The 72,089-nt window shown below is 36.5% G+C and overlaps 2 protein-coding genes across 10 annotated transcripts; one reads left to right on the forward strand and one right to left on the reverse strand.

Annotated features, from left to right (window-relative positions):
- The first annotated feature begins 25,669 nt into the window (after positions 1–25,669).
- LOC131072560 (magnesium transporter MRS2-10) lies at positions 25,670–39,329 on the forward strand. Of its 9 annotated transcripts, none has more exons than XM_059213213.1 (7): positions 25,671–27,353; positions 34,424–34,552; positions 34,795–35,205; positions 35,505–35,552; positions 35,653–35,792; positions 38,854–38,902; positions 39,004–39,329. In XM_059213213.1, exons 1-7 carry the CDS (start codon positions 26,748–26,750, stop codon positions 39,106–39,108), a joined length of 1,488 nt encoding a protein of 495 aa, XP_059069196.1. In that variant the 5' UTR covers positions 25,671–26,747; the 3' UTR covers positions 39,109–39,329. The 9 variants fall into 9 exon arrangements, 5 of the variants coding, with proteins under 5 accessions (XP_057864727.2, XP_059069196.1, XP_057864722.2 ...); XR_009359155.1 differs by lacking the exon at positions 39,004–39,329 and adding an exon at positions 36,029–36,107 and having other exon boundaries at positions 25,672–27,353; positions 38,854–38,868; XM_058008739.2 differs by lacking the exons at positions 38,854–38,902; positions 39,004–39,329 and adding an exon at positions 38,512–38,840.
- A 9,951-nt stretch (positions 39,330–49,280) lies between these two features.
- Positions 49,281–52,762, reverse strand: LOC131072559 (pentatricopeptide repeat-containing protein At4g31850, chloroplastic). Its single transcript, XM_058008738.2, has one exon. The coding sequence runs from the start codon at positions 52,746–52,748 to the stop codon at positions 49,401–49,403; it is 3,348 nt and encodes a 1,115-aa protein (XP_057864721.1). The 5' UTR covers positions 52,749–52,762; the 3' UTR covers positions 49,281–49,400.
- Between the last annotated feature and the right edge of the window lie 19,327 nt (positions 52,763–72,089).

Raw genomic sequence — 72,089 nt, forward strand, 5'->3', positions numbered from 1 at the left:
GGTAACATAGACAATGCAGTGAACTATCAGAAAAAAATGCCTTAAAGAAATGTGGTCTCATGGTGATGGAATGCAATGATGGTGATGGAATGCCATGATAGTCAAATTACTATGGATTGTCATGGAATTCCATCACCATGAGAACACATTTCTTTGAGACATTTTTTCAAACAGTTTGTTGCCTTGTCTATGCAAGGTAGTGAACCATTTGATAAAATGCTTAAGACAAACATGTATTTAGTTGTATGTACCCGATTCTAATCCATAAATAAGTTACTTTTACCTACCCCTAATTGTTTATTGTGTAGTATGATGAAATGATTGATTTTTTACAATCCCGAAGAATACTTTTTACCATTCATTCCAGTATTTGTATAAACTATGATGACTGCATATTGTAACAAGAAATAAATCTATTCATGTTGTCTACTATGTAATTGTTAGCATACGTATCATGTGACTTCTGTAAAAATGATTATGATTGACCTTCATATAAGATGTAAGCTAACATAAGATAAATGAATTGCATATGCAGGAACCCGAACCCCTTTGATGAGGATCCTACACAGTCTACATAAAGGCAAGGCGACAATTCTTCGCATGGATCGACAGGTATAAGTCAATACACCCTATAGAAACCATTTATTATTTGATTTCTTTCTCTTTAAACCCATCTTAGATTGGTTTAATAATAAGCCAGGTTTTAGCAACTATATTTTGTCAAAACTTTAATTTTTTTCTCACCTAAACCGCCTTGACATCCACATGGTATAGTTCATTCCACTTTCTCAGCCCTCCTATATGCTTTAAGTGACAAGGAAGACTATTTTTCGGAGTTTTTGAAACTCCAAAATTACCAGGAAAACAAACTTTCTCAGTTTTTGAAACCTCCACATAGCAGCAACTCTAATACAATTATCAGCAATTGAGGCCCAAGTTGGCCTTATTCGAATTTAAATCTCAACATCAACTTTAGGGTTGACTTCTTCATCAACATTACCCTCAATGAGGAATTTGGGGAGAAAGCATGAGCCATTCTTATCAATCCATGTAATGGACCTTTGACAACTCGCCCTCAAATCTATTTGCAGCATTTGCAAAAAAACCAACAAGATATGGTGAACCATCTATTACAACTTCTTGTTGTATCTCTCCATGGAATCCTAAAATTTATTTCCTCTCACAATAACAATCGACCCTCTCCCAACTATCTCTCTCATTTGATGGAGTGTAGGTACCACCAAATGGGTATTTGTCAGATGTGTCTTCCTCAAGCGAGGGAAATTTAGGAAGAGAAGAGGAAAGCGAGACATGTGGTAGGTCTAAAAGAGGGAGATCATCTAGAGGTCAAAAGATTAGAAGAAAATTCCACAAACACATGGAATTTTTTCTTGCTCAAGGGGGGCCATGTTCTTATGATGATGAGAGCATAGGCAACATCGAGGTGCCCTTAAGGTACAAACATCTACATAAACAGTGGGTACCCAAGGAACTTCCTCCAATAAACACTGATTTTTGTGTTAACGGAAGGATATATCACAAAGCACCATCGTCATTACATGGTTTGGCCATATTTTCCATGGACGGCATAAAGGTCTATTACAACAAAGTTGTTGAATTGATGGAGTATGTCGGACCCTATTACAACTAGAAAAATTGGATGCAGCTAGTTCAATATACACGAAGTATGCATAGGTATGCATTGTCACCAAATTATATACAACTAAAAGATAATGATCAAAGTAAAAGAGTGGCTATGTACATTGACAGAAGGCCAAAAGCAACAAGGAATATTGCAGGTTTTATAAACAGTACATGACCTAGGTCAACTAATAGGCAACCCAATCGCATATTTGAGGCACGCGAGGGAAACCGTGTATTTGTATGTGCGATAAAATCAATAAGTGTAGGAGAAGAGATGCTAATCGATTACAATTTGAATCACATAGATACAAACAAAGTTACTATCGTGGGGGTGGTATGTACTTATATATACCATTTAAACCAACCTCCAATTAATGACTCCAATATACCATTTTTAATTTAATTTTTGTCATAGCGCTACATTGATCCAACACATAGCACATATTGGGATGTAGCTCTGGGCACTTCTACCGAGCAGGTAAACCTCATTGTAATTGTACAAATTAGATATAAGTGAAATGCTATATTATTATGTTCTTTTCTTTAGGATTTTGGATTAATTTTGATAATGTTACTATTATTCTTGTCATAGATGGATGTTCAGGGAAAGGCACCAATAGTAGCTGAGAACATCGATACAGAGGTGGCGTAATGCCCCACTAGGAAACCCCGAAGGGATAAAGCTAAAACACAAGGATAGAGTACAAATATATTTTTGATAGATTAAGCACAACATAATGATACAATGAGTTATCAAAGTTTAGATTACATAGTGGCAGACTTAAATAACACCTAAAGAGTTTCCCAACGTGATTACTTAATTCAACACTTAACTCAACTCATGCTAATAAAACCAACTAAGATGATTAACTTAATGACAAGATAATACTTTAAACAAGGATAAATTTGTTCGGTAAGTTAAAATTATAGATAATATGATGAGTTCATCCATTAAGGTTAAAAATATAAATAACAAGATTAAGTTCATCCATTACAATTTAACCATACATTATGTTCAAACTTTCTTGAAAACATAAGTCATGCATCTAATTTCCATGCATACTTTAATTGCATTATCAACAAATGAATACATTCCATTATCCAAATCTACATTCTTCATGATCCAAATTATTGCATTTAATAAGATAACTACATACATGCATCTAAGATTAACATCATTCAATCCACCTTATACATATTAACCATAATGGCATCCATACATGCTAGATAAAGAGGAAATAGATGAACACAAACACCACATAACACCAAATTGATATTAGAGTTCACCCCTAGTGAGCTACATCTCCAGGTCTACTCAACTGCAAGATCCCTCTAATAAAATAATAGGGTGAAGAATACATAAGGTTCACATCATTTGCATCCTGCCATCAAGGCGTACATAAACCAATAATACATACGACCACATCGGTCCAATAGATACATGAATGATCCCTGAATAGGAAAGGATTCAACTGAACATGATAAGAAGCAAATACAAATATCAACCAGAGCACCCACGATACTAGGTCTTCGCAACCCATCATAAGCAACCCATGGTCTAACATGAATATTAGGTTCTCACAAGGGCATAAACAACGAGACGACTCCACAAAAATGCTCCTATCAAGGACAACACAACAACACACTAGCGAACATAAGGGACAAGTGTCATCACATAACTTGGTATGGTTACCATGGTAGGTCTCCATAGGTTCCGACCCCATCTACTGGGTACCCTGGCAACCTATTTCGAACCACCGGCCCATCCAAGTCTCATGTGGACCCAACACATCCTTTCATGAAGACAAGGTTGATGGTTTGCCATTTCAGGCCTTCTCACTGTATGTCGAGTTTGTACTAGCACTCATCCCATACGTGAGGCACAATTATCTTGCTTAGTGTTTTCATTAACTAAACTCTCTAATATGCTATTAGGTTATCACTTATTTAGACACACTTTCAATGGGTTACCCAACAACCACTTTGGGCGCGACCCCCACTCGAAAGCCACTTTCCCATATGACACTAGACCATAATCAAACGAACTCCTAAACCAAGGAATACACCAGGACAAGATTACAGAGTTCAATATGGTAGGAATACCCACATGGTCAAACAAGTCTTCATACGAGGTGCATTGACTGACGGTACTCTGACTAGAGACATGACCAGCTATGGTTAACCACATACCAACATATCAACACTCGCATAAAGGACATGACCGGATACAACACCATCACATGAAAACAGTCAAAACTCAAGATCAAGGACATAAGAAGGTACCCTAAATCAACATGTGACAATATCCAACAATCACAATCAAGGACTTGTCATTCCTTAATCAAATGTGAATACAGAAAACTAAACATGCATAGGCATAAATCAGAAAAGACAATCTTCTTCCATATTGTTAAACACAACAATCGATCTAGTTTTCTAATTGTTCTAATTTGATTGTGAATTGTCTACCTTGTCTAGGTACATGTCGCTCATGGTTTACTATAGTTCGTTTTGCATCATATAATAATTTAAATACTTCATCATGAGTTTCCAAACCAAAATCATATGAATATAATTATAATATATGCAGTACACGCAATGATATAAAATCAAATATTCATTAATCAACTAAAAATATGATATTCATTTTTCAAAATAAAACATCATTCTCATACTTGTTCGAAAACAATAATCTCATCTCATCTCTTGCGACACAAATATATACTTCCAACAATGGAAATATACATTAAAAAAGGAAATTAAAATCGATGATCATTTTCCAAATAAAATGATACTTCCCTGCATACATATATAAAAAAAATACAAATTAAATATTAATTAATATATATATATTAATCCACAATTAATAAAATATATACTAATTAATAATTAATAATTAATAATAAAATTACAAATTAAATATTAATTAATATATAATATTAATCCACAATTAATAAAATATATACTAATTAATAATTAATAATTAAAAATACTATTTAAAACTTTTTAATAAAATAATATTAAAAGTTTTTTAAATAAACCAAAATTTGAAACTGCGATAAAATCTTTTTTAAATTTTTTTTTAAAAAAGAAGGAAACCGCGAGGCCCACCTCCATTCACAAGAGTGAAGATTGTGCCCTCTCCGCGGAGGCTACGACCACCACTGTGGATGCAGACCCGTGACATCCACACTATGGATGTGGGTCTCTGTGGCTACAATGTGGTCGCAGGCCTTTGCGGCCACACTGTGGTCACATACCTCCAAGGCTGCGAACCATGGGAGGGGGGCGTGGGTTGAGCCTTGGCTCCCCTGCCCTCCAAAACCTAAAAGCCCCCAAAAAATTTGTTTTATATTTTTTTTATATAAACTTTGAAAAAGGAAAACCCCAGTCCTTTTTTTTTAGTTCATAGTCTCATACAGAGACTAAAACAATTTTCCAGAATGTCCATGGTTATCAAATATTAAAATTTGTTGAATAACCACACTAAAATAGGCAAATTTCCTCAACCAAATATCATATTTGGGCAAAAAGAATCATTTCTCACACATTTATTCAACCAATTTGCCAAACCCCAAACTAATTTCCAATATGAAACTTAATCTGAGAACATTCAATGGGGATTTAACAAAGTTTGTTTTTTTATCGATAACAGGATAATATATTGCTTAAATTAGAAAAGATTTACATCCAAAAAGCAGATAGACAGCCTGCCACAACATGGGGTCTCACCCCTACTACAAAAAGGAACCCGACAAGACACCACCCCAACAATGCCAATAGCCACAAAAAATGCCACTTACAAACACAATCCCACCTAAAGGAGGCCTCGATTAACCCAAAGTTCCTATCTACCAAACCGCCCCAAAGCCTCTTCCCTTGAGAAATTTGGAATACCCCGGCTGGGCCCTGCCTCCTGCATCACGCTCCCTCCACCTGGCACCGTTCTTGGCCTGCCACCACACAAAGACCCACGCTCCACCACCTTTGTCTTCTTCTTAAGAAGCTGATGTTGCACCATAAGCTTCCCATCCTCATCCAGAGGGGCCTCATACCGAATTGGGGTCACCTTCCCTCTAATTTTCACTCGCTCAGTTGGCCCCAATTTACGCACAAAGTCCACAATCTCGCCCCAGCCCTTCCTTGCATCCTCCAACTGCAATGCAACAGGCCTGGAGGCCGACCAAATGACAAACGGCTGCAACGCCCCCACATCCACTCCAATCCTTCACCATGGTCCTTCCATCGACTTTAGCCCCTTGCCAATGGCGGCTCGAGCCACCACTTCCTGCAAACCACCCACCCATTTGGGTCTCAACACCAAAGAGGTAATCCATTGCACTTCCTCTGCCAACTTTCCCACCTGCAAGGCCAAGGCAACGAACAACGACGAAATGTCAAGGTTAGTTCTCGGCCGCCAGTCCAAAGTCAAGAATTCCTCCCTGAACAACAACCTCACTGCCCTCCAAAAATCTTCTCCATCCACTTTGAAGACATTCGTCAACCTATTACTCAAGATCAAGCCACGAAACGTAAGCATTTGCCTGTCCGACATTAGAGAAAAGTTTGCTTCCATCCTGACTCGCTACTACTCCAAAACCTAATCACACTGCCTACCACTAAACAACCACTACAAAATGCTAGAGAACAAAACTCAAAGGCTTTTAAAAGCCACCACCATCACATGTCATGATTACTCCACACGAATCACAGAAAACTAAGCACCATCGCCAGTCACTCACAACGATTGCCTCCATCATCATCCAACACCGCTAGGCCACTTGTTGTAACATCGTAGATCACAATCCACAAGGACCATAACTTCCCATAGGTCCATGGCTACAAATGGTCATTTCAAAAACAAGCTCGAGGTCACTTTTCTAAGATAAGCCATCTAACCAAAATCAAAATCATGAGGACTAAAATTTATAAAATCCTCGAACAATCTAAACTTGTTTTCCAAGGAGCCATTCGCTCCCACATTTGAAAGCTTGTCAGCTTCCAAGTTTGCTTCCCGGAGGACATGAGTCACCTTAAAATCTTCAAAACCGCCCAACAGAAGTTGCATTCTTCGAACCTGCTTGTCTAAGTGTCACGCCTCCATTCGGCCTTGAGCTATCCTATTCACCATAATCTGAGAGTCTCCCTCCAAATGGAGTTTCTTCACTCCCAATTTCTTAGCCATGAGAATGGCTTCTAACGCCGCTTGACACTCAGCAATGTTGTTCGATCCATCCACCAATCTTTTCGCACCAATGGTCAAATTATTGCCCCAATCATCTCGAGCAATTACCCCAACTCCAGAGACTCCTGGGTTGCCCCTCGAAGTGCCATAAAAATTTATCTTAATCCACCCCTTATTTGGTGGAGTCCATTCTGGAATTGATTCACCCTTACTCTGAAGATTAACCCTCAACAACCCATTAACAGGTCGGGATTTAACAAAGTTTTATAAGAACAACCAACCCCAATATTTGGTTTTAAAAAAAATCTGAGCAACCAAAATTTAATCTGGAGGATTGGAAAGAAAGCAAGGAGGTTTGAATTGGAGATTAAACTACAACTCTTCCATTTTCCCCAAATAAATGAGATTTTTCAACAACACAACCAGATTTCTTCCAAAAACCAAACAATCTTTATTAAACAAAGAAATCAAAGAGATAAACAAGAATCCTACCTCATTTAGCAATCCTAGGAAATATCTGATGAACAGCCCAACTTGCAAGCTCAAGAAATCCTTCTTCCCCAAATGCCCAAAAATTTGCATCCCAAAACCATTCTCTCCAAAAATATTTTCCAAAAATAACTCTCAAAAAATAATCCTCCAAAATATTTTCCAAACCTAGGTTAAATCGAAAAAGTTTGACCAAAATTCTTTTTTTTTAAATTAAAATATTTTCTTTTAAATAAAATGAAAAATCATTCTTTTCAAACAAATCAAATATACTAAACTTGCTTTTCTTTTAAAAATTTGATTTTCTCAATTAATTGAAACTAACATTTCTATTTCCAAAATGCCAAGGCAGATAAAAATATTTCTATTTCGGATAAAATTTAATCTTTCCTTTCAAAAAGCATAAACTGAAAATATTCATCATTTAAAATTAACCATTTAATTGAACTTGCTACAAACACGAATTGAGCAATTCTAATTAATGATTAATCACACAAAGGGGTCCTATTTAATTTAGTCCCTTAATTACTAATGTGTAAACACACATTTAATCAAATTAAATACTTAGGATTAAATACTCAATTTTACCACACGCAAAACACACAACCCAAGAAAGCCAACCAGATACACGACTCGCATACCCAAACAAAGAGAGACTGACGGATGATTGACGACGCTCACTTGGGCACGACAAGGATAAAATGAGGGTCTTACGACCACCTAATCCAATCTCTAAGGACCAATGAGGAACACTCAAACCTGCGAATGCAAGTGGAGACGAACCTCGTACCTATGTGGTATTGTACTTCGCAATCTCTTGCAACCATGAGTCACACAAGAATACATACACACACACATACATACATACATAAATACATACATACATACATACATACATACATACATACATACATACATACATATATATATATATATATATAAAGAAAGTGTTAGCCCGAGATTAATAACACGAATCACAAGGACAAATAAACTTATATAAGAATCGACGTGAAAACCACATTTACGAGTACACAAAATAATCATAATATCTGATTATAACATTACATCATGGTAAATCAACCAAGGTCAAACCGGGATTAGAATCTGATTAGGGTAGGGGTACTACAAGTGGACTCACTATTATGCGATGATGACATTGCATATTCCACAAACCCTGCTGAAATGATAAGAAAGACGCAAAAAAAAATTAATAAAGAAATTCTTAAATTGTTATTCATAGTCCCTCAAACTGATGAGATACAAGAGAGGGTGAAACAATTGACAGAGAGAGCATAAAACTTGCAAGTAAGTAGTCAGAAATCTTTAATTATAACCTAAGTTCATTCATGGTTTATATTTTATACTCTTTTATGTCATGAACTAAAATGTGTACGTGTTGTTTTTATAGGAATTTTTGTGTCCTCATGAAGCTAGTGGCCATGATCAGGGTACTCCAAGTAGTTCAGGTGATGACCATGTTCTGTGCATACACCAGCTCATATTTTTACATGTTCTTTTCCTTTCGTTAATGTGTTATTGCTCATATATTTAATGTATTAATCTCAGGTGTTGTCCATGTTCCTGTGCATACACCACCTCATCTGACCCCATCATCTGCACCTATATTGCTGATTGCAATGTCGACAACACGCGACATGCAGGCATAGAGTCCTGCATCGACTTGTGCAACAGGACATGTACCTAGGGATGCAGAGGCCACTAGTGGTGATATTTTAGCAGCATTTATTGGATCTGCCTGTATAGCTAGTATGGGAACGTTGTCGGTCATATTTGTGGTGACTGATGATCTTGTTCCTATAAAGATAGAGAAGGTTCCAGGTACTTTAAAATTATTATTATATATAGTCCAATTATAATTTACTTATTGATCACTTGTTTTGGACTAATGATTCCATGATTTTTTTGCAAGCAATGATGTTTTTTATAAACATCTAAATGATATTACATTGGAGATCTTCAGGCCCACCATACATACACGGTTGAATACCCAAAATCAACAATTAAAAGATGAACTCATAAACCATTTGGTTGTGTTGTTCGGAAATGACACATTCAACAAAACCAAGATCCTTCAGAAAGTTGTCACATATCTAAAGTATGTGAGGGACCAATATAGGACACATTTAGAGAAGAACAGAAAGTGTGAGCATCCCCCCATGATTCCAGAGAGGGATTGGAAAGACCTGGTTTCGGATGAAAATGAGAAAGTTGAAAAGAGAAAAGAACATACACCACCATGAGAAGGAAGGTATGTGATACTATTAACAATGTAATTATGTTTACTCTTTATATTTACATAATCTAACATATTTCAAACTTTTCATAGGTTGGCCGACACATCGAAGGCAACTAAGGCAAGACTAGAAAAGCACGGGCAGCACAAACTTGGCTATGGTGGTTATATGAAAATTTTTGCACGAATTGTAAGTATCAATAAATGAAATATCGCATCGCAATAATAAATTGCAAACAACTTTTTTTAATCAAACAATAGAAGCAAAATTCATGATATTAAGCAAAAATGTAGGGCTCTGAATTCAATAGAGCACCCACAGAAGATGACGTGAAAATTGCCTTCCAGCAAGGCTATAGAGTTGTGGCTTAATGCCTAAGAGAATTGAGTGGGCAAACACAAGATTCTGATGCATTCGTCACACAGGTAAATAAGCTAAATGAAAATTATTTAAAATTGAATACTTGAGCAATAATTTATTTGATTTTAATTTCCAACATAAAGTGACTATATTTGTTTTAAATAAGCAAGCAATGATAACAATGCACATGACATTGGAATGCAGTTTGCTAAGAGTGGAACACAACCTGCACATGATGAAGGTCGTGGTGTGCATCCCGGTACTGGAGGTATTCATGTGCTATACATTTTTTTATATGTAATTATTAATACAATTAAACATCTTTAATTGAAATTGGTGTAGTAATTAATGTAACTTTTTTTGTTTTTATTTTAGAGCATGTAGAGCTTGGTGAACAAGTAGAGCATGATCAGGGTAGACAACATCAAGAACGTGATGTGCCCCCATCAAGTAAAGAGGACCATTGTTATTCCTTTAAACGAATGTAATTGCAATTGGTGTATTGATTAATGTAACTTTTTGTGTTTCAACTCCAGAGGATTTAGAGGGTGTTCAGCATGTTGAGGATGAGGCTAGACAAAATGATTAGGAAGATGATGTGGCCCCATCAGGTAAAGAGCACCCCTGTAATGTTCTTTTGATTAATGAAATACTTGTAACAATAATAAAAAATCTTATGAATTTAACCAATTTCTTTGTTATTGCAGCGGACCCCCCTTTGCCTAGGCGTCCTCATCGTGAGTACAGGACTAGGCATACATTAAGATCACGACCAGAGGGCACAACAACTGAAGGGGGGAAAAATGATGAATAAAATGATGCTCCACTTTGTCTTTACTTAGCTTCAAAAAAAATTTAAAAAATAAATGACTATAATCGTATTATTTGTTAATGAATGAATTATATGTGTTAATGAATGTTAATGAATGATATATGTTAATGAATGTTGATGAATGTTACGTGTTAATGAATGTTAATGAATGTTAGGTGATAATGAATGAATGTTATATTTTACTAATGGATGAAAGAATGAAAGAATGTTATATGTTAACAGAGAATTTAGAGTGATGTTTTTTTTTTTTCGGGGGGGGGGGGGGGGTGGGGGGGCGCGCGCAAATGAGCTTCCACCTTCACGTGGTTGGCCCTGTTAAGTAGAGAATATTAAACTATTCTTGAAACAAAGAGAAGCTCAATAAGGTAACACATTTTTCAAAAATTCATTATGCTCCACTGTTAATCTTATTGAATAATATGTACTGAATCTTAATTGCAAGGTCCAACAGAGCCAACACGAACAATAGCACAAGAAGTTACTTAGTGGAGACCATCATAGGTAAGGTCCTTGATTAAGATTTTATTGTTTATATTCATATTGTTGATTACATAGGCAATATTCATTTAACTTTTTAAAGGGGCGGTCACCAAATACACCAAATAGTTGTCTAAGTCTTAGATCAAAGATTAGCTAGGTCTATTAAGTAGCTAAGATCAAGATTTATTAGTTTGAGATCCAACTATTGTGAGAAATTTAGTAAAAGTGGAAGCCATTTTGAAGTGATCCATGACTTTCATTGTAATTGAGGCAAGGAGTTTTGATGCAAAGTCATAGGGAAACTTGGTAGAATACTCAATCCCAACACACATACACATTCTCCAAGGGACTTACTCACTTTACCCTTCTCAAATGACTCAACAAGTCATTGGTTGACAACACATGCTTTCAATGTGACCTTCATTCCTATAGCCCTAATTCCCAATAGGCTATGCATACCCTTACAAAGGCAATACACCAACAATATGGCACATACCCAAACCACCCATATACAATGCCTTCTTACATCCTATGAGACATGATTCAAGCATTGGAAGTGGTTCTTAAACTTCCTAATATCCCTGTTCTTCACAAACACTTCACAATCCTACTAGTCTTAGGTTTTCAGTTTTTGGGCAATAACTCACAATTCTCCCAAAACACCAAGAAAACACATGATACTCAGATGGATAGTTGTGTGTCTTCAGGGAAGCGCACCTAGGACATACTCATGGAGTGTGGGTTTGTGAGAGTACACCGAGGAGGTGGAATTGAAGTGTTAGAGTGGTGAATTTGCAAAAGATGAATCTCCAAGGGTCGGTGAGTGTTTGGGAGTGTGTGGGGTTAGTGCAGACCCAAGAGAAGTCATTGTGGCCCTTGGATGGCCAAGAAACTCATCATTCTATGATTGTCCTAAAGTGGAGATGTGGCTAGCCAAGAGAGTTGTTTGACTGAGATTTTGTGAGTATGATGTGTTGAATGGGATTGATGATTGGTTTATGATTGGGAAAGGTGTGTGGATGTTTTGAGAAGCGTTTGAAGGTGTCTAGAGACCTTGGAATGAGGAAATGGCTCACTTTCTTATGATTGTCCTAAATGTGTATGACTTTCATAGAAAGGCAAAATTGCAACAGTAGGTCTTCTTGAGACTTTTGGGTGGAAGGGAGGGTAAAGAATGGTGTTTTGTCAATGTGGACGAGTCTCCTTTATGTTTTTATGAAGACCCTTGGGTTGATGTGTGCCTACTTGGCATTGAAAGTTGTGTCTATAACAATTAGGAGTCCTTTAATTAGGAGGTATCCTTGTGTGAGTAGGATTTCGGGGTTTGGTGTGAATTAGGAAGTGGAGAGCCTCAAGTTGGCCTTGGGAAAGTTGAGTAAGCCTAAACTAATGTGTATTAATGGTTGGATGAGGATTAGGAAGCATGAGTGCATTGTTGGGATGTGTAAACTTTGTGAGTACCTAGTGGCCTTGTGAGGGCTCTTGAAGTTTGGGAAGGGTAATCACCTTGTTTGAATAGGTGAGTTGGGAGAAATATCTCCCTAATCGGTTGATTTTGTTTGGGAGAAATATCAACCACACTCACACATCCTTCCACACATATCTAACCATCATGAACCCACAATCTTGTTCCACAACTGACAAACACTCTCAAACTTCACATTGTTGCTCAACTAGGACTGTCCCTTAAATAAGACTCCTTCTCTTCATCAAATACCAACTCACAATGTGTAAGACTTCTCTCAAGCACATACACAACCCCCTTGAAGACTCTTCTTTCTTGACCAAACCACCTTTCTACACCCCCCATCCACCCTAAGGGATTCAACATTTATTGCAGGTTTACTGTCTTTAGGACAATCATGACAAATGGGGCCCTCTCCTCCCACTAGGACTTTCTAGCACCTTCAAGGGTCACTAAAGGTCTCAACATACCTTTCCCAATTGTTTCCCACTCATCAAACCCACTCTTTGCATCTTATTCATAAGACCTCAGTCCACTAATCTTTTAGGACAGTCATAGGCTCAATTTAGGATAGTCATATTAATAATGGTCAATCTGATCCACCAAGGGCCACAATGCCTTGGGAAGGGTCTGCACTAACCCCTCATATCCCTTACTACCTTCCTCCAACCTTCCAAGTTCACTTTCACTCTTATATCCACCCAAACAACTCCAATCTTGTTGTCTTTAGCAGTCTAAGAAACAAAATCAGTCACTTTACAATTTGTATTCCTTCATGGTTTTTTGCTTAGATCTCTCCTATACTCTTGAGTTTGTTTCTTGAATCTTTTGTTCATGGATACTTGAGCTTTGATGATGAAAATTATTAGAGGAAGAATACATGAGGAGAAAAGGGTCCTTTTAGGTCAACATGGAAGAGACCAAAAACCATCAACGCTTTGCATCATTAAAAGATAACACAAAATCACATATACAACATATAGAAGAATAAAGATACAAATACAAGAATACCATAAAATGATTAGTCTCTTTGTATCCTTGTGTCAATAGAGCATTAAGGGTCATCAAAAGAGAATCTAAAAAACAAAAGGCACATCAAGCAACACATCACAAGGAATCAAATCATATTCCATATTTGAGAAATCTTATCAAATCATATTCCATATTTACAATGCTTTATATTCCCTAATGGAAATTTTTTTTTTTTTAAATATAGGTTGTTCGTCGGAATTCCAACGAACATACCTAACATAGGCCCCGATGAGAGTGTTGTACCTGCGACAAAAAATTCGTCGTAGGTACAACACTCTTGTCGAAGCTTCCTTGCATTTGTCATCGAAATTCCACCAAAAAAAGGGTACTATGCTCCAACAGGAATGTTGTGTACAACATTATCGTCAGAGCATAGTGCCCTTTTATCAACGGAATTCTGATGACAACCCCAGTGCATGGTTCGTCGAAATTTGGTGACTTCATCGAATTTTCGATGAATAAGACCGCCACATTATGTGTCAACTTCCGACAAAGAAGGTATCGGAATTCCGATGAAAATTTGTCCATCGAATAACTTGACAAAATTTGAGCGTCGTTTCGTTGGATCTACGACATTAATATGTCAGAATTACGATGATAGTTCATCAAAAAATGACCCCAAATGTATTAGTGCTATCTTGTCTTCAAATAAATAGTTACTCTAAGTGTTTACTTAGGTAGCTATCCTAAGTAACTATTAGAGGAAGTTACGCTAAGTGGTTACAAGGTAGTTATTCTCTCAATCCTATAAATTGAAGGCTTTGGGCCTTGTAAGGAGACTCTTACAAAGGGGAAACTCTAGAAGAATTTTCAGAGACACTTAAAAAAAATTATGTTCGTGTACTATGTATAGAAAGGATTTTGGACTTGTATATTTTCAAAATAATAATGGAGAATGCATTTCAGTTCGTGTGTTCTAAATGTATTAATGTGTTATTATTACCATATTCTTGTATGTTAAATTGGTTGTCTTTTTATGCATATTTAATCAACGCAATTTATGTAATCATACACAAGCATGTTGATCAGGATGAAAGCATCAAAATACTGAGAAGGGGGGGGCGGGGGTGAATCAGTATTCCCACAAATTAAAAAACAGTAAACTTTCCACCAATTATAATTGTTATCATACACACTTGACTGATATAAAGCAGTTAATGCAAAATAGACATGAGGAACACAACCACAAGATAAACAACGGGTTTTATACATGGAAAACCCAAATGTGAAAACCCATAGAGAGTGTTCACTCTCAGGAGAATATAACTAGTTATATTTGAGTTTACAAAGGGGTGGCTTTATTGGCAACAACAATGAAGAAAAACTGAGAGGGGGGGTGAATCAGTTTTCACCAGATTATCAAACTTAAACTATAGTAACAACAAAGATAGCGCAACACACAACACCAAGATTTTGACGTGGAAAACCTGGTTAAGGAAAAAACCACGATAGGAACCTACCCACAATTAGATGATACTCTGTAGTAGTATGTGAAAATATTACAATGGGGAATGCACATGCATTCAGACACATTGCCTAGAGCTCCCTGGTCAAGATATAATAACTCAAAAAGCTACAACCCTCAGGGGAGTATCACTGACTTACAATAAGATTCAGACTACAATCCGGAAGGAATGAACTGCAAATATAGCATCTCCTTATGCCTGATGGCAGTTCCGATTAAGCACATTTGTCTGCCCTGCAACAATCTCTGCTCAATACACCATACCAAAGGATAAATTCCTTTGTTCGCACATACACCACTCTCTGATAATACAAAAACTACATCAATCCCCAATTTACATGACTACATCATCTATATATATTGATCATCAACCTTGGCAACAAGGTCGGCTAAACCCTCATCTTACAATTACAAAATTACATCACACGATACAAAGATCAACCAACAGACCAATATGATGATATACATGATATAACATAGACCTAAATCAAATGCTCAAACCCACAACACCACCAAAAATTATGCCAAGATTAACCGCAACACACTACACCACCAAGAATACCACACAACATGAAGAATATCACTAGATCGATAAAATCACCAATACCGCGCATAAGGATCAATGTGGACCACCAAAACAAATAGGACACGATTAGGAAACACCAACAAGCATATTAGAGCCACCCGCAATAGCTGCACCAACACCACTCTTCAAATCTTCATCGATCAAGATCTGAAACTCAAGAACACTCAAACAACAACAACTCAGACTAGAAAAATAGCTTGTGGAGCACCAAATCATGAACCATCTGAAATGTAGATACACATGAACATCCCAAAATCATAACTCAAGATCTGATCACACTAGAATATACCGGAGGAAATACCGAACTCTACAAAGTACTAATCAGAAAAACCAAACTGCAAATAGGATCAATAAATCATTGAAATATGTTGACATCAATGACAACAACATATCCAAGAAACAACAATGTACAATAGGCTCATTGTCGGGTGGCTCACTACTAGATTACAAAAATGGCTCACTGCAAATATACAAAAAGATGGCTAACTGCCAAAATGCTCACTGCAACTGGAAAGGTTGAACTGAAAAGGTTTGTATCTCCAAATGCATGGGATCAGTTCCAATTTTAAGCTTAGATTACAAATCTCAAACTTTACAGTAGATCCGATTAGAGATCTCTGTACAACTAACCTACAGCAGGTCCAGTAAAGGACTATTGCACTACTGCAATAGTGATTGCCTTTGTTGTTCGCAACTTGCACTTCACACGCTCTGCTATCTTTGCTACCAAATATCTTTCACACATCTCTCAGCTTCACATTCACTCTCACTTGTTTGATCTCACACTCCACATACCATTTCATATGTATATGTATATGTGTTTATATATCGAAGGGTACATATACAAAATAGTGTGTTAGCCAAGCCCAACACATTACCAATATGCTCATGTCGATCTCTACAAGATTTCTACATGCATCCTTTTCATTCTTCGATTACCAATGCATATACCAATATTACTAGAAAGGCTAGATCATCATATACCGAGATTACTGAAAAGAGATAGGATCATTTGGACCCAAGAATACCAACCCATTATCTTAAGATCAAGCCCAATATCTCCAAAAAGTAGAATCCACATGAACCAAGGAAACCGCAACACAAAACTCGAAGATATGCATCTGATAATTACCAAAGCTTTGAACACTGGGGCATATAACCGATACAAGGATCAATAAGAACTCCTAACGCTGGGATACCTGAATCAATGAGAACTCCTAACACCAGGATACCGGGATTAATGAGAAATCAATGAATCCACAAAACTCATCATCCAGAGTTGTCCATGTTGCATATAACTTTTGACCAAAAATGCAACAATTGAACTACACACCATAACATCTGAACTACACATACATTTTGCATACATCTATAACATCCATAACATCCGAACTAATATATGGGCCTTAAAACACAGTCCGGTCCAAAACCGAATGACTAGTTTGACATCAATGACAATATTATTCACACAAGTCTAACAAAGCAAGCTTTGGCACCTCAGCTTGAGTGTGTTGAAGTAATTGATCTCTTTGTATGTTGAGATTCATCTTCCTTCGTTCATTGTCATTATGCATTTAAACATATTTTATTTTAACCCCATTGTAATTATTATCATTCTTGAAGTCTTGTTTGATATTTCTATGTCTACTATCGAGGTTTCTATATAGACTTTCTTCAATTTTGTCTTGTCTCCTTTATGTACTTTTAGGTGAAAAGTATGGGTAGGTAAACCAAGATGAGGGACCAAAAAGATGCCAATTTTTTTTTGCCCAAATGAAGCCATTTGACACGTGCCAAATAAGGTGCTCGCCATTTTTGGTGTGTGCCAAGCCTAAGGTTTGGTCACATTTAACCTATTTGGCAAGCGCCATTTTTGGTGCTCCCGCTTGTGATGGATGAAAATGGAATCAGGTAGATTAGGGTCTAATCCCACTTTCATTCATACATTAGAATATGAAAGAGCCTAAGGAAGTTATTCATTTTGACTAACTCTTATGAAAGAGAGTCAAGGAATACTTTTAGGGTTTATATTCCTTCGTTGATATGAAAGGGAATGTGTCAAATGTAAGAGAATGTCAAACTAAGGTATTAGGGTGAATGTAAACAACTAGAACAACAACAATAATAGTCTAATACAGAAGAAACTACAAAACTAAGACAACAAGTACAAATTTGGAAATGGGAATTTGTTGTGCACCTGATATAGAAAATTGAGCTTGATTTGACTGGATTAGAGCACTAGGTGCTCTGGTCTTAGTAGCTAAACTGGTTTGCATACTGGGAATCTAAAAACTGAGGTTGTCTGGGTCTTGTTTGCCAAATCTGAAGCTAAATGAGGAGGACCAATGCATGGGTGCCCTGGTCCCTAAGATCTAGGTCATGAATCTGCAAATAGGTCTATGCCAGTTGACTGAGATCTTCAGGAAATTATCTGCTTCGACGAAAACCTATAATTGCACCTGCGAGCTGGAAAATAGTGTGTTTGCGGCTATATAGGGTTTTGCCTTAGTCAAACCCCTTGCTTTAGTGATTTACACCTCCACAAATAGCCAATATTGTATAAAAACATGTGTGTGCCCTCGAATCTCATGTGTTTGTAAGATTCAAAATGCAAACTAGAGTTCTACCCTATGTTTTGAGTAAAAACCCTAAAATGAATGTAATGTAATGCTTCATATAAAAAACGCAATGTAGATCTAAAGCAATAATATAGATCTAAAAATGTGATAATGCGTAGATCTGAAACTCAAATAGAGATATGAAAATAACATGAAACCATAACAAACCCTAAGGAGAGATACAAGCCAATCAATAGTTGGTGATCTCCTTGTTATTCTTTAATATCTCTTAAAGAGTCCATGATTGCTAAAGAGGTTGATGAAGACTTGATTAGTGATGAATTTTTTGATTGTAGACTTCACATAAAACCTGTACTTTCGCTTCACATGGATCTTCTTCAATTGCTAGATTCATATCCTCAAATGGGGGAAAGAAAAGGCTATATATATGAAACCCTAACTTTAATTTTGATAATAAACTGACTTAGAATTAATAAAAATTGACACAAAGAAGGATTTTAACATTATAATACCACCAAATTAAGCTCCCAAAATTCGGGGAGAAAAGATCAAGACCAAAATGGTAGCATTTTGGTCCAACCGACTTTTTTTTTAATTTTCTAGCGATGTGAGATATTGTGATTATAAAGTCAAATCCAACACAGTAGGTCAATCCAAGGTGTTTAGATATGTGAAAATGTGCCTTGAAGATTGAAATTAGGACATTATTAGGATTAATTTAAAATAAAATAAAAATGGGCGCACCTAGGGTTAAGGGCCCAATTTTATAATATGTGAATTAATGAAAGAGGACTTTAGATTTAATTAAATTAATAATTGAATGCCCAAAGGAGCCTTACAAATGCAAAATGCAATGGGACACACTAAGGCAAGTGCTAACCTAAGCGTGGAATTGGACAACCATAATTAGGGGTGTACAATTTACGATGCTACAATGCAAATAAGGCGAGTGCCAAATTTGGCACCAACCAAATGGAAATGTACTTTTGAAAGTATATTTCCATTTGGTGAGTGCCAGCGGCAAATTTGGTGCTCTAGCCAAATGGAAATGCTCTTTTGAAAGTACATTTCCATTTGGTGAGTGCCAAATTTGGCACTAACCAAATGTTTAGCATTGGCAAATTGTCTTTCTCTTTAACTCTCTCTCTCTCCTAACAAGAATATATACATAAAATATAACATTTAAGTATAAGTCATATTTCAATATGTATTATTCCTTTTTTATACTTTAAGTTATATTTCATGTATATATTAGTAATATGTTTGAGAGTGGTTTCAAATCTCTAGGAGTTATAATGTAGATTCTAGGTTTTAGAAGATCATTTGAATTTTCAAACAGTCAAATTTCACTAATCAGCATGCTCTTATCAACATTCTCTCACTCTCTCTATGTCACTATCTTTATCTCCCCCAAACTCTAGACCTATAGATCTTTCTATCACTCTTCCTCTATCCCATAGCCACCTCTCTCTATTTGACTATCTCCTCTCTCCCCCAAGATCTAACACTACCTATTTACCTCTCTTTCTTACTCTTCACTCTACTATATGTTTCCTCACTCTCTTTACATACCTCCCCCTCACTCCCTCGCTACCTCTATTTCTCTAGGTCTCTACCACCTTCTCTCCCTTTTTAATTCACCCTCTCTCTCTCTCTCTCTCTCTCTCTCTCTCTCTCTCTCTCTCTCTCTCTCTCTCTCTCTCTCTCTCTCTCTCTCTCTCTCTCTCTCTCTCACACACACACACACACACACACACATTATTTATTTCCCCTTTCTCTCCATTTTCTTGATCACTCCCTCTTCCACACACCCTCTATATCTCCTCATCCCTAAGTCTCTCCTTCCCTCTATCTTTACCTCTCTATATCTCCCACCCCATCTCATTACTCACCTATCCCACTCTATCTCTCTCACATTTATCATTCCCCTAGAGGTCTCTCACCCCGCTCTCCCTAGGCTCTAGGTCTCTGATCTCTATATCTCTCCCCTCTCTAGTTCTTTACCTCCCTCTCCATCTCTCTCCCTTTCTCCTTACCCCCTTTTCTCTCTTTGTGAACTTCTCTCTCTCTCCCTACGCTCTCTACATCTCCCATCTCCTTCTTTACCTTATCTTCCCTACATACCCCCATATATATCCATCCCTCTCTCTCTCTTTTCCCTCTCTCTCTCCTTTCCCTCTCCCTTTCTCTCCACATCCCTATGTCTCTCCCTCTCTCCATCTATACCTCTTTAATTCTCCCTCCCTATCTCATTTATCACCTCTCCCCCCTCTATCTCTCTCTCTCCCCATCCCTATGTATCTCCCTTCCTGCCTCATTTATCACCTCTCCCCCCTCTATCTCTCTCTCCCCATCCCTATGTCTCTCCCTTCCTATCTCATTTATCACCTCTCCCCCCTCTATCTCTCTCTCCTAGGTCTCTCATCCCTCTCTCCCTAGGCTCTAGGTCTCTCACCTCTAGACAGAGAGAGCCCAAGTATGTGTGTGTGTGTGTGTGTGTGTGTGTGTGTGTGAGAGAGAGAGAGAGAGAGAGAGAGAGAGAGAGAGAGAGAGAGAGAGAGAGAGAGAGAGAGAGAGAGAGAGAGAGACCAAATGCAAGAGAGGGAGGGAGGAAGGGAAAGAGAGTGAGAGACCTCAAAGAGATATGTGTGTTAGAGAGAGAGAGACCCCAAGTTGGAGAGACAAAGGGAGGAAGATAGGGATTGAGGCAAAGAGAGGGAAAGACTAGAGAGATAGAGAGAGGATGAGGGAAAGAGAGGGAGAGATTAGAGAGAGAGAGAGAGAGAGAGAGAGAGAGAGAGAGAGAGAGAGAGAGAGAGAGAGAGAGAGAGAGAGAGAGAGAGAGAGAGAGAGAGAGAGAGAATGTTGATATGAGCATGCTGATTACTGGAATTTGATTGTCTAAAATTTATATGATATTCTAGAAACTAGAATCTACATTATAACTCCTAGAGCTTTGAAACCGCTCTCAAACATCTCGCCAATATATGCATAAAATATAAGAAAGGAAAAAGACATTAAAATGCACAACTTATATTGAAAAATGCATTTTTTTAGTTTGGTGCTTGCCAAACTCAAAAAAAATGTATTTTTTGAATTTGGTAAGCACCAAAGTGTTTGCCTTGGGAAACATCAAGCCTTGGTTTGGATTTGCCTTGGGCATACAACCCAAAGGCCTAGACTAGAGAGATAGAGAGAGGATGAGGGAAAGAGAGGGGAGAGATTAGAGAGAGAGAGAGAGAGAGAGAGAGAGAGAGAGAGATGAGAGAGAGAGAGAGAGATGAGAGAGAGAGAGAGAGAGAGAGAGAGAGAGAGAGAGAGAGAGAGAGAGAGAATGTTGATATGAGCATGCTGATTACTGGAATTTGATTGTCTAAAATTTATATGATATTCTAGAAACTAGAATCTACATTATAACTCCTAGAACTTTGAAACCCTCTCAAACATCTCGCCAATATATGCATAAAATATAAGAAAGGAAAAAGACATTAAAATGCACAACTTATATTGAAAAATGCATTTTTTTAGTTTGGTGCTTGCCAAACTCAAAAAAAATGTATTTTTTGAATTTGGTAAGCACCAAAGTGTTTGCCTTGGGAAACATCAAGCCTTGGTTTGGATTTGCCTTGGGCATACAACCCAAAGGCCTATACTACCAATTGAAGCTTGAGACGTGTGTTTTTTTCAAAAGAGAAAATTTCTCATTTTTTGTCGTGCTCTTCATTAGTTTTGCACGTGTTTCAATGCAAAAAAGAACACCATGATGACATTAAGCTCTCTCTTAGCTATCCAATCATATCATTTTTTTCACATTTTGATCAAGTCAAGGTTTTCATCTCTAATTTCATTTGTTAGTGTGTCCTTTTTTTGTCAAAAACTAGCATGTCGTATTTTGGGCCTAGATTTTTACTCGCCCATCGAATTTTGAAACAAATTACATTTTTAGAAACTAGACTCCATTATACACAATTTCAAAAAAAAAGATTTTTGATTAGTTTTCACAAATTTTATGGGGGAGCATGCTCAATTTTTATTTTTTTTAGGATGTGTCCACTTCAAAAATTAGTAAAAAATCATATATTCATTTGAAAATTAGCCAAAAAATTTGGCATAAACTACATAGTGTTACCTAATTTCTCACTGGAGCGATTTTAGAAATTCTAAAAAAAATGTTGACATTTTAGGGGGAGCACACCAAGTGCTATGTTATGTTTTTTAGAAAAAAAACAATAGTACCACTTTGTGTGCTTCCCCTTTTTGAAGCCCTTAATCTCCATTGCTTTCAAAACAAATTAGTAGTTTAGAAAGTAGACTCGAAGCACTACAACTCTTGTTCTTGTTGCATCTTCATATTTTGAGTGTAACTATCTTCATTTTCTCATCAAAGTTTAGACTTTGTTGATTTTGGAAAAAAAAAAGAGGCATCTTAAGACTCTTTTTTGGTCCCCCATCTTGGTGCACTTACTTGTACACAAAAACCACAAATAACCTCATTATATGAGGGAGATAGCCCTCTCAAACGTTGAGGAAGATTGCAGTTTTACAACAATCTCTCCAACTATTGGAATGATTGTCATTGTTCTTCAAGTAAATAGGGTCAATTCAGTGAATTAATCGTAGTCACAAATCTATTTTCCAACCCAGAGTTTCTCAAAATATATCAAAACTGTTGGATATCCAAACATTTGTGCCCCAATGTGATAGTAGTGCAAATTTTCTAGAATTTTCATTGCATGATCTTTGAATTTCACTTACAACAACTTATAGGTTGTTGGTTCCTAATAATGCCCTAGTAATTAAGACACATTTCCTTGACCGAAGGGTTCAATTCTCTACATCACTTGATCACAAATTCATTAATCAGAAGCTCATTCACTTGTCAACCCAGGAACGTATACTTGAAATAGATCTGCACTATATGTGCACCAAGAAACTCATAAGGAATATTAACTTAAGCTTGAAGCAACTAAATAAGGAATTAATGGAAAGCATTGAATTTTAGTGTTGGTTCTACTGATATCAGTTTAATCTACTTAATATGAAACTTATAACTTCGTGTAGAAAATAAACTAACCAACTGTTAATCATAAACTTTTTTTTCCTTTGGTTGCAAGAACAGTCACAGAATGAAGTTTATGTGGCTGCAGGATAGTCAACTGAAAGATTCTAACCAACAAACATAACTTGCTAATGAACTCACTCAGTAGAGTGTGAAAGTAAATGAACATGGATGCTCCCCAAGTGGGCTCCCTTGGATGAGCTTCCAGAATCTTAACCAAATCTAAAGATTACAATAGCATCATAAACACATTGATACTCTCAATAGCAAAAGATGACAGAACTGAAATCTCTTTTATTATTTAGACTATGAAAACAAAGTACACTTGATACTTAGAAAAGATAAAATTGCATTACATACTCCATCCTTAACTGATGGATTTATAAGAGATTCTATAACTAACTACACAACTGATCCACTCCCAGCAAACTAGGAGGACAACTTTTATTAGAAATAAAAGCATAGAAAGATGAATCATTCTAGGACTCAATCTTATGCACAAATATAGGCCAAGGTTCCTTCTAGATTTCCTCAACAACCCGACACATGTTTTGAAGCAACAACCGCATCAACCACAACTAGGAGTTTGTCATAATCATTAGTTACTAGCTTGACTGGTTCAGGACTCCTATTTGATCATGACCACAATTCTTTGAATCAACAATAGATGTCCTTTGTTGACTCGGTCTCACAACCAGCTGCATACACAAGGGTTAACATGTACAACATATATTTGCATAATACTACCTTTAGTCAACATTAATCAAGCATTCCCTTATCATTAATATAGATTTAGCATATCATTTACAAGGTTGATCAATAGATAGCAAAGTTCATAAGTTTTAAACATAAAAAGGCTTATATCTATCTCAACTGTAATGTCTGAGTCACAAAATGACAAATATAACATAACATAAAGTTCATATAAAATGACCAAAAAGGTAACTGATCATAGGCATTTCTAGTTAATTTTTGTGTTAAAATTCAATAGTTTAGGTGCCTAGATTTTATTTTTATTTTCCTTTCCTCTCTAGGATTTTAATTTCTATGTTTCTCATTCAAAACTCTTTTGTTTTATTGAGATAAATTAGAATAAGGATGTTTTTTAAGATTTGAAAGTTATCTTTGATTTAAATTCTTATTATATAGTTAGAAGGATAAAAGTGTCATTCTTTCATTCCTTTCTCTTTTTATAATAATGTCTACACTTAATTTATTTTTATATCCTTCACCTTACATAGATGTCTAATGTCTATAGTCCCTTTTGCTAGTATAGCCTTCCATAACATAACACTATCATGCAAGTGTTAATGACATTGTGCATGCTCTTGTAGCCCTTCACATGCTAGATAATGGCCAACCATCAAATCAAAAACCTTACACATGGCATTTGTGAAACATTTCATCTGCAAACAATAGAACATGAATGCCAATCATTAGCATCCCAACTATTAGTAGTTGGAAGATTAAGAGACATTAGTTTTAGGACATGAATCATGTACATATAATCATTTGAGTCATCTAGTTGAGGATCAAATAATAAAGAATAGTCTAGGAAAATTAGTTTGATTTGTTTGCCTCTTTTTAGTCATGAGAATTGTCATTCTCAAACTTGTTAACTAAAACCTCCATTATAACCTATTTATTTTTGCATTGAGTAGAAGTACAACATTACCATTAAAAATTCTTCTACACATTTACATATGTATTGGATAATTATGTCTTTGGTTTTCTTTCACTTATTCTACAACTTTATCTTTCACTAAGATACAATTATCCTCTAAATATCCTAGAACCCAAATCAAATTCATACTCTGCCATGAATAGTTCCACCTAGCACTTATTGCGTCTATGTAATAAGCATTAAATTTTTCGTGACAATTACCCATCCGAGTACTACTCTAGCTTAAATACACTCCATCATAAAGTTTCCCTACAATCAATAACTCTAACCTCTGAATAACTGCATGAAACATTCTTAAATCATAACAATACTAAAAATAGACTTAAGACGACCTCTAAAAAATATTTGACATTATTCCCGAAAAACATCATTCATACATCATAAATATCAATAATCCATTTATAATCATAAAATATAAATTCTTAGAGACCATGTCATACAACAAAATAAAAAATAACTTAAATTACACAATTAAATTTTAATAAATAATCAAATACCTCTTCATAAATAATCTCACTTCACTAAAAAATCTAGGACTTAATATAAAACATTACATCCCTTAATTGTAGGGTGCAAAAGTAAACGCATCAATTAGAAAACAAGGCTCAGAAACTGGTGGGTGGACTGTGGAAAGAATAATTAATAATGTCTGCGATGCTCTTTACAGAGAACAACACGACTGGAGATTGCACAGATATGTCAATCTTACAAGATCATCATAGTCAAGTGTTTGATCTTCACAGGCACTACATATTTATTTTGTCCATTTCAGCAACCGGCCCAATAAAATTTTCTCTCCGTTTTGATTATTTTGGGCTCTTAGCAATTCAATCAATAGTTAAGAGGACTGGTACCTAATTTCAACAGACGAATTCCTTTCTCATGCTCTGCAAATTCATGAATGATTACTTCCAAGGAAAAAACAAACAAAATGGTTAGTGCAAAGACTTTTTAAGCAACCTAAGGTGACACGTTCGAATTCGAGGGAAGAAATTTGCATATTTGATATCATAATTTTTTTTCCCATCTCGTATGATTTAATCACCTGACATCAGTAGTTTTGGCGGGTCTTTTTGGGTGACTGTTTCATCGGTGGCAAATGGAGTTTATGTTGACGTGCTTCATTTTATACTTTTTGAAGGTTTGGGTTCCCTGTATATTCCAAACTGGCTTGCGGCATAACTTTTCTTTGAGTGGAATAATATTTCTCATGGGATTCCAACTGCTGAGCACTGATTGAGAAGGGAAATGTAGTGAATTGTAGTGTTCGTCAGGGTTTGCTGCAGAGATGTCTGCAATTTCTTTGTTTGTGGAGAGAATTATGTTCGTTTTGAAATTACCCGGGTTTGCTGCAAAGATGTCTGCAATTTCTTTGTCTCTGGGAAGAATTCTGTTCGTTTTGAAATTACCCGCTTTGTTTTAGGGGGGAATTCTGTTGACTCACTACTACCTCCTATGTTCGCTAGGAGAGTTCTGTTAAACGGAAAAATAAGCTGCTTATCTCTGAGGAGAATTATGTAAGCTGACAAACTACCGGCTTTGTCTTTAGGGAGAATTGTGTTAACTGACAAGCCATCCACCATTAGATTAAGTAAAAATAACTGAGGAGAACAGTGTCTCATTATTTGGGACATGGCAGGGGTGAAGGAGCCTTTTCTCCCTCTTAAGCCTGTTGGAGCTGCTCCTAGGACTGTTTTCCAAGGATCAGAAGTTTTGGGTCTCAAAAAGAGGGGCCAGGGAGTGAAGTCCTGGATAAGAGTAGGTACAAATGCGATTTCTGAACATCTGGATGCTGATAAATTCGCCATAATGAAGCGGTGCGGCCTTCCAGCAAGGGATCTGCGTGTTTTGGATCCAGTGTTTGATTACCCTTCGACAATTTTAGGCAGGGGGAAGGCAATTGTGGTGAATTTAGAACAAATAAGGTGCATTATAACAGCAGATGAGGTTCTTCTTTTGAATTGTTTGGACATCTATGTGTTGAAGTATGTTGCGGAGCTGCAACGGCGTCTGGCTGTAAGAAACAGTTTGGCTAATAACATGCGGCAATCTAGACCACGGTCTTCTCGACAGGAAGATAAGGTGGATGTGACCACAGGCACAGAACCACAGACTAACAAGCTTGGAAGTGATAATTTAACTGATTATTTTAGCAGTTCATCTGCAGACAATTTACCATTTGAATTCAGAGCGCTGGAAGTGGCCTTGGATGCAGTATGCACATATCTTGACACTCAGGTATGTTGATAGGGATTTTCCGTTTTATATGCAGAAGATCGGTGGGAGTTTCTAGGACGGGTATAATTTTGTTCTTGTTTTCAACGTTACAGTTCCCTGTGCATATGTTGAACATTGCTATGAATTGGATTTTGCTATCACTTAGCATTTATTTACTGAGTTCTTGTAGCTTAATGGTTACATTGATAGCAAATATGATCTCTAATATTAGACATTACAAATTGGGGAATATTTAAGAGCAAATAGGAAGCAACTTGAAATAGAACTGACTAAACAAAATGGTAAAAAATAAACTGATTATTACCAAATGTGAAGTTCAAAGTGAATTTATAATAAACGAAAATTTTAAATTACCATTAAAAAAGAGGAAAATATTAAAATAAATATTTAGTTGAAAAAAATCTGTCAAATAAATTTGTGGAGCTTTACCATTTTTCTGAGTTTGTTTTTCAAACTGCAACTATTTTGTAGTTAAAGTTGTTGAAAGTGGTTCCTTTTCAGTTGTATACTGTATTTTGTATTCTGAATAATGTTGAAGTTCTAATATCTACAATCTTCCAATTTTGCATATGCATATGCACATTCACATGATACACATTATTAGCACCTTAAGCTGTGGAGCCTTCAGGGCTTAAGGAACAAAACAAAGAGATGTCAAAAAATGCAATTACAATTTGCAAACAAATTTACAATCAACTGAATAATGCACTGTTGAACTGGACTATTTTCCTCTCCTTTCCCGTCAACATGACAAAAGCATTTTACTCATACATACTCGTAACTCAATAGAATAGAGAATATTTTTCTTTATATTCCCACACACAATCAACTCATCTGACCCATAATTCTTCTTGCCGAAAAATCTCAAGCAAAAACAAGTGCCCATATGTCCATAATTTAAAAAGGTTCATATTAGCTGTGGTATTGTTTATCTAGATGTGTGCATAATTGACTTAGTTTGCTTTTCTATCTTTCATAAGGCAAATTGCACAAACAGCTATTTTTCTCATTTCCTTTGGTTTGCCTATGCAGTGTAAGATGTACTCCTAAAAATGAACAAAAACAAAAACAAAAGCAGCAGTAACTTGCCTATTTAGCAAGCACCTACAAGCTCTTGGACACCTGCTTCACCAAAATGCTCCATCTACAAAATCAAAATCCCATAATTTTCTCCAACCTCAAAGACAAAGAAAGTAAACATTATTGTGTAGCTGATGCTAATGTTTAAAGCGCAAGGTTTTGGATATTCAAAATTAGTAGAAGGAATATCCATTAGAACTAGAAGATCAACATTCAAAGTGAACTAGAGAAGATAATGAAAACTACTGTTTAACTGACTGCCCATGGCCCTCACACAATCAAGAACTCAACTGCAACGCCAGGAGCTCCCAAAAGGCTAAGTAGAACCACAATCTCTAATCAGAAAGATACCATCAACTATATAACTACACTGTACTCCCACTGAACCCTGATCTAAAGCCTCGCATGACACCATAATTAATTGCTATAGGTTCCAAGTTGTAGTTGTCTCATGTATTCTAAACATATATCTCATTGTTTCATGTTATTGTTGGAGTTGTAGGGTGATAGATTGAAGCTGCAGTATGTGTTTGATCCTGAGAAAGTGAGCAGCATTATCTCAGTTGTGTTGAAAGAGTTCAAGTCAAGGAGTTGTGTGGTGGAAAAAGAATCCAAAGATACAGATGATATAGAAGCAGTATAATGTTGTAAATAAATGTATAAATTGTTGGTGATTGCATATATTGAGAATATTGTCTGTCTGAAAAAATCATGAAGTAAAATGTTTGAACAAAAATTCTAGTGCTAATATTGTATAACTACATTGTGGTATTATAATTGTAGAATATGAGTAAACACCTTTGACAATTTGACATTGAGTTTATCTGAATAATAGTGCATTGACAAAAGTGATAGCCATCGATTGCTAGAGAGCATGGTTGGAACAGATGGTTAATCTTGCAATCTGGACATGCTCAAAGCACTTTTGAGGATTGCAAGGCCCAGCTTGCTCTTAAGCTTTGTAGCTGGGTAAAATAAAAATGTCCTTATTCGTACAAAGTAAGTCCCATGGTCAAAATAGGGTTGGTAGAGCTACGTTGGAGACAAAATCTTTTTTACTTTTGATGTTTACATGGTTTTCTAGTCTTTGGATGCAGTTTGCCAGTGCATGGCCTCATATAGTTGGTTTTGAAATATTTAGTTAGGACCTCAACCATTACATACCTAAGATCAACCAATATGGAAACTCCCCTTCTTATAAGATGTCAATAAATTACATTTCAACCACCTCAACATCAGTTAAATTCCAATGCTTCCTGCTAACACCCCCTACCTATAAGAATACCTAGTGTTGGCACCCCATTTTGTTGTGTCTCATTTTTCCCTATATGCACTAAAGGTTTGCATTGTGCTTTTGATTAGCCTAGTTTTATAACCAATTTGATTAATTCTGAATGAGCTAGTCATGCTTAGAACGTGCCTTTGGCTGTTGTGTTGCTTTCCTCTTTCATGTTTTAGTGGCCAATTGTGAAATTTGTCAAAGTGTCAAAGTTTCAGTGCTCATATTGGCATACCTTCCCTTTCAATCTCAACTCCTCGCTCCATCATTTCAAAAATCGGCTAGGTGTTGTGTTTTGGGGGGTTTCCATGCTAGCATGCTTTTCCTGTTACTCCCAAAACCATATCTAGAATCCTTGTGAGTTGCCTAAGTGTTGCACTTGTCGGCCTTTCAAGCTTTGGTGTTCCTCTTACGTTTTTGTTCTTCTTTGTGATCCCCAATCCTCGAAGCCCAAAAGTCTTCATAAACTTAAATCCTTTATCTATCAGACTTTCAAACATCCAAATCCATCTATCCCTTGGTACCAGCTCCCCAATTCTGACACTCTAATCCTTGGCTTGTCGGACTTCTTTATCGCTTCATCCCCTTTGGACTTGGCATTCTAGTCATGCTTTCCTTGAAAGTCTGGGTCCCCGACATTTCCCTTGGTGCATTTCAAGTTTCTTCTAAGTCTTTTAGATTTCCAACCTTCCCCTTCTCGGCATGCCTTTCCATCCATTCTTCAAAGTTTGAAACTTTCCAAAAACTATAGTCAGATCCTTCAAAGATAGGAATGGTTAATTTATGTGTCGTCAGATCATGATCTATGTTAAGCGGTTAAGCTCTTCTCCAAGGAACCAAAGCTCTAATACCAATTGTTAGCTATCTGGGCAACTGAGAGGGGGGATGAATCATTTGACAACAAACTTTTCTTCAATATTTTCACAAATCCAAAATAACCAACAAAATTAATTTAAACAGATATAACATGAAAGCACACATACAAAACAGATCAGACAACGAACACCAAATATGACATGGAAAACCCAAGAAGGGAAAAACCGCAGAGAATGTTAGTTCTCAATATATAACACTGGGTAAGGTGACACCGATTAAAGTGATTTTTACAAAGGGTGGCTCACTGCCAAAATGCTCACTACAGGCGGGTTCACTACCCAAAAAAAGACTCACTATCGAAGGAAGAAAGAAAAAGATAATCCACCACAGTAACACAATCTGCAATACCGGAACTGTTTCTGGTGCCTCAACAACAACACACTTCACACATCATCAACAAATCGGATTTTTCCTTTTCAATCTTGCATATCTTCCATATATCATTACCACAAAATGCCACACTAACTCATTCAGATCATCCTCATATTTATACTGTCTCCGGGAAACATAATCTTTCTAAGTCGGCCAAGACAGAAATGTGAAATAGGTCAACACTAAACATTCTGGTGGTGGGAAGGAATGAGAAGTAGACCATACCACAACACACATCATCGGTTAGATCAACATGTTACATCCATCACAAATTTTAGACCCAAATCACGACTCACACGCTACACAAACGTCATTACTCATCGAATTTCGAACTTAATCTGGACCCAAAAAGCACTATCCAATACAAAAAAAATTTAGAATGGAACCAAGATACTCATGAATACAATCGATCAACACCATATCCGGTAAATAGAGAAATCCGGATCATCATCAACACAATCAATCAGCACTGAATATCAACTGAAACACATCTTCCGAAGCACCAAAGATTCTAGGAATGCATCTTCTGGATCACTAACACCAATACCATATGTTGACATCAATGACAACCATCAACACCACATTCGCAATAGATAGACAATGTTCAACTACTTCAGTTATATTTGTACAACTTGAGGTCAGACCATCATTCTCCAAGTCATGTTTTTCAATGGAATTTGTGAGCATTTTCCTTGTCCTTGAAAGTGAATCTGTAAACCACTAATGCCAGAGGCAACACCTATAGAAGAATGGGTGTGTCCCATACTCCTTGGAAACACAAACACGCAATCCATGATAAATTTAGGTTTAAAATATGATAAAACCTAGACAAAAAGATATGGCCACCACCTACAACTATAGGAAACCGTGGATTTCCTGGGCCCTCATGCAAGTTTGCACGTTTCCCTTTCTGATGACTTGCAGAAGGATATATGTGTTATAAGTCCAGTTGTCGTTGCACCAAAAGATCGACCTGTTAATGCCTGATACAACCACTAGACTTATAGAATCCACAGGAGGTGGTTAAGCCATGTCACAAACCCGAGCACTGCACTGCACAGCACAAGGAGACCAAGGGCACACACCTTGCAACAATCCCCCCTACCCTAGTGCAAGCGAGGGGTTTGAACCTGTGACCAAGCTTTGATACCACTTGTTACAAGTGCGCTTGCTGTTGCACCAAAAGATCGACCTGTTAATGCTCGATACAACCACTAGACTTATAGAATCCATAGGAGGTTGTTAAGCCATGTCACAAACCCGAGCGCTGCACTACACAGCACAAGGAGACCAAGGGCACACACCTTGCAACAATATGCAGATTGAGATTCATTTTTCAAAGGATGACATGTTTGGACTAGAGAGGAGCATAGCCAAAAGAAGAATCATGTAGCAAAACTAGAGGGTTCATAGTTCCAAATTTGGGCATTGCATTTTTGTTATTGTAATAATTTGGGTTTATCCCAAAAATGTAATAATACATATAACCATTGTAGATCAAGTGATTAAAGGTAGGTTTGACCTTGATTGAGTGTCTTCCTATGCATTGTGTATATGTTTGGATGTGTTTCTAATTATTTGATGAACCAATTGACTGTAAAATCCCTGTAAAGCTTTTGTATGGTATCTTCTCATAATAATAAAGGAAATGTATGGGTATGTCCATGGATTACTCAGTAGGCTCATTTAATAGTTTGCAACTATCAAATTATTTTTTTAATGATGTGTAGAGCCTAGCTTGCTTATGCATTTTGAAAAGAATTGTCTTTGTGACATCTTGATTAAGGTATCGCCTTAGCTTCAATTATTGCATGTTTGAATGAATTTAGGGACTCTATTTCCCAACTGGATAAAGGCACCAATCCGTTATTGGCTCTTCTCCCCTTCATCCTCTACACATGCAAAATACATCAATTTAAACATCTTTTCAGTCTCATTAGTTTTAGTGTTTTTTAAATTGCCATGTTTGAATATCCATAACATCTAAGGGATTATTATAAAACACATTCTCAAACACTTATATGGCAGGTCATTTGTTTTAATAAGCTGCTTGACCTTGAATATTGCAAACCAGCATATAGGTACAAGTGACAACCGAAATATGGGTGTACTATGTGGCAGGTATGATTTGTATTAGGTTAAGTGTTTTTCTTTAGTGGTGATATCCACCTTAGGGAAACCCCCCTTTGTCTTGTAGAGCTAGAAGTGAAGGTCTTACCCACCTCAATAATTGGTCCTAAGTTGCGTAGTTTGACTATAAGTTTGTGATAGTCTTCTTAGGTTTAACACCCTTGGCACTCGGGAGATTATCAGGCCTTAGGTATTTGGGGTCCATAGCTCAGAGCCTCAGATCATCAACACCTTGATCAAGTTGTTAACAATGCTTTTGCAATTCACCTAGTAGCCTTTCCCATGCCCACCATGGAAAGCTCAGATAGATGCAAGAAAAATGACCTCTTTCCCTTGGAGATGAGGAGCCTTATATTTGAATTGGAGCAAAAGCTTCAGCAACCAATAAATTTATTTGGTGGAGCAGATAACTTTAACATGCGACAGCAATTGGTGGACATCAATGATCAAGAGGTGGTTTGCTGGCTGGATTTGCAAACTCCACACTCTATACTGATTAAAAAAAATTGCATGACTTAAAGTGTACAAGTTTGTGGGAAATAATGGAACATCCCTAGGGAATCACAACAATGTTGGCATCCCCCTAAGGCCCCCCATTAAGGAATCTTCCCAAGAGATATCCCCATGGTGTGGGGGCATCCCCATTATTTTTAATAAAAGGACATGATGGGGATGTTTCATCCCTGTTCCACCATCCCAAAATATCTGAAAATTGTGTCCCTAGGAAACAATACTTTTATCTCATTTCATCTAAAAAGTTGCTGATGGTTATGATTTTTCAGGTAATGATTCTAAAAAAGAGCTTCTGGAAAAAAATGCAACTTATGTTGTTTACTCTTCAAATCGAACTTTTTCTAAACAATCTTACAATCTAATGAGCTGTTGAAACCTCATGTACATTATGGTCATAACTCTAGTTAATTTTTTAACTCTTTCCAAGTATCCAACTGTCTCTTTATCAGTGACTAATGTTTAACCTATAACATCTAATCAATAATATTATGTTCATTATAAATTTTGTCTTTAACCATAGAATTAGGATTAGCATCAGGAATTGCATTTGAACAACATGCGACTTGGTTTGCTGCTAATCAGTCATATATGAAAAGCATCATTTTTTATGCAGACCACAGATTTGACTGTAACTGCAGAATTTTTTAGGATGAAATGGTTAGTCTTAAATGCAGTCCAAGTATAGATAACATATCTTGACTTGTGGGTGGCATGAATATTTAAGTCACCATATATAATATATCATAAATATCTCTGTTCTTGTATGATATGATTGCTACAATTTCCTGCTGAGATAATTTTGTTTCCTGTCACCCACCAGGCAATGGAACTGGAGATTGAAGCATATCCTTTATTGGATGAATTGACCTCAAAGATTAGCACATTGAACTTGGAGCATGCACGCAGACTAAAAAGTAGACTTGTCGCTTTAACACGTAGAGTTCAAAAGGTCTACAGCTGTAAAAGTTTTATTTCTAATTCATGCCAAATATGTAGTCATTAAAGATGGAACAAAACTTATTATAGGTTGATGCAAAAAAGAAAAACGTCATCCTGATGATGGAGCACAGAGTGTGAACCAAAATGTTGATGCTAAACATTACTACACAGTTAGACCCAGAAGCACCCTCAAACACTATCACGGAAATATGATGTCTCATATACTTTCCTTGCTAAAAAACTGTGTTGCAGGTTCGTGACAAGATAGAACAACTGATGGATGATGATGAGGGTCTGGCTGGGATGTGTCTAACAGAAAAGAAAGAACGATCAGAAGAGAAAACAGAAGAATGTATGGAAGATGCACTTTATAGGGCTCAATCTTTGCAAAGTTATATTCCTCTAGGGGCTGGGTGTTCAGTTTCTGATCCAGTTTTCCCTTTACATTCTCGAGATGAATCTCAAAAGCATGAGGAACAATTAAGCTGGGAACACATCAGGCATGAAAGTACAGATGGTGATCAAAAGATGGAGAAAAAATTTAACTTTGCATGCAGCAGATATGAAAGTACAAATGGTGATCAGGAAGACATAGAGGAGTTAGAAATGTTATTGGAGGCTTACTTTGTGGTCATCGATAGCACTCTGAACAAATTAACTTCGGTATGCAGATCGACTAAACACAGACTTACTGTCTACATTTATTTACTTCACTGTGTGGTTTCCTTTGTTTAGGTTACATTCTGTATTGTCTGTTGAAGCTGAATGTTGCAGAGAAGATTGCACAATCTGTGCTAGGTGCATGTCCAGTAGAAGGAATTTCCCTCCTTGCTGGAAAGGATGCATCTAGGGTTGGCTGAGTAATTTTCTCTGATTTTGCTGGTTGTAAAAACTGGGCTTTTGCAGGATTTCTGGATTTCATGCAAGTTGATTTCCTAAACCCTGGTCTTATTGTGTTCCAGCTGAAGGAGTATATAGATGATACAGAAGACTTTATAAACATTCAACTGGTCAGCAATTTTGTTTTAGTAATCCTTTTTACTTATAGATATTTGAGTTAGAGTAAGCATTTCAATTAATTTTATTATTGAAGATTCATTTTCTTGGCAGGACAATGTCCGGAACCAGTTGATCCAGTTTGAGTTGTTGCTCTCAATTGCAACTTTTGTTGTTACCATCTTTTCTTTTGTTGCTGCCATGTTTGGAACGAACTTCGCCATTGGAATTTTTGAACAACCACATGCTTTCAAGTGGGTTCTATTAGTTTCAGGATTAGGTGGAATTCTTATATTTTGTTCTTTCTTATTGTACTCTAGACATCAAAGACTAATGCTCCTCTAAAAAGCTATAACTAAAGTAATTTATGCATCGCTGATATATAAGATAGAAATTGTGTGGTTCATGGGGTGAAGCCTGGTCCTCTCAATGTTCACATTGCTCCTTTAACTAAAATGCAACAAAAATGTGTCTGTGCATTGGTTTGCAGGTGAAATATGTTTGAAACTTCCAAGCAGTCTCACCTATTGCTGGGATTCATCCATCTTGCTTACTACTAAACATTAGAGGCAAGCCAATGTTATTTTACCTGCTCTATGGCCAGCTATCTGTTTTTGTGTATCATGAAAAATAAATTTATGGAAAAAGGAAGAACTTAAGTCCAATTATTGTTTTCAAATGTGCAAATCACCTGTACATGTTCTTTGTTTTAACTTTTAACTGATTTTAAAAAATATATATTTCTGCATCCAAGCTATTTCTTTAGAAAATTTTGTAATTACTAATTACAGGCGCAGAATTTAATCAAGTGAAATTAAATTGGATATGTTTCCATTGTCGTTGTTGTATTTGGACTTCTCAGAATGAACCCAATCAATTATTTGAACATTTTTCCACCTCTGGAATTGCTCAACATAAAACAATATTGGAAGTCATAATCATTTATACCTCAAGACATCTCCAAAAGTTAGCTCCAAAATTGAAAATTGGATCAAGGTACATTCTTTGTATGTCCTGCATGATTTATTAAGTGGCAACCCTGTAATCATATGCAAATATGTTATATACATTTTGGACAACGTAATGGACCCTGTGATCATATGCAAATATGTTTTATTCAAGTTGAATAATTTAATGGACCCTACAATCATATAGATACCGAAGAGTATCAATTAACTTCCTTTCTATTCCAGTGGTTTTATCTTCTTCAATTTATTTTGCAACACAATAACTATGGTAATACAACTGGGATGGTAAACTTGAGAATTGTCATCAGGATGTTCAATTTGGGGAGTTGAGATCTGAGCATTTTACTTTTATTTTTGCCTCCTCTGCAGAGAGTGATTGGCTCATTCAAATTTTGAAAAGGGTGCTAAATGAAAAGGATCCTATTACGGTCCTTTGCTAAAACGTTAAAAGTTTTGGTTATCTGCCCCTAGCTAACATTATTCTTTATATCATTGCAAACAATACAATAAAGATGAAAGGATGATTATTTGGCCTCCAATAAGGGTCATTAAATGATTGAAAACAGAAAAGGAGGATGCAAAAGGTGAGGTCAAACTGATGCTTTGCTAATTGCAAGCGCATTGTGTCCTTTCTGGATCAAGGAGAACGCACATGCATTTCATTTTTGGTATTTTGTGTGGCTTTCTCAATTTAAAGCATTTGTGATTTATGGTATTTAATTGTGAGGAAGCAATGGTTGATTTGATATTAGTGGTGGAGGGAGTGCAAACAAAAATAATTGCACATCCAATCAACTGGCAGTCAATGGCTATATTGTTTATCTATTATATAATATTTTACCTCATGTTTTACCATGTTTCTCATTGTTAGGGAGACAGCCAAGTGCTTCAGACTCTTAGCAAAGCAGATGAATGGTTAATGTATCTATAGTGAATAATTAATTTTATACCATCAAAGCAGAAAGAAGTCATTTGTGCTTCCCCATTGAAATAGATTCTTTCTTTGCTGCTGTATTCTGTTTCTGCATGGATTCTCCTGCAAGACATTTTTGCTCTCAAGTCCAGCCATGATTTTTTAACATATTTCATAAGTAGATTTTTATGCTTATTATCATACCATTCTAGGGCCATGTTCTTCTAGTAGTGCAAACTATGCAGGTTTCCTCTGTTAATCATTAGAGACATCTAAAGTATTTCTACTACTTTCCACATTTAGAAACATGTCTTTTGCCCTAAGTATTTTCATCAAAGATTATAATATTTCAACTTTTGAGTTACAGTTACATAAATATTTTACAGTGGACTGTTTGCCTTGAAGGCATCTATTAAAATCAGAATAAATTGAAGGTTCATGAAATTGTAAAAACCAACTGGACAATGGAGGTGGACATAAAGAGGTACAATCAGTTGCCCTTAATGAGTTTCACTATGGTCCTATTATTGGAACTTCCCAATGAAAGAATAAGGATAGGGTTTAAAGATAAGAAAAATGTAAAGGCAGGATGGACCTAGAGTTTATGTTTATGGTGGTAGTACTTTTTGGAATAGGTACTTGTAATGTTGTAAATTGCATACCCTTGCAATTTCACATTACATAAAACCTCCCTTTAGCCTAATAAAAGACATTTTGCAATTATACAATGATTTTGCTAAAAACTTCCCTTTACAATAAAATTGGACCACTCTCCAATCTCAGTCTGATTTTTCCCAAATAGATACACAATGTTCAAATGTCCACACAATGTGCTAACATCCTGCAAAAATGTGAGATTCGTGAGTGTTGGAGCGTTACATTTTTTGCATTTTGCCAACATAACACCCTTGTCAGCTAGGTCAGGCGTCACAGCCGAATCTGGACCTTCTGTTTTGGCTTAGAGACTTCCATTTAGAAAAAAGGGAAAAAAGAGTTGACCCTCTCTCTCTCTCTACGTATGCATACATATAAAACACATTCACTTGAAGCTTTTTGATACAGCTCTAACTGGTTTTTGATCACACTCTGAAGCTGCGGTGCATGTCTCTCCCTCTCATACTATTGTTGTGAAGCAATCTCACAGTACTTGCAGAATGGTCTCCAAAAGATATTGACAATTTTTGAAAAGATTCTCATTGCTGGCTGGGTTGGCTCTCCTCTATTGTGGGAGTTAGATATTATTATTTAAATCATTCATAGTATAATCTATTATCTTCTTAGCAACATATTCATTTACTGTCCTTCATTTCATGTCCATACTTTTTTAATCTATTGTGGCTTTCCGTGGAGGTGGAAACACCAAAACAGAAGTTTGACTTAAGCAAGCCCTTAAACAGCCACCCTGAACCTCTCTCTCTGTTTCTTTGTGTGCAGGTTTTGCAGAAACTTCCTTTGTGGAAATTTTTGCAGATTTTGGATATTGGTGATTTATTTCCTTCTATTTTATTGTGTATTTAAGTTATTGCTATGATCGTGCTCTGTTTTGTCATATTTCACACTACTGCCTACTTGGAACCTATGTAGGGTATAGAGTGTCGTTTCCTGGAGTATATATTAGCCTGTCTATACGAGATGACAGTGCCGCATTGTAATCTGCATGCAGTGCTTGCATTTGAGGCAGAGAGCTAGTCCTAATTCCAAAAAACTCCTCATTACTTCTACATTCTATTCCTGAAGTTATCTTGCTCAGATTATGCAAGCATATTCATATTTTTGCTCTGTAATTGAAAATCATATAAAAGACATTGTAAAATTATCCGTTGATTTCAATTACAATTTGTTATTAAATAGATAAACTAGAAAATTGTGACATCTCTCGAATGTCTGAGTGTAAGGAGGAAAATTGAGCTCTCAGAGGACTGTCACCCTTTTGTATAAGTTCACTTTCACCCTCTACTGTTATATATTTTATCTCAATTAGTCTTCAAACCTTCAAAGGAAGTATACATTTACATCAGACAAAATCAGTGTGTAATCTAATGCATACACTTTCTTCGGTGGTTAACAAACGATAAGCATGAATTATAAAACACCAAGTTAATGATCTTATGTGGAATTACCATGCTTCTTGCAGACAACTGTGTAATTTTTTACATCAATATTTTAAATCACTTTGTAATCCATCATCAAGAAGAGGTGAAAATAGTGTTTTTGCATCAACGTCTCAAATTATACTCCATGATCCATCATTGAGAAAAGGAGAAGAAATATTGATACCATCAACATTTCAAATCACACTCTAATCCATCATCCATAGGAGGAGAAAATAGTTTTTGCATCAACTTTTCTTTCTCTTCTTCCTATTGATGGATCATAGGGTGTGATCTGAAATGTGGATATAAAATAATACATAATTTTCCACTAGAAGCATTGCAATTCATTATGTAGACTGCAGATATATAATGTATTAAATGGTCTTATGTTCCTTGAGTCAAAATAACACAGCTTTTTTAGCTCATTGTGTCAACTCAGAATTGAATGTACAGAATCGTGATGAGTGAATCATTTTTATGCCAATTATATTACTTCAAATTGAGAATATAATATTTTTAATGAGTCATTATTGCATTGTCTATCATACTTGAGAGTTGAGATTATGCAATGAATGACTTCGACCAACAGTTGAAATTTCATGACATATATGAATTATTAGAAAAAACTCTGACCCATATTTACAAAGACAGATTTAGATAAGGAAATGATTCTATTGAATATCATATGGTAAGGAAGTATATTTATATCAAAGAATTTGACCAGTGAAGTGGGCTCATAGCATAGACATTTTTTTATTAATTACACGCCGTTCAATTTATTATCCTACAATTATACCTTCTAAATCCTTGTAGACTGACTGCTACCGACTCAGCACAAGCCCCAACTGAGACTATCATATCCTCATCATCCTTGTTCACACCCCACCACCGCATTATGATATTCGCCATGCCTTCATTAATCTTGCGGTGATATTTCAGGGTTCATGCTTCTTTTAAAGATAACATAGATGCAAATTTGTTCATGCATTACTTCCATAAACAATTTCTACAATTTTTTCAATCTTGTAAGATCAAATTCAAGGTAATAACTTGCAAATATTTAAAAGAGGTAATCAGTTCAAATCTTAAAGAAGCTTTGAAACCAAGATTTACGGTGGCATAGATGTGTGCAATGCAAAACTTAGTATGCCAAAACAGGAATTGACTAAAAATGGCATAGCGCAACCAACAAGTAGTTTTCTTATCACCTAGCACTTGTTGTGGTGCCCTCTAGATATGATCATCAAAGTATCTATTTTTAGGGTACTAGACCAATTAATGGAGTTGTAGAAAACACATAAAAAGAATACTGGACTAAATCACAGCTGACCAATATGATAAGATGCTCAATATGTGAAAGATATTTAATGAAAATTGTATTACCTAGAAATAAAATGAACTCCATAAACTTAATAGTGAGAAGGTTTCAAATTCATGTGAGAATGGAAGTGGGTTTCAGTCTCCAGGTATTTCCATGCTGAATATTCTAATGATCCCCTGCCTTAGTGTAACGGAATGCAATAAAAGATCCAAGACGAGCATATCAAGCATGCCTTCATAATATTATATAAATTTTTATGCAAACAAATATAGCTCATTTTGAAAAAGCATTTCATATCCTCTCACATAAAAAAAATGATGCACTAGAGAGATGTACCTTCTATTTCTAGGTAATTAAATAGTTCCCTTGGTATCTTGCTTACATGCCTGAGGATCTTCTTGTATTGACTTCAGCAAGTGTCTGTCGGAGACCATATATATAAATATTTGGATCTCTTCAAGATTTATGAGGAAATGCTTGCCTCAAAATCCCTTAATTTGAACGTGAATGATATGATCATCAAATTGGTTCGCCAGCGATATGGTGGGCTCTTAGAGACCAATTGCTTTGCTAAATGTGATCTATGAGACCATCGACGAAGTACTATCAAGAAGAGGGAACAAGTTTTCTAAAGTGAAATAATCCTCGATGCCATCACTTCTGCATAGGAAGCTACTGTGTCATGTCCCAGACCCTTGGTCTCTCAAGCACAACTCAAACAAAAGAACTTTATATGTGCAGGCTAGCAGTCAGATGCACCTTTACACAAATCGTATTCGGAAATGAATGAATGAGTTTTAATGATGTCCACGAGACCATTGACCAAGAGTAGCATCATTAACCATTTTCAAGTTTTTTTCTTTGTCAACCTTTCTGTTGTGGATCTTGATCAATAAGCCAGCAGTCTTGTGAAGTTTTGCCTCTTCAAATATCTATTTCAGACTGGACCCCTTCAAAATTTTCTCATACTGTATACGAATATCCTTGTAGGCTGCACACTCAAAGATGAAGTGCCATTCAGTTTCGACTGCCCCTTTATTGCAAAAAAGACAAATTCTTTCCTCCCAATCCTCCTTTGGAACTGTCCATCTGCCCGTCTCGCATCTTAGATGGTGGGACCCAGTTCTGATCTGAGCAACAAGCAATCTAGCCTTTCCTTTAATTGGCACCCTTAAGTCTTTATCCCCATGTTCACCCAATTGGTTAAACTCTTTGATATAATGAGCTTTTTTTTGGCCAACCTACTTTTTCCACATGGCAGTTCTAAATTTTTCAAATATGAACTTTTTAATCTCCTCGTTGCTATTTGGACAACCTTTCAAATTGATGTCCCACTTGCTGGTCCATTTAATATTTTGCTTCATCCAAGTTTTCTTCCTCCATTTTAACTCCTCTTCAACCACCATTGTGGGCCAACGATGCTCATCCATGTTTTTAACTTTTTTTAAATAACTTATCAAGCGTACTATAGCTGAGGCCTCTAAGGGAAACATGGACTATAGCTGAGGCCTCTAAGGGAAACATTCCTGCTTCAACAAGAAGAATCTCATAGGGAATTGTTGACTTGACCATGAGATTGTTGATGATTAAGTGTTTTTGGATTCTTTCAAGTTAACTCCATTTGTGGTTTGACATGCTACTTCCCCAAATTTCGCAACCATAAAGAACAATCGGAGTAACCAGCAAACCGAAGAGAGTTTTCATAGTTTTCCAATCCCATAATTCCGCTTTCCTACATATGTTTTGCAGGAGGTAAGAGGCCTTCCAACCTCCCTGAATCCTTTTTGATCTACAAATCTCCCAGTTGAGCCTATTGTGGAAGTTGATTTCCAAGTATTTGTATTCATCTACTATTTCCAAAGGGCAACCTTCAAACATGAAAGAGATTTGTTGTTTCTTTCTTTTCAAAGAAAAGATCATTACTTTCGTCTTGCTAGTATTAACTTGCATTCCAACCTCTAGACAAAAACGTTCAAGTGCCTTCAAATGGTCCTTCAAATCATTGGCAATTTTAGCAATTAGGATGAGATCATCCGCATAAAGAAGCAACTTCACAACAAACCCTGCAAGTTGGATGCCTTCCCCAGAAGACTTGTTTAGCCACTCTTCAAGTTTATCAATATATAGGCCAAATAAGGTTGGGGAAAGAGGACAGCCCTGTTTAACTCCACTATCGCTGCTAAAGCATTTAGACATTCCTTCCTTTGTTCTGATTTTAGCTCTAACTTTATCATAAAGTTTATGTACAGCAGCTCTAAGCTCATTAGGAATACCAAGTTCCTCCATTCTTCTCCACACTTTGTCCCTAGGAACAGTGTCAAAGGCCTTCTTGAAATCAACAAAGCAACAAAAAGCCTCATTCCCCTGAGAGTCCCAAACTTTTTCAATAAAGTGTCTAAAAGTAATGCAATGGTCAATGGTGGAATGCTTTGGTCTAAAACCTGCCTGCCCTTTTGCTCTTTTTCCTTCTTTTTCTGTCCAATTGCTGATTCTATGTTCAATCATGCTCCTGAAAAGTTTTCCAAGAAGTGGATTGATCATAATGGTACAATAATTAGAAGGATTATTAATGTCTCCACTTTTGTGTAGAGGTATCACGAAATGAAGAGAAATTTCCTAAACCTCAAAAAATTTTAAAAAAAAGGCAAGACATTCAGCACCATAAAATTAGTTAAATTTATCTTCAAGGGTGTAATGACCCTTTTTAATTTTTCTTTTTTTAATTATTATTTTTTAAATAATAAAATCTAACTCACAGTTACATTTGCACAATCAATTATTAATAAGAACTCTTAATTTTAAACTGGCTGATTAAATAATTACTACTAAAATTGAATTTATTGAATTGCTTGCTCTAAATCCGCCTAGATTTATGTCAGACATTATAATCCATTTTTTAAAGTTTAAACCAGTTTAATGCCATTGGTAAATAATTTCTTAATCTTCTTGAATAGAGGATTTTCATCCACAAACTCAACAAGGAAAATAAAGGGTTTTTGTCCTTTAATTTCTGCCATGAAGGGTTTGTCCTTAGATTAAATGAATCGCAGTTCCATGCTCCAAAGGAGTAATAATTAGATAATAAAAGATATATTCTTCATATGATGCTTACTTCTCCTTGTTTGGTATCTCTTATATATATTTTTTCTTCAACGGTTGTGATTGTTTACATGCTCCTTGACTTTGATTAAATTAAACTTTAGTCTTTTATTTTATATTTTATATTTTGATATTTAACCACGCTACTAGGTTCGCCTAGGTGCACCCAAGGTATGTCCTAGGTGTCCCGGGTACACTACGAGTATGCAGGTGCGTACCCACAGTGTACCCTGAGCAACAGGGGTGTACCCTCGGCACACCCAAGGCAAACCCATTTATAAAAATGTCAAGGTCACTTAAAATAATGAAAAAAACATTTTTAAAAATATTGTTTTTTACCTTTTTTTTTAGCTAAAGTAGGGTACGACACAATTACGAGTACAAGAACAAAACATGATATTGAAATTTTGAACTATCAATTGGCATTTGGCGTTGCTCAATGATGAAGTATCATACTATCAAATGAATTTACTATTGTGTTTTACCATTTTATATATTTCTATAAATTTTGTGTGTGTCCGGATGTATCCAAACCCACATACCCAATGGCAAAAAAAATTGCCCGTACCACATATTGAGTTCTCATACCCATACCTGTGCCCGTACCAATACAAACAACTTAGATATTTAATTTATTATTATAATAATCTTTTTTTCTTAAAAGAGACATTACAATCTGTCTTGAAGATTGCTTTTTCTCAAGCAATCACAAATTAGGATACTCTTACAATTTATTCTTCACTTGATCAAGTCTTTCTTGGAGATACCAAAATCCCAAATCAGTCTTCTAAATATATATGAATCTCTCTAACTATGTAGTGCATTTCATTAACTATTTATCTATTGCTAACTATGTTACCCTGAGTTTCTGGGACAGAGGGACGGAGGGATGGGGGAAGAGGAAACAAGTTTCCAGGATGTTTTTTTTCTTTTCCTAGAGCAACGGACGGCTATGTATGTATGTATGTGCATGTGTATGCATATGCATATATATATGGGGAAATCTGAAATTTATATAGCATTGTAACACAGTAAACATTCATCATAGCAACATAATAACATTTATAAATCAGAATCTATATTCTAAATCTAAAATCATTGAATCAATGATCATTCATCGAATCATCATAGAACTAAGAACATAGCATCAAACGAATCAAATCGAATCATCATAGAATAAGATTAAGAACATAGGATAGCATCATGATCAAATGAATCAAATGAGAGTTCAAATTTCAATTTCATACATTCATTGAAACAATTAAAAGTATCACTATCAAGTATCATATCATATATCAATATGAGATATATGAGATATCTTCTTTTATTGCAGCAATATTAAATTTATCACTATCGCTTTCATTAAAATAAAAAATTTAATGATAAATATCACTGCAATAAAAAATAAATTTAATAAAAAAATTTGTTTTTTAAATGCCTTTGCTACCAGAAATGGCCATCCGTCTCCAAGACAGTCAGGGGATGACTTGGCTGTCCCCAGCCATCCCGGGGACGATCAACGATATCCGATGAAATCGTTGACCATTTCTGAGTTTCTGGGATAGTTTCTAAAAAATTTAGTAGATCGAGGACGGCTTGGAAATGTTTCCGACCGTCCTCCCATCCCCAAAACCGTTTCCGTTTCCGGAACGTGTGCCTTTAAGGTGGAAACGCATTTCCAGGTAACATTGATTGCTAAGTCTTGCTAAGCAACTTTTTCTTTCTTGTTTTCAAATTGTTTTGCTTGATGATACATTTTTCCTTGCAAAACTTGTTGAATCATACCTAAGTCTACTAATTGTTCTCTCCTTGAAACTTCTAGCACTCTTGAGAGTTGTTTTTTATGAAGATCCATTTCATTATTTAACATTTATTGTGCAACTTTGATATTGTTACAAGTTGCAAAATTTGAGCCAAATGTTTGTGCCTTAATTAAAAGAGTAGGTTATCCCAATAGACGATTCTCTTTGTATCCATTTTAAAAAATAGGTTATTAGTAACCTAGTGGAAAATTTAAAAATTATTCCTATTATTAGATTGGAAATTAGTTTCTTGTTTAGACCATCCATATTGGCCTAATTCTAAACAGTTGTCTTCCAAATGGAAAATTTAAAAATTATTCCTATTATTAGATTGGAAATTAGTTTCTTGTTTAGACCATCCATATTGGCCTAATTCTAAACAATTGTCTTCCAAATCCTTCATTTTTTAATTTTGAGTTAGTGTTACCATTCCTAGATTGCTTATTGTTTGTTGTTGATCTAACAATTCATGCATACTCAAAATTGGCAATAGTAACTTTTGAAACCTTTTCTTTAGCATGTAGCTCTAATGCGATTACTTCCTCATTTCCCCAAAAAAAGTTTGTTGAAATATCCTCAACACCTTCATTGTTATGACCCAAAACTTTCAAATTTGGGTTAATTAGAATGTCCTCAAATGCACATTCATCCACAATGCTCTTCTGAAAATCAATCAATGACTCACTATGTGGATGTTTGAAAAATAGTGCATGATTTGGTGCATCTACCTTCAACTTGAATTGTTCTCGTCCAACAAGTAGAATACATTTTGTCTTCTCTTCATTGATATTTTGGTGACACATGCCATTTTTAGAAACCAATAGTACATCTTCTCTTACCAAAGACTCTTTATCTTTCAACTTGCTAATTAGGTTCCTCTTGTTCTTGCTCATGGATTTGTTCATTTTCTTGTGGTTCTAGTCTTGGCCCTTCTTCCTTGAGTTTACCAACTTCATGTGATTTTGTTTCTAATTTGGATTTCATTTCTTCTATCAAAATTGATTCTTTTGGGACTTGTTCCTTTATATCCTCATTCATTTTCCTTGTGTATTCATATAGGCCCCTTTTGTAGGGATAATGGTTCTCGAGTGCATCCAAGTACTCATGAGAGGGAACACTAGCTTTGAAATCATTTGACAATCTTTGATATTGGTCAAAGATTTTGGGGGCCTCAAGTTTGTACCTTTCTTTATCCTTTTATATTTTCATCAATAAATATTGAACAAAATCCATATCCTCTTCTTTTTGTAAGAACCTTGGCTTTAAAATATTGTATTGGGTGTCTATAGAACCTTTCATCTCTATCTTCATTGTAGAGTTTCAAGTCTTTGTGACTAGAATGCATCCATCACATTCGCTTTACCCTACAACCTAGTAGGATCACAGCTTTGATACCATTTGTAATGTCTTTTTCTTTAATTTTTTCTTCTTCTTCTTCTTCTTCTTATTATTATTAAATAATAAAATTTAACTCATAGTTATATTTGTACAATTAATTATTAATAAGAATTCTTAATTTTTAACTAGCTAATTAAATAATTATTGCTAAATTTTAATTTATTGAATTGCTTGGATGCTCTCAGATTTATATCAGGTAATAGTTTTTGTAGTATTGTCTATTTTCTTAATCTGCCTAAATAAAAGATTTCATCCACAAACTCAAGAAGCAAAATAAAGAGTTTACATCCTTTAATTTCTATCATGAGGGGTTCCATCCTTAGGGTAGATGAACTGCAATTCCATGCTCCAAAGGAGTAATAATCAGATAATAAAAGATGTATTCTTCATATGATGATTACTACTTCTTGTTTGATATCTCTTATATATCTTTTTCCTTCAATGATTGTGATTCTTCACACACCGCTTAAATTTTGATTAATTTAAACTTTAATTTTATATTTATATTTTATTTTTTGATATTTAATTTATTATTATTATAATTTATTTATTTTTTAATGGATTGCAAGAGGGAAGAAATCTAATGTTCATAACTTCATTATATCAGTGTATTCCGAATCAACCTCACTAATTAATGGGTACAGCCAACTTCAACATGAGCTTCATTCATTGTACTAAGGCACCAATAAGCATTTCTGGCTTAAGGCAATAAACTAACACCCAAACATCATAAAATTTTAAAACAAAGTTGAGGCAGCAATCAACAACTCTTGGTGATCAACAAACAGTCTAGATGTTACTGAACCAAGTTGATGCTACTACAACTACTGACTTAAATGGGGGAAACTAAAATCCCAACTCAAGCATTGCCAGCCTAATAAGCAATGGAATCCATTTTTCCAATTTTACAATATAAAAAATTCCAATGCAATCAAACAAGATATTTGATGTTTAATTGTAGTTGTAAGCCATTTAGTCTAATACTGTATAAACTAGTAGCAATATATCTAGAACTTCATCTCTATAATTTCCTTACAAAATAAGACCTTTGAAAATGAAAGATTCCCAAGAGTTCAAAAGCATAAACATCCTAACTCATTTTATTTATTTTTTGTTGAAAGGATAAACACCTTGAATCATTTAGCAATCCGTTGGTATTGGGGACTCAAATCACATGTGTACAAATAATTGTCATCATTTGGTTTACCCCAAGGACTGAGAAGTATCCATTCCTCCAAAGTCATTCAAGGCACGATCCCAACCTCATTCATTTAGAGTGTCATGGGCCTTCACATTCACCAAGACTTGATCGTTAGTGGTCTCTTAATGAACCATTCAACTTCATCAATAAACAAAGACCACATGCCTTTACCTAACCTATTTTACATATATTTAGATCTATAATAATCACAATTAGGCAAAATTTGGTTGGTATGTTCTATGTGGCACTTCTCAAATTTTCTGGAGTGTGTAGTGTCTCCACAGCCTTTTGCAATAGATGAAAAGAAATAATACCTTTCAGCCACATAGGAGTCGTCAAATATGGAGCCATTAGAAAAAAAGCATGATTACTGATGCAAAATGGTTGTTTAGAGAATGAAGGTGATCGAAATCATTCACTGACCATGCTCAACAACAGTTCCCAAGCTCCTCGTTGCCAACAAAGTTATTCTGAATGACCATCTTACGACGTTGCAATTTCCTCTAGTTGCTTTACTATAAAGTTCTAGAATGCATGGAAACCATCATCACAGAAATTCTTGAAAACTGAAAAATAATCACAACAACAATGGCAAGAGATGTACAATCAGATACGTAAAGTCCTTTATTCCTGCAACTGGTTGTGAAAGTCATTAGAAACAGCCTTTCTAATTATCTGTTCAAAGAAAATGGAAAAGCTCTGATACTTCGTCATATGCTTGTATATATTTATCAAAGTGATTAGAAATCTAAACGGGAAATTTTGAAAATATGATGACCAGCCTCTTAGCAGCATATTTCAGGGGCAACAACAATTCTGTAGTAGCATGATAGCATATCAAAAACAATGAATTCAAAAAAAACTCGGAGTTCCCTCTTATGCTGGGACAAATTTCGAATTTAGAAACAGAAAGATATAAGCATGAGAAAGAAAAGGGCAAGACGAAGTGAAAAAAACCTAAGCTTTTGAGAAATGATACTGATATTTGATCAGATATAATTACAAGGCAAGGAGCAACAAAGTGGACTTATGTTTCCCCTGAGAGAAAAGAATTTCTGTCACAAAATTCACAAGTACATAGAATCCAGAGTTGACTGATTAGGTAGGTTAGCATATATCCCTGGTGTAGGTTCATGGCCATTAGCAATCATGTCTTTAAGGACCCCATACGCACAATCTATTTTGCCTGCTTTATTGAAGCCTCCGATCAGTGCATTGTAGGTCAGAATATCTGGTTTGAGTCCCTTCGATACAAGTTCTTCATACAATCTGCTTGCATGTTCTACCATACCCACCTTTCCAAGGTTATGTATCAAGGAGTTGTAGATAAGGAGGGTTGGAACAAGATTGTTGATTTTCATTTCCTTTAAAGCTAGTAAGGCCTCCTCACACCTCTGGGCTTTTCCCAATCCCTCAATGAGGATACTATATACAATCATATCAGGCTTCAAGCCACAAGCTTTCAATTCGTCAAAGAAATGAAGGGCATCATCTACTCTCCCCTCCATAAAAAAGCCATTTATAAGAATAGTGTAAGATTGGATATCTGGTTTTGTGCCCTCAGCAACCATTCTATGAAAAAATCGGCATGCTTCATCTGCATTGCCTACCTTGCTGAAGGCATTCATAAGAGCATTATATACAGCACGGTTGGGCAGACAACCAGCTTGGATCATATCTTCAAAAAGTTCCCTGGCTTCATCCAATCTTCCCGCTTTGCCGAGTCCAACAATAAGAGGACTATAAGTACAGGGAGATGAGCAACATTCAGTTCGCATCATATCGTTATATAAATCCATGGCCTCATCCACTCTATCTGCCTTTACAAGGCCTGAAATGAGTGTGTTATAGGTGATTGTGTCCATTTTGCATCCTCGTGCAAGCATCTCATCAAGCAGCTGGAAGGCTTCGTCCATCATACCAGCCTTCCCAAGGACATTAATGAAGGTATTGTAAGTAAAAGCATCTGGGGTATGGCCCAATTTCCTCATCTCCTTGAAGACATTCCAAGCCATATGACAACGGTCAGCTTTAGAGAGACCGTCAATAAGAGCATTGTAGATTACAGAATCAAAAACAACACCTTGATGTATTGATTCCTCAAACCATCTATGAGCATCAAATACTCTCCCTACCTTACACAGAGAATCAATAAGAGAGCAAACCACAAAGACATCTCGACCAATGCCTTTATTCAGCATCTCTTCATAAAGCAAGATTGCTTCGTCCACCCGACCTGCTTTACCCATGCCATCTATCAGTGCTGCACAGGTTACATCATCAGGAACTAATGCCCTCACTTGGTATAATTCCTTATACAATTCCAAACCATAGTCCATCCGCCCAGCTTTTGCAAGCCCAGGCAGGAGACTACCCAAACTGCTTAGACCTGGAGATAGCTTATTCTTCATCTGATTGAAGAGATAACAAGCATCATCTATTCTATCTGCCTTAACCAGACCATCAACAAGGATGTTGCATGTAAAATCATCCGGTTTGCACCCATTTGCTTCCATTATTTGCAACATTTTGCAAGCCAACTCCACCTCCCCATTTTTACAGAGACCGTTCAAGATTGAATTGTAAGTGACAACATTTGGAGGGCACTTGTTTGCCTTCATTTCGTCAAGTAAATCAATGGCTTCCTTGACATTGCCATCTTTACCAAGCCCATCCACCAGAATGTTGTATGTTACAACTGTGGGCGATAAACACATCTGCTGCATTTTGTCAAACATTTTCCATGCATCATTTGCTCTATCTGCCTTGTAGAGAAAATCGATCAAACTATTAATTGTGGTTTCATCTGGGGCACAGCCATTTTCCATCATCTCTGAGAAAAGCTGAATAGCTTCATCCACCTTGGCAGCCTTGCCATGGCATCTTATCATCATGTTATATGTAATGATATCGGGAGAAAAACCAAGCTGTCTCATTTCTGCAAAGAGATTCTTAGCTTCTCTAACTCTCCCTGCTTTTCCAAGACCCTCTATGCAAATATTGTAAGAAACAATATCAGGGGTGATGTTATTTCTCTTCATCTGCAGGAAAAGCTGATATGCTTCATTGAATTGTCCTTCCTTAACATAGTAATCAAGGAAAATGTTGTAGGTAAATGAAGTGGCCTCGCATCTTTTCATATGCATTACCCGCAAAAGATTTTGTGCTTCCTCCAATCTATTACTCTTGAGGAGACCTCCAATCAAGGAGTTGTATGTGTACAAATTAGGGGAGCAACCATTCTTTATCATCTTATCCAACACTCCAAACGCATCATCAACTTTTCCTCCTGCGCAGAGGGCGTTGATAAGTGTAGTGAAGGAATAAACATCTGGCTTACATCCCTCGGTCTCCATCTCTTCCCAAAGCTCACAAACAACACCGACATCACCAGAATCCCCATACTTATGAATCAGGGTATTGTATGTCATGCAATCTGGCCTGCAACCATTTCTCCTCATCTCAATCAGCAATTCCCTTGCCTGGTCTAATCTACCTGCTCTGCAAAGAGCATCCATCAGTGTAGTGAAGGCCACTACATCTGGTTTACAGCCCTGCTCTTCCATTTGTCTCAACAAACTGCATGCTTCATCCACCTTCCCAGCTCTTCCAAGAATTTTTATACAAATTGTGAAGGTATACACATTGGGTTTCAAGCCAAGGCTTTGCATTTCCTCGAGTAGTTCCAATACCTTTGCTGTGTCTTTCCCACTTTTCCCGCAGGAACTCATGAGGACGGAAAAACATTTCTTGCTGGGTACATGTCCTTCTGATCTCATCTTCCTATAAACACTCATTGCTTCTCGTTGGAAACCAGATTTTGAGAGAAGATCTATTAGATAACTGTATGACCTATCACTAAGCACAAACCCAGCCCTTTTCATATGCTCCAGCGCTACAGGGGCCATTTGGATAACTGGTCTTAACCTAAGGGCACTGAAAATTATCTTAAAAGTCTGAGAATCAAGCTTACAACGTAGTCTCTGCATCTGACTTAGAACTTTTGCCATAGACTCAATCATGTTGGCTGCCCCCAGGACTTCTAGCATGACATTGTAGGCCTGTGTTGTGTGCAGGAATTCGGGTTTTTGGGCTGCATTGGTGAAGAAATCCAATGCCTGCTTGGGATCAGCACATGATTTCAAGAATCCTATAACATAGTCTGTAGTCAAGTATTCTTGCTCTATAAAAATGGGTATAATCCTAGGACTTTCAGAAACTAAACCAAATCCGGATGTTGTCTGAATGCTCGTCTGTTTAATTGACGCCACATTGCACACCATGGCACTATGCCTAGAGGAATCAATCAGACTACATACATAGAAACGTGGTAATGCTTTTCCCTTTCTATCTTGCCAAGCGCATACATATTCTAATTGACTTGCATTGCATTTTCCAAATAGACATATTTCCATAATTCTTACCTCCTAGTGACCTGATACGCTTGGATAGGTTGCAACTTGCAATGCCCGTCTGATATTTTGCTGATGCCAATCAACCCGTTGCCACCAATCACTAATAACGTGGAAGCCCTAACCTTGACTTCATTTCTGCCAGATCAGTATTACGAATTCCCACTGTTATCTCCTACTTCAACCAATTCATGTCTGGAGTGCGGTCCACATTTTGTTTCTTCTCCCCTTTGCGATCAAAATATCCGGTGATTTGTATCTATTGTCTGTATCCAAGTTGAAATGATAATATCCTCCTCCGCAGGTACATACCTTATCCCAAAGATCTTATTAAACAATTTGATTGAAGCTGACCGGAGAAGAAATCACAGCACTCAATCTTCTAAAACGTGGCATTCTGCTATTCGCTTGCTAAATATACAAAGGAGGTACACCGAAAGTAGTTAAAAAGAGATTTTATTTCTTCAAAATATCTTAGTGTTGCTTAAATGAATGAAGGTATGTTTTTAATAATGATCATAAGGTCAAATAGTTTATGGGATCTATAGATAGCTAGCAAAGGAATCATGCAAAGTCCAAACAGAATGTTGTGGTTGCTAAACCTCTTTTTCTTTTTGTATCTTGGATTTTCTACCATGCATCTTGATTAGGAAATCTGCAACTTTGCTTCCTAATTGAAACAAATGTCACTAGTGGCAATGATGTAGTAATGATATATGTGTTGTAGTTTAAATTTAAAGTAAGGAGTTTAATTTTTTTATTTATATTTAGAATATTAATATTAAAATTAATATATAATTAATAAATAATATTAATATTAATTTTATGTATATTATAATTGTAGACACCTAAAATTATCTTATTTGATTAAATAAATATTTTTATTTAATTAGTTATTTTATCCTAAATCTTCTAAATTCATTTATCCACTTCGAGCCCTTTTTTCATTTAAATAAATATATTTATTTATTTAAATTATCTTTCTCCTAAATTAAATAAATATTTTTATTTAATTGGTCTCATTTCCTCCGTATTTATTTAATTAATTCATTAATTTTTGCCTCTATGACACATGTCATTTATCTCTTAATTTTCTTTTACCTACCCTTTAATCCTAGCCGACCATTTATTTCTTTCACCTCTTAATCATATCCCTCCATTTTCTAAAGCATCCTCTTTCATCATTATCAACCCTAATCAATAGTTTATGCAATCAAGCCTTCTTGCAATCAAACGACTTCACAACCACAATCCATTCTTTGTTGAGCTCTTGTGCACATACAAAATCTGAGAGCAAATATACCAAACAAGATCAATGGAGATTAAAACCCTATTTGGCATGTGCATGGTGTTATTGTTCAATTTGTCGATTTGCATGTTCTTAGGTATCTTCATTGGTGTATGGTGAATTTTTTATTGTAAGACTAGGGTTTGTTGTGGTTGGATCTTTGTGGTTTTGCAATAGTTTATCATCATCATTTTTCACCGTATACATTTTGGCACACCCGATGGGACTCTTGTCCCTTTGTTTCTAACTTTTGATGGATATGTTTAGCTTTTTTTTTGTCGAGTTGTAGGTCAGATCAGTGACGATTTCGAATTATTGCGCATCTACGACTTTTCTTTTTGTGTCTGTGATCAGAAACTGCATCTCTGTTAGATATTTTTGCGTCTATGTTTTCTGATAGTTTTGCAGGATTTTGATTTTCGTGTCTGGGTTACAGGTTTCCGCGTCTGCAATCGGAAGTCGCGTTTTTTCTTTTTGTTTTCGCGTTTTTATCTATGTTGTGTTTTGCAGATCCCAATCTCCTCTCTTCACGTTTGCGTTTAGTCTTTCTGCATCTACGACAAGAAATCGTGTATGGGTTTCTTCTTTGTGAGTTTTTGTTTTTGATGTGTGTTTTGCAGGTTCAAGATCACTGTCTTTTCGGGTTTGCGATCAAGATTTCCACATTTGTGTTATGTTTTCGCGTCTGAGTCTGGTATCATCGCGTTTTTTATTTTCAGTTTTCATTTTTGTTTTTGATTTTAGAGTTTTCAGATCTAGTTTTTGGCCTAACCCCTTGCTTGGACTAACAAGTGGTGTAGTTGTCTTGAAAAGAAGAAAAACGTATTTTCAAAGGCCCCCTTTTCATATTTGGGTTTGTTTTTTCTAAAATTTACTTAACAAGTGTGCTTGCAAGTGGGGGTAATTTATCAAAACTAATAATGATTTGTTGTAGGGGTAATCTAGGTATGTGTCTTTGGATTTCTAATCTAATTAAGGTCACATCTTTTTCATTTGGGGTTAAAGAGCTTGTTTGAAGTGTTTGGTGTGCTTTTCACACTTTATGTTTATAACCCTAGAGGTGATAACAAAAGTATCCTCTCCCCCCGCCTTCCATTGGACCTTGGGTGTAAGAGAAATCGGTATCATCTTCTTTTTAGGTAGGAGGGTCTGTCTCCCAGGTAGCCCATAAGGCCAAGTGAGAGAGCATGACCCAAGCAGTACTTCTTCTTCTCGCTATATAAATTAATACATTAGGTGAAAGTCACGACGACTTGGTGACATGTATCTACACCGACAATTCTCCCTAGTATCCACACTTGTGTTGGATGCGTTAAAAATCCTCTTTGGGGATTAGGAGTGGATTCTTAAATGAACCGTCGCCGCATGGGTAGACACCAAGAACAACATAAGTTCCCCCACAAAACACCTTTTATTTTAGAGGCCAAAAACCCTTACATTTGATGGTTTAGGGAGTGTGGATCGTACCCCATAGATACTCCTCATGTACCCCTTCATGTTGAGACAGGAATCCCTCATTTGATCTTTGGTCTTTTGAGGTAAGAGAATTTAGTATGTCTGAGAAGTGAGTGACATGGTGGGGGAGCTAGTGCTACTAGAATCTCTAGTTGTCCACTTGTTTGAGGTATTTCTATGTCGTGGGGGCCCCATTGAATGGTTTCTCTTTTCAGCCTAGGTTGTGCTTGTTTTCAAGTGTCTTCAATTTGTGCTATACCAGTGGAAATCTTTTGAACATACAAAAAACATTTTAGGATAAAAACACCTTCAGACATTGTGTCTTCATTGTTTGTTGTATTTTCTTGCCACAAAACTTGGTCACATTCAACAATTACACATTTAGATAGTTTCAGGAAATTTTATCAGAACCACATCTGTGACGGTTAAAATTGCGTCTGTGTCAGGAAACCACACCTGTTCATAGTAGAAATGCATTTGTGTATCAGAGAGCCAACATTGTCAGGAACAACAGTTAAAACCGCATATGTGACATATCAAATCGTGTCTATGACAGTTAAAATCGTGTCTGTGTCAGGAAACCATGTCTGCACAGAGTAGAAATGCATCTGTGTTTCAGAGAACAAAATTTTGCAAAAGTTGTCAAGAAAAACGTGCTTAGGTTCAGAGATCAAAGGAGCTTCCAAAGCAGCTTCCTTTTTAGGGCTTCATATTTAGTAAATCAGTCCTTAACCTTGTCATACATTTTCAACCATTTTTTCCTCATTTGCAAAGCACATCTTTCAAGCCAGAGTCAAGAGGTTGCTTTGTGGTCCTCATCACATCTTCCAAACATATTACAACATATCGCTAGGTGCTTCCCGTATCAGATCTATCATCTTAGGGTCCCATTTGGTCCTCTTTAGTCAAGGTCAACTTACCTCATCAAGAGATCTATCATCTCTATGGAAGCCACACCTTATTTTTTATCACACATATCTTGGACTTACATTTTTTGACATTGCAATACAACCCTAGATTCATTGCATCCCATATTCCTTCTTGGTCTTCCATAGTCTTCACATTTTCTTCTATCTTTCATTTTAGCCAAGGTTTAGTTCATGGTTGAAACCTGTTGACAAAGGTCTAGAAGAGAAGTTGAGGAAGCTCTGAGATCTCTCAACATGAGTACCTATGAGTTTGATGGAGATGAATTTTACAACCCATTTGAAAGTCACAATATATGTCAGACAATGACAATGAGAACAACAATGATAATGACAATGCATCTATCACTTCCGCAAACATTAAAGAGACTATCATGGAACCAAGGTTCAATAGATCGATTGAGAAAAACATGAGAAGAGATAGACAATACTTATTTCAAGTCATGACACAAAATGGGATAAAGTTACCTCATGACTTTGATGTATCACAAATTTTAGAGGATGAACCTAATCAAATGGTTCAAACAAATGCAAATCCTAGAGGACATAATGGTGGTAATAAAAGAGAATGTTTCATGCCTGAGTCACCCTCGTCCTTATTTCAAAAACCTGAAGTTACCAACACCCATACTCACACCAATTTTGCTAGGAACTCTCATGAACAACCCCACAATCATCATTTCCCATGGAGAAGAAATGCTAATACACATGCTCGTGATAATACCCAAGATTGTACCAATGCATACAATTACACTCAAGGGAACATTAAAAATCATGACGCAAGGAAACCTCGTGTAAGATTTGGGGGCAATAGATCATTCTTATGATACCTCCTATCCTCACAGGCATGACATGTATCGACCTAGACCTAGTGCTCCTCATTAGAATACCATACCAAGTGGTCCATATTCTAGCTACAACTATGATCCCCCTCCATATGAACACATATATTATCAATATCATCCATACATGCATTATATCCCTCCTCCTCTGCCTGGTGGCTCAGGCATGGGACTAACTCAAAGAGAGAAGACACCGCCCAAGAATGACTTGCAACAACAAATCAAGGATTTGTAAAAACAAATGGCAGACATGAATACACCAAAGCAAGAGTATACAATGAAAGACATATGTCTGTATCCATTTGATAGAAGTGTTCCAATGCCTCCATTTCCTCCACATGTCGTGACATCAAAATTTGACAAGTATAGAGGCAAAGGAGATCCTAAGGCACACATAAGAGAATTCTTCACAACATGTATTGAGGTAGCCAACGAGGAAGCATACTTGATGAGATTATTCCCACAACGTTTAAGTGGACAAGTTATGGAATGGTTCTCCCAACTTCCACCTAGAATCAAGTCATGGAGTGATCTAGCAGAAGCTTTCATACAACACTTCGCATACAAAATTGAAACAAATGTGTCAATGACTACTTTGTGCAACACCAAACAGAAAAAAAGGGGAGTCCTTTGCTTCATTTTTACAGTGATGGAGAGGTCTTGCTAGTCGATTCTCTTGTGATATCCCACGAAAACAAATGGTATAAATGTTCACTCAAAATGCCAACAAGGATATTGGATATGAACTAAGAAAATCTTGTTTGTCTACCTTAAAAGAAGCTATATAAAAGGGATTGGCAACTGAGAAAGTCCTTATTGAACAAGGTACCATTAAGTTATTCAAGGATAACAAAGAGGAATCAAATGGGAAAGACAAACCCCGCTTTTAGAACAAGAATAAGAACATGGTCAATGATGGGGTAGTAAATGCAAATGTTATAAAACCAAAAATGACTTCCCTCAATGCAAGTTCATCTAACTCAAACAATCAAGTGAACACTCAAAGGCCATCAAAGCCTCGAATGAAATACACTCCATCGGGAGAGCCAATTGAGACAATATTTAAGGAATTGGTTGCAAACAAGCTTATAACAATACTAGACAATCCACCTTATGAACCAAAAGTGAAACTTGGATGGTGGAATGATGATGAGTATTGTGAGTACCACAAGAGCAAAGGACATGCAACTAGCAATTGTCACAAATTGAAGAACATTATACAAGATCTTATCGACAAGGGTGACATAGAAATTGATGGTCATACCTCCAATGAGAAGAACATGTGATGTTTAAGGAGACATTCCCTAAACATGATAAAGGGAAAGCCAAAGTATATAATCAAGCTAATTATGCTAAAATGTCTTATGATTATGACTATCATTAACCACATTTCAATGGACAATTATGTTTCTCCCATTATCATAAAGGACAAAACTCTTGAAGGTTCTACCCAAAGGATTTAAGTTGTTTTGAAAGGAACTGGACCATCCTCTTCACCATCTAATGACAAAACCTTTAAATGTAATGTCACAACCCGTCGAGGTAAAGTCACCTTGCAATGTGTTCCACCCAAGACCACAACCTCATCATCTACCAAAAATGAGTATGACCTTGTTCATGGATACATGAAATGAGAGCAGAACCATCAACATATCATCAATGTATCAAAATTTCTTACAATGGAGTTGAAGTAACAATAAAAGGTGATCCAAATACATTCATATATTGCAATAACCTATGACCAAGATCAGAGATAATAATTCCAATTAATAGAGAAGCAACTCCATCATCAACATATGTGGACCCAGAATCATTAAAACCTTCCACATCAAAACAAGGTGAGCTCAAAGGAAAATACAAGGACAATGGCATGGGAGAGTATACTTTGAATCAAACCATGTATTTAAGATAAATAATGGACTCTCCTAAAGATTATAGACGATCACATCCTTCTAAAAAATTATCCGCTGCCACTATAAAATGGGATACCACCATATTCCAAAAATGGGGTGAGATGGAAGAAGAAGATCTTTACAAAATGCTTTATAAAGAACCTGAAGAGGAATCTACACAAGATCACATCAAAATACCATGTGAGAAGTATGGCAAAGGCTTTACGTTCTTACAAAAATTTGGATATGATGGTAAAGGCCCTCTTGGGTTGTAAAAGAAAGGAATTGTTGAACCATTGAAACTGGAGTTAACATTCAAGAATCAACGCTCTAAAGGACTTGGCTTCATACCCTTTAGATTAGGTACTCACAATCCTAAAGAAGCATTGCAAATCATGGATTCTATCTCCACTAATGACCAACAACGAGAGAATCGATATTCCAAAGACTCTAACAGATGGGAATGGATTTCAGACAAGTCATCTAGTGGTTATGAGCTCACCGAAACATTCAGAGTTGGTCAAGTAACTCTATTAGAGCCTACATATCAAGGAAAGAAAGATAGTGGAGAACTATGGATAAAAACATTTTGGGATCTATAACCCTCAACATCTCAAGGTTCTAGGTCAAAACCGCAAAGAGTGAAGACTCTCTTTGTTGAATGTCCCTCTAGTGATGTCGATTTGGATTCATTTACAAACAAGGCCCTCGAGGAGAGTTCTAGCGATGACCTTGAAGATTGCATTGAAATACCCAAAGACTCGTGTGTCTTTACTCTCACTCCTATTGAATTCAATTTGAAAACATTGATGGTCTTCCCCTCATTCATCCATAGCTTATTGATTGAGACCAACAAGGGCCTCCACAACTATATACGTTCCAAAACGATGAGGCCTTCATTGACTACCTTGGCATAAGGAATGATCTTCCTCTTGGGGACCACAAAGCAGGATGCATCATAGAAATTGATAGTGCGACATATCTTGGAGAGGACGCCAAACCTTCTAGTTACAAAAGTATAAAAATAAAAACGAATCATGGGTCTTATGGTGAAAACCACATTGTGGCACTGTTTGACCCTAAAAAGGTAAAAATAAAGGACGTATCTGAAGGTGAAAACCTCTCTAAGGCGACTGAGGATGGAAGGTTTGACACTCTCCCCACAACATCATATGAAGAGAAATCATCAATGCTGGTGGAGGAAACTATCAAGAAAAATATTGGCACAGAGGAAGCTCCACACAACATCTTCTTGGCATAGTCTTTGATAGAAAAAGAAAGATCAAAGTTAATAAGTTTCTTCACAAAACGAAAAATCAACTTTGCATGGTCATATGCGGATATGCCTAGATTGGACCCTGATCTAGTAATGCATCATTTGAAAGTTACTCTAGGAGCTAAACCTGTAAAATAGAAATTGAGAAAGATGCATCCGCGGGTGGCACAATTGGTCAAGGTAGAGCTAGAGAAATTATTGGATGTTGGATTCATTAGACTGATTGATTACCCTGAGTGAATTTCTAACTTGGTACCTGTCAATAAACTAAATCGCAATATCATATGAACAGATTTTAGAGACATCAATAAGGGTTGTCCTAAAGATGATTTCCCATTGTCGAACATTGATTCGATAGTGGATCTTATAGCTGGTCATGCAATGTTATCAATGATGGATGGATTCTTTGGGTATAACCAAATCAAAATAGCACCTGAAGACCAACATAAAACAACATTTACTTGTCCTTGGGGTACCTTTTGTTGGAATGTTATGCCCTTCAGATTAAAGAATGCAAGTGCTACATATCAAAGAGCAATGACAACCATCTTTCACAATCTCATGCATGTCACTATGGAGGATTATGTTTGATGATCTCTTGGGAAAGTCAGTAACAAGAGAAACACACCTTGATATCTTATCTGTGGTTTTTGAACGTTTGGAAAAATACAAAGATTAAATCCTGAGAAGTGTGTCTTTGGGGTGACCTCCGGGAAACTCCTTGGATACATTATCTCACAAAGGGGAATTGAAGCAGATCCATCACATGTCAGAGCTATATTACAGATGCCACCACCAAATAATATTAGTCAACTTCGGTTTCTACAAGGAAGACTCCAATTGATATGCAAATTCATCGCACAACTTGCATATAAATGTCATCCTTTTCAGCATCTACTTCACAAGAATATCAAGTTCAAATGGGATGATAAGTGTCAACAAGCTTTCCAAATTCTCAAAGATTATCTTTTGAATCCACCAATATTGATGCTACCTGTAGACGTACAAAAATGACCATATTCCTAAATGAATATTTTATGTTCATTTCTCTATTTGATTAAATCCAATTTAATTAAATTATCCACATTCTTCTATTTTATTAAGTAAATTACTCAATTTATTTAAATAAAATTCACTATACCCATTTAATGAATAAATCATTTTATTCAATTAAATCCCCCCTATCCACTTTTAATTAAATTCAAATTTAATTAAATAGTTATCCTAAAATTAAATAAATCTAATTCATTTAATTTCCCCAAATTGCAACCAAATTGAATTAAATTACTTTATTTCAATTAAATCCTATTATCCCTCCATCCACTTGAAAAATCCTAAACCCCTTTCTAATCCCTTCTAGAATCTTCTAATCGCTTCTAATTAGCCTAACCCATCATTCTAAACTTTGTCACATCCCTAAGCAAAGGGAAGTCACTTCTCAAACCTCAAAGTCTTTGATAACCATTAAAGGCTTCCAACCTTCAACCACTTAATTCCTCAAAGTCTTTGATAGCCATTAAAGGCTTCCAACCTTCAACCACTTAATCCCCCAAAGTCTTCAATAACCATTAATGGTTAACTCAAACCCTCTTACATGGTTAAAGAATTTGTTTTAACTCAACCTTCATCCAACCCAAGGGTCTCATTAGGACTTTAATGCTTTGACCATGATTATCTCTTAATCATTTGCACAAAGGTTTATCCTTGGATTAACTCTTAATCCAGTGGGTAATCCTAATTTAGGCTTGACCCTTACCTTCTAGATAACCATGAGTTCTTCTCAGGCATTTAATGCCTCCAACCCCTTCTCTCAACCCAACCCTATGTTACACTTGTCACCATTTCATTGGTGCAAATTGTGCACATGGATCCCCAACTTTCAAACTCAACCCTTGATTGAAACTTTCAATCCTGGCCATCCATTGCCCTATTTTTGCTATAAATAGAGCTCTCATTCCTCCATTTTAAATCATCCTTCAAATTTGCAGTATCACACTTATGCTCAAATACATTCAAGCTTTCATATCATTTTTATGCTCATCATTTTAGCCTCTTTGAAATCGGGAATTAGTCTAAATATGCATGTTTAGAATAATTTCTTTATCATTTAGCTCAATCGTAGACTAATATATGTCATGTTAGGATAGTATTTATACTAATCTTGTCATCTTATCATTTAGTTTATTGCATTTTAAGATCATGCATAGCTCAGGATGCATCTCATACTAAAAACTATCAAAGCATCCCTCGTTCTTGCATTTGCCATCCCTAAACCATTTTGCTCAGTGATCTGAGAGCAAAAACATTGGTTTGAGGGACATTGTGAGATAAAGAACCATGGGACCCACCTTGGGAAGCTGAGTAATACGTTATTATTCCATAGCTTGCACCAAGAAGTCCTGTGTGTGTGTGTGGACAAGTCATTTAACAATATTTCCACATATTGAGTTTTATCGACCCACTTTTCCCACATACACTACCTATTCCAGGAAAACCCATGTTACTTTATATATCAGCTATGCAAACAACACTGGGGGCACTCTTGGCACAATAGGTAAATGAAGGCAAGGAAAGAGTAGTATACTATATTAGTCGCACATTGGCTGGTTATGAACTTAACTACACTCCAATTGAGCGTGCATGTCTCGCTGTAGTTTTTGCCTCACAAAAATTATGTCATTACATGTTAACTCATAAAAGAAAGCTCGTTGCAAGGATAGATCCACTCAAATACCTTCTTAATAAGGCGACACTCATGGGCACCTATTAGCTAAATGGGTTATGATCCTGAGCGAGTTCAACATTGAATATGTGGACAAAAAATCAATTAAAGGACAAGCTATTGTAGATCATCTAGTAGATGCACCTATGATTGATGACACACCCATTATCTCAGAATTCCTGGATGAATGCATTCTTATGGTGATAAATGTAAAGCCTTGGCAACTATATTTTGATGGTTCATACACGCAACATGGCGCAGGAGCTGGTATCCTCTTCATCACACCTCAAGGGGACTCTATTCCTAAGTCATATCGATTTTCATTCCCTTGCATGAATAAAATAGCAAAATATGAAGCATTAACAACAGGACTACGAATCACAGTTCAGTGGAAGATCCGAGAACTTCATGTTTTTGGGGACTCTCAACTCGTGATTCATCAAGCAAATGATGATTATCAAACTAAAGATAAAAAGTTAATGCCTTACAACAAAATGGTAGATGATTTTAAGCAATATTTCACATAGATAATCTTTGAATAGATTCCAAGGGATAATAATTGAGTTGTAGATGCCATGGATACCATTGCCTCTTTGATTGATATGCCTTAGAATGAGACCTGCTATGAGTTCTTGGTGGATAATATTTTGGTTCCCTCATATGAGATCACTCCTGCAGAAATGATATGTGTTGCTGGTCCCAATTCCCCTTGGTATGACACCTTTTTCACTTACCTCTGTGATAATATCATTCCACCTAACCTTTCCAACAATCAACGTCATACCTTCATTTGTCAATCCTCCCACTATGTCATTTTTGTTAGCAATATGTTGGAATTGGTTAAGTGTTGTCATCGATGTCAACACTGTATCCTGGTTGGACCTATCCCAATTAGTCTTGGTGATCATCTTGGTTTTGGCTATGATTCTGTTCCGGTATGATCAGATCTCTGGAATCGGTTTTGGATCCTTACTCTGGATGGTTATATGCTTTCTATATTTTTTTGGTTCATGATTTGGTGCTTTGGATGTTATCACTTTTGGTATTTACCGGTACCGGCTAGCTTCTATCTTTCCCGGTTATCTTTACCGGTAAGTGATATTTGGTGTTTTGGTCAGACGATCTTGGTCCGACTTATGGAATTGGTTTCTATCATGTTGAAGGTGCTTCTTGATCATATTCTGAGTGTTTGGTGACTTTGCATTGGTTGGCGTGTTGTTATGGTGGTCCTATTTGGATCCAGTTAGACTTTTTGTGTTACTTCACTAAGGGTTTCTACTGGTTGGTGAAGCGTGTTGGATTTTGGTCTTAGCAGAATTTCTGGTAGATGGAATTGTTTGGTTACTTGTTTTACATTCATTCTATGTAATGTAAATCATAATATTGGTCCGGTGATACCGTGTAATGTAATTTTGGTTATTATGGGTTTATGGGTTTAGCCGACCTTGTCAATAAGGTTGATGATCTGTATTTATAGGTGACTTATTCATGTAATTTGGATATTGATGGGATGGATGGTTATGTTTGCATTATCAGAGGAAGGTTTATGTGCAAACAAGTGATATATCATTTGGTGAAGGTTTTTGTATTGTAGGGCAAACATTTGTGCTTAACCAAAACTGTATCAAGCATTAGGAGATGCTACTTTCACAGTTCATTCTTTCTGGATTCTAGTTCGATGTTTTTGTAAGTCAGTGAGACTTCCTTTTGTGATGAGAAGTGCAGACCCCATTGTAATTGTTCACAATACTACTACAGAGTATTCATTTGATTGTGGGTAGGGTTTCCCACTGTGATTATTCCCTTTACCGGGTTTTCCATGTCAAAATATTGGTGTTTTGTGTACTGAGCTTTCATGTTCTATTCTTCATTGTGTTGGTTCCTTTGTGCTCCGATTTAATGGTTTTGATATGCATTAAGTTCTCATTTTTTATGGTAAACTGATTCATCCCCCCCTCTCAATTTACTCTTGGTATCAGATCTGTCTAATAATTGGTATTAAAGCAAGGTCCTCTCTGCAAAAGCTTAACCGCTTGAGGAGATCCAATGGCAATTGCATCTAGTTCTACATTCAATCCCTATCGAAAGGAGAGTCCCAAATTTGATGGTACAAATTACAAAATATGGAAGGAGCGAATGAAGATTCATCTTAGATGTCTTGGAGCTGAAGTTTGGGAGATAGTGGAGAAAGGGTATATACCTCATGATCCTAATTTTGGAACACTGACACCTGTTGATGAACAAAAGAAGGCTGAAAATGATGTCAAAGCTAAAGAAGCATTGTTAAGCGCCCTGTCTGATGAAAAGCTATTGAATGTCATAGAGTTGGAGAATGCAAAGTTGATTTGGACAAAGCTTGAAACTCTTTATGAAGGTGACCAGGCTGTGAAAATTGCAAAACTTGAAGGTTTCTGGGTAAGGTATGAAACTTTGAAGATGGAAGAAGATGAGAAGATAAGTTCTTTCATGGACAGATTAAATGAGATTGTTATGGGAATCAAATGTTGTGATGGATCGGTTAGTGAGGATGAGATAGTGTCGAAGGTTCTGAGAGTTATACCTCCATCTTATAAGATGAAGGCTACTGCAATCAATGAACTCCGAACAATGTCAAGTACCCCTGTTACCAGAGATACAATGTGTGGGAAATTGACTGCTTTTGAGCTTGAGGAACTTGGAGATCAGAGTGCTACTAAAATTGAGATGCATTTAGAGCATCTACCTCTGGTAAGCAAAAGATAGATTGGAAAGAGATGTATGCTAAAGATATGGATGACATTGAAAGAGAAGAAAGAGAAATTGAAGAGTTGGAAGCCCTGATTGCTAGAAGAATTCCTAAAGGACCAACTGGAAGTAATTATGAAGGAAAAGTCCCTTTTAAATGATTTTCATGCAATAAAATTGGTCATTTTGCTTCTACATGCCTTGAAAGAGCTGCTAGGAATCATGAAAGATTTGTGAAGAGTTATAAGCCTAATTCGGAATATTAGAACAGACCTAGATTCAGAAGGAATAAGGATAAATCATGCTATTATGCCGATGATGATGATTTTGGTATTACTGATGATTATGATGATGAACCTGTGAGTGGAACTGGTAATGGAGTTGCCTCCGTTAAGGACTGGGTTTTGGTTTCTACCAAGGATGATTCTCTGGAACCTATCATTGAAGCAACTCATACTGAGGAAAAGGCTTTATCTGCTAAAATTGAAGAAAAGGATGAATAGGTTATAGACAATGGATGCTCACATCACATGACTGCTGACAAGAGAAAATTTCTATCACTATAATAATTTGATGGCGGATTAGTCAGATTTGGAGACAACAAGATGGTGGATAAAAGATTTCATTTATAATTCAAGGATGGAAAATGCAAGATCATCAATAGATCTGGATTGGAAATAGCTTTCAGAACTTAGACCAATGGAAACATGTTTTATTTGAACTCCGGTGAGAAAGCTTGCTTGATTGCTCAGATTGATGAAAGTTGGTTATGGCATAAGAGGATGTGTCATGTAAATTTTGATTGCATAGTGAAGATCAGTTCAACACAGGCTGTCAGAGATTTGCCCAAAATTGTCAAACCTCATAATTCAGTATGTAGAGAATGTCAAATGGGTAAGCAAGACAAAACTTCTTTTAGAAGCATACATGATAAATCTAATGAAATTCTTGATCTTATTCATATTGATCTGTGTGGACCGGCAATGACTAAAAGTTTCAAGGTGACAAATACTTTATGTTACTTATTGATGATTATTCTAGAATGATGTGGGTAGCATTTTTGAAAGAAAAATCTGAAGCTTTTGAGAAATTCAAAATCTTTAAAGCTATGGTTGAGACTGAGACAGGACTGAAGATAAAGTGTTTGAGATCAGATCAAACTAGTGAGTTTACATTTGGTGAATTCAACAACTTTTGTGAGAAGCATGGAATCAAAAGACAAATTTTTTCACCTAGGACTCCACAACATAATGGATTGGTGGAAAGGACGAACAAAACTATATTGGATGCGGCAAGGACTTTGATGACAGAAGCTATATTGTCTGATATTTATTGGAGAGAAGCTGTCAATACAACTGTATACACTTTCAACAAAGTACATATAAAAGGTGATACCGGTAAGACTCCTTATGTGTTATGGTTTGGTCATACTCCTACTGTTAGATATTTCAGAATTTTTGGAAGTAAATTCTACATTAGAAGAGATGATGCATTGGGGAAATTTTATCCTAGAAGTGATGAAGGAATATTTTTGGGTTATTCTACCAAGAGAAAAGCATATAGATGTTATAACAAAAGATTGAATAGGATAACAAAGAGTATAAATGTGAAGGTGGATGAACATGGCAGTACTCAGATCAGATCATATGATTGTGGACCGAAAGATGAATTTATCAGACTTGAATCGGTAATGTATGAAGCTGCTCTGAACAGTGAACTTGTCACTCCAGTAACATCAGGAAACTCAACTATGATAGAGGAACAACATAAAGATTCATTAGGTAACATCCTATTCTTTGAGTGAGAAATGGAGGGAATAGCAGAAGGAACAACGTTTGCAGTGGGAAATTTGAATTTGAGAAATGGAGGGAACATTGATGTTGGTTCCTCTAGTTATGACCCCACTGGAGCTCAAGGACAAACATTTGATGATGAGGATGGAAGATAGGATGGGGACCCACGAACACGGGACCCTCCTCCCGATCTTGAAAACTTAAAAGATTCTCAAGATTCAAGCCCTGAGGTGGTGAAGATCGACTCAGAAAATACCAAGGAGGGGCGAATACCTAAACCCTGGAATAGTCTCTTCGCAAGACAAGCATCTGGTAAACCGACTGGTAAATCATCTTTCCCCTTTGTGAAGGATATATCAGACAATAGAACAGGTAAACTTGCGACTGAGATTCCTGATTTGGTTATTGACCATAGTATCTCTTTAATGACTCTTTCTTTGGTGGAGAAATTTGTTGGACCCCGACCCAATATTGAGGATGTTAGATCCTTTGTTAAGAGAAAATGGAGAATGAAAGGACAGGTTGAAGTCTTTGCCCTGCCTAGAGGCTTTTTTGTGTTCTCTTTTTCATGTGGGGAAGATTTGGAAGTGGTGTTAAGTGGTGGCCCCTGGATGTTTGGTAAATCCTCTCTTTCTGTTAGAAAATGGTCCCCTAATATGGAACTCAATGACTCTTTTTTTAAATCTGCTCCGGTGTGGGTTAGGTTGCCTGGGCTGCCATTGGAATACTGGGTGGAGGATGTTTTCTCAGGAATCGCTAACTCCTTTGGGGAGCTTGTTGCGATAGACCTAATGACAGCAGCTCACAAGAGATTGGTGTATGTGCACATCTGCATCAACATATCATAGAATATGGATCTCCCAAGTACTATTGACATAAACTCCAAACTTGGGTTATGGGAACAAGCCATTGAATTTGAATCTCTCCCTTTTGTGTTCTTCTCTTGCAAAAAAGCAGGTCACTGGGCTAAGGCTTGCCCCAGCAACCCTAAAAGACCTGTGATGAAAGAAAAAAACATTCACAAACCGGTTTGGAAAGAAAAAAATAACAACAAAGACTGCAACAAGTTAGAAGAAAAAAGTGGAAACTTGGTAAACATTCCACAATATCTAAAAGTTGATTCCACTGACCCTCCTAAAGACCCCCCCTGAAGGGGAACAAAAAGAATGAAACCAAGGAATTTGAGATCAAAATAGGCAATACCTTTGAGGCTCTACAGTCACAGGAGAAGGAGAATGAAATCAGCGTAGAGACACTTGAAGATGGTGAGATTGAGGATATCACTGACTTTCATCCTGAGGATCTACATGAACCCATATCAAAGAAAGAAGAACCCTGTTTAGGGGAAGAGTTTCAAGAACAGGAAATAAAAATGGGAAGGAGTAACAAGCTTGGGTCGCCGCAAGCAAACTTAAATGCTTTATTCTAGAATATAGAAGTAGATATGACCACTTCATCCCAGAAAAGAGAAGATCTATGGAGCAACATGCAAGATGAATCTAGAGCAGAACAACAAGAAGAAAACACAATAGGAAATGGAAAGAAAATTAAAACCAAGAAGGCAGGAGGTCCTAATGGAGTAAAAACCAGAGCTAGATCTAAGGCTGATTTTGGGGCCTCAAGATCCCCACCAGGACGCAAAACTATGAAATGGCATAGGGATCAGGAGAGTAAGCAAAACATAGCTAATGGAAGGCAGCGAACTATCAAGGAGTCCTACCCCCAGGCTTCCAAATGAAAGTAATATCTTGGAACATCAGAGGCCTAAATGGTCTCAATAAACAGGATATATTAAGGAACCTTATTCGAGATCAAAATCTAGATATTATCCTGGTTCAAGAAACCAAAATGAGTAAAGAGAAAGTGGAGAAATTAAAGTTTTTCAAAAATGGAGGGGTCTGTGGCAGTAGCTTGAATGGAGCCTCAGGGGGGTTGCTATATTCTGGAATAAAAGCACAACCTCTGGAGATATGATTGATGTGGATGGCAATATTTTATCCCTAAAAGCTAAAAGCATCTTTGATGGTAAGGAATTTGTTATCACTAATATCTATGCCCCTAACTCTAAATCTGCTAGAAGTATATTCTGGAATAAAGTTCAGCATAAAAGGAAAAAATTCCCTCTGCACAGCTGGGTTGTGATGGGAGATTTCAATACTCCTCTGCAAGACATAGAAAAATTTGGAGGTAGTCAAGCTCAACCAGATAGCAGATCTGACCTGATGGACTTTATTAATGACAATGCTCTCATTGATTTGGATCTCAACGGGGCTTCCTACACTTGGTCTAACCGAAGAGATGGTGATGATCTCATCCAAGTAAGACTTGATAGATCCCTTCTCTCTAATGATTGGATTCTTTCTCATAGTTTCTCCCTTTCTGTTATTAATAGAATTGGGTCAGATCATTATCCCATTTCTTTTGTTGCTGAGAACTCTAAGAATAATCAGAGATTCCCTTTTCGTTTCGAAAAGATGTGGACCTCCCACCCTAATCTTGAAAAATTCATTGCTGAATGGTGGAATCTTGATGTTAATGGAACTGCCATGTATAAAGTTGCCAAAAAACTTTAAAATATCAAAATCAACATTAAGACCTGGAACAAGAAGGGCTTTGGTGATATCTTTGATTCAAAGAAAAAATTAAAGGAGGAATTGGACCAGATACAAAATTCAATCCAGAAAGAAGGCTACAAAAAGTATTCCAAAGCCATGGAAGATAAGGTCCTAGTTTGTTGGCATTATGTAAACCGACATGAAGACATAATGATATTGTATGTTGTCATTGATGTCAATATGGGACATAGTGTGAACCGGCACATGTGATAAGTGAAGAAAGAGGAACCGACATATGTATGAACCGGTTTATATGCCAAAGTGAAGCGGCATATTTGTTCAAGGAAAGTGAAGCGGCATATTTGTTCAAAGTGAACTGGCATGTAGTTATGGAAACTGGCACATGGAAGCATTGTATGACTACTGGTTGGTAGGTAGCTTCCACTTCGGGGTTTCCGGTTGGAGTACCTCAAGTCTGTATGACTCAATCGGTGATCTTTGTGTGATGAGTTAGCAGTATGATGAAGGACAGATCGTGTTTCCACGTAAGCTCTGTGTGCGTGAAGGATCTTGCATGAAGATGACTATTCCTATCTACCTCAGGAATGTGCGAAGTCTGTCAAACAGTGATAACGCGTGATGGGTTATCAGTCACCATGAAAATGGTGGATAATGGACGATGGAGAATATCTTGAGATCGATTCAAGATTGTTGCATTTAATGCAGCATGATTCAACAGTTAGGATCGAACCGTTTGAATTGCTTAACCCAACAGGTTTAGGGTTTAGGGTTTTTGCTACCGACCTGTATGTTTCCTATAAGGTCGATGTTGGGTTTCCTTCTGAGGTTGTTGGAAAAAGTTGTGAGTGTGTATCCAAGGAAAGTGATATGTGATTCTTGCCAGACCAAAGGAGAGAAGAGATACCTGCAAAGTGAATGTGCAGAAGGAAAAGAGGAGCCTAAACGGATCTGCATTAGCATTAAGTGCTGTTAACAGATCATTGTAATACCTGTTGATCTCTAACCACTTCAATAGTTGTAAAATCCCCTAACAGGGTAGCTTTAACTGGCTTGATTCAAAATCCCTTAAGTCGGGTGGTCTTAACCGGCTTGTTTCAAATCCCTTAACCGGGTAACTCGAGGCTAATGAGTTCTGAGAAACTAGAGAAGCTTAGGAGATCCTTTCAGCTATTGAGTTCTTGAAATCCTCTAACAAGGTGACCCTATTGGGTTTAACCCTTAATCGGGTATCCTTTAACCGGGTGATCCTTAACAGGATCGGTTCCTACCAGAACCTATTGTAATGTCCTTAACCGGACAAGGCTCCTAACAGAGCGGACTTCTAAAGAGTTCAAAAAGCAGCTTGTGGGTATTCATCCCCACCATGGTTTTGCCCAGTTGGGTTTCCATGTGAAAAATACGTGTGTCATGTGAAATGCTTTTGTCTTGTGATGCTTTGTTTTACCTGTTAAGAACATGAAGGTTCTATGTTTTATGCCTGTCTATAAAACATATTGAAATCATTGTTGTGAAGATCTGATGGACAAGTTTACTGGTTTATGCATGAGAATATAATGATACTGTAGTATTGAGCTAAGAGGAAAGCTTATTGAGTGACTGGTTCATGATTGATTGAGCTATACTAGATGTTACCAGTTGCACTCTGCTTTACTGGTATCCCTATTTGTCATTCATTTGGAGCATTTGCTGTCAAACCGGTTTTTGACTGTATTTGTGTTTGTACTGATTCACCCCCCCCTCTCAGTACCGGTTTGGTAGTTGTGGTTCATCATTGACCTATCAATTGGTATTAGAGCCCTCCAGGTCCTCTGTGTTGTAAGCTTAACTGCTTGAGGAAAAGATCCTAGTCA

The sequence above is a fragment of the Cryptomeria japonica genome, chromosome 10 (assembly GCF_030272615.1).
Source record: "Cryptomeria japonica chromosome 10, Sugi_1.0, whole genome shotgun sequence".
Lineage (NCBI taxonomy): Eukaryota > Viridiplantae > Streptophyta > Pinopsida > Cupressales > Cupressaceae > Cryptomeria > Cryptomeria japonica.

Excerpts from the sequence above, each read along its gene's own strand:
- LOC131072559 (XM_058008738.2), bottom strand. The coding sequence starts at position 52,748 with ATGGAAATATGTCTATTTGGAAAATGCAATGCAAGTCAATTAGAATAT.
- LOC131072560 (XM_058008739.2), top strand. The coding sequence starts at position 26,748 with ATGGCAGGGGTGAAGGAGCCTTTTCTCCCTCTTAAGCCTGTTGGAGCT. Across the intron at positions 34,553-34,794 it reads TAACACGTAGAGTTCAAAAG|GTTCGTGACAAGATAGAACA; the intron begins GTCTACAGCTGT and ends ACTGTGTTGCAG. Across the intron at positions 35,553-35,652 it reads ACTTTATAAACATTCAACTG|GACAATGTCCGGAACCAGTT; the intron begins GTCAGCAATTTT and ends TTTTCTTGGCAG.